Source organism: Lupinus angustifolius, chromosome LG16 (assembly GCF_001865875.1).
Source record: "Lupinus angustifolius cultivar Tanjil chromosome LG16, LupAngTanjil_v1.0, whole genome shotgun sequence".
NCBI classification, from domain to species: Eukaryota; Viridiplantae; Streptophyta; class Magnoliopsida; order Fabales; family Fabaceae; genus Lupinus; species Lupinus angustifolius.
The window spans coordinates 17,317,866-17,381,894 of record NC_032024.1 but is presented as its reverse complement, the minus strand read 5'-3'; the positions used below and the strand labels follow the sequence as shown (position 1 = coordinate 17,381,894).

Here is a 64,029-nt window from a genome sequence, read left to right as displayed (position 1 = left end):
TTTAAGAATTAATAATTGATCTAGTCGAAAGCATAAAGGAATGACAAGCGACAAATTTAAAATGATAAACACAAGTTTGCAAGCATAAACCTTATAGATAAACATTGAAATCTACGAGAAAGAGAAAACTCTAAAAAATTATTTATAAAAATAATATATTCCTCGTGAATACATTCCCAATAATATTTATTTAAATAGTAAATAAAGATACTAACAAATATTGAAAAGTTAATAAAAATATCTGAAAAGGTAATGAAAATATACTAAAAAAATAATGAAAATATAATTGCTAAAAATATTAAATTGTTATTCCTTTCTCGTGAGCGACTTCATCTTCGATACACGTAGCCAACCTTCCTTCATCAGTAATAGTAAACACATGAATTTCATGATAGATAACATATCAATAATTTAAAAAAAATGTTTTTATCTCTATATACATGTGTATGAATTATACTGTTTCTTATTTGGTAAACTAATTTGTGTTATGGAGGGCTCAACAAAAAAATATCATCCAAATAAATCTCAAGTTATCTTGATCCAATGTGATTGGGTCGAACTCATACCATATGTGAGAATATGACTCTCGAATGATCTATTTATACTCAAATTAAGTTATATTAGTTATATTCAATCTCAAACATTCATTTTCTTAAATCTAATAGACCAAATGAGTAAAACTTAGAAGTTATATAAAATTTCTTTTTTCCCTCTCATCATTTATTTCACTCACCCATTTGATTCGTTGTATTTAAGAAAATGAATTGTTGAAATTAAATGTAACTTAATTTGGGTGTAAATGAATATATTTTTTTTTTTACTATGCTGGAGGAAGCATTGAACTAAAAAATGTCATAGCAGACATGTTAAAAAGTTTGCACATTGTTGTGCTTAAATAATCATTTATTAGGCTCAAGAAATTCCAAGGACATGAGAGACTTGGAATTCACAATGTCCATCTCACCCTACAAATCTTCCATCTTCCATGACCTCTTCTCCCATATCAAGCCTTGAAATTTGACGACCTAGAAAGAAAGAAGCAAGAATATTGATTAGTAAAATAAAGGGTCCTTGGGAAAGGACATCTTCAATAGATAAGAGTGGTTAATCACATAAAATTTTACAGTTGAAGAAATGATGACCCACGGCTGAAATGAGCTCACATAAGATTTAGTTTGGGACTACCAAGAGAATCATTTGCTGCCTCTCCCACCAAATGTGATTTTAAGAAATAGAACACTATCAACACTTAGTCATCCTGAATATCTAACAAGGTATATTGTTATACCAACACTTTTATGTTAAGTACACATAATATAAGACTAAACAAGTCATGTTTTGGGTTTTTGATCCATTTCATCGTATCAGTCCAAGGCAAAACTACCAGTTTTGACAGTGTTTTGTGGTTTCACACTGGTTCAATCACTTCTACTTTATTCTTAAACTAGTAGGTTACTCGTGCATTCGCACGGATGATAATATATTTTGCATGAATTTATTTAAACAATATACAGTAATTTGTAAATTAAAAATGATTGATAATCACCTTATGAAAGATGATATTTATATATTTGAATGATGAATTAGAGTTGTGATGGAATAACATGGCCTAGAACATCTGGTATTAAATAACATGTGGTAGAACCTCTTGAATAAATAAGATGGCCGAACCTCATCAATAACTAGTTAATTTACAAAGTTCCTAATCCAACGCACTCTAAATTAGTTAGTAAGTAAATATTCTTTTACTTTATTAATCATTCTTGTTTGCCTAAATTAAGGAATCATAACTAATTCAAACAAAATATAAATTAAATATGTGTTGTAAAACATACAACTTTGTATATCACGATTGCTTTTAATAGAATCAATGTTATGAAACTCGAGCCGAATATCAAACCGAAAAATGCCACGTATAAGGTCTGACCGGTTTAACCGTATGTTTGAACCATACAACATTATATATATATATATATATATATAATACACATATATCATATAATAAAAAATAACTATCAGAAATAGGCCCAATTACCTACTCAAGGAATACCCAGCCCAATTACCTACTCAAGGAATACCCGGCCCAAATGCACATTATATTTGTAAAAAACCTAAACCTAATAGCAATCAATGACAATACAATTTTGCTTTTTTCTTCTTCTTTGGTTAGCCACTATCTTTATTTTATTGTTTAGATGATTGCTTCTTCTTGCATTAGTGATGATGCATTAGTCTTCTATACCCACCAAATGTCAAATCTTCCCTTCAATCCTCCCTTCTTCTATTCATAGTGGAGAGACTCACAAGAGATGGTGAGAGGTGCTAGGTTTTCTCACGTCTCATGTTTTCTAGTTGCATCGTGTTTGCTGCTGCTCTTTGCTTTGTTGGAGTTAGCCAACCGGTTTATACTGTCGGGTTATTTCAGTTTAACCCGGTTGGACCGGTTTTATCACGGCTAGAAACGGGTGAGAAGGCAATCCGGTTATTTGTGTTGTATGTGGCCGTCTCTATTAACGGGTCACGGTCGGACCGGCCAGACCACTCAGTCCCAATAACATTGAATAGAATCATTATTACAATGAAATCAAATCAAATATATGGCTATTTTTAAGCCAAAGTTATTGTCTTTCTCTATTAGGATCAATGAGACATTGTGATTTTTTTAGAGGCTTTATTTAAAAAATAACGTTAAAAAAATTGAAGTTTCATTTCTATTATTTAGAATAATATTATTCTCAATAAATACAATGTTATTATATTTATCACAATTCCATTACTCAATAACTTCAATAAAAAATAAAAATATTACTATGTTTATTTTAGATAGCGGTTTAGGGTTCATTATGTTTTATATGATAGATTTGATATTTTTAATATTATGATATCATACAATCATAAATATGAGTATTTAAAATTAATTTTAATATCAATAATGTTAATAAATCAATCATTACATGCTGAAGTTATTATTGTTGTTTACATATTTTTCCCAATATAATCTCTAACTTTTATAATAAACATATTTGACTTAATATTTTCATTGTTTAAATTTAGTTTATTAATCTATGTTATTGAAGTTCTATTTTTATTATTTAGAATACATATTTATTATGAGTTATACATATTTTTTATTAGCTATTGTAGAATTAAACAAAAAAATGGTTATAAATTTATTTTTATAATTAGCATTGCCTAAAATTAAGGAATTGAAAATAACATTGATGGAAATTGTACTAATATTTGAATTAATCATTTTTGTAAGGTTACTATTAGTGTAATTCAAGTTTTTTTCAGAAATATAGTTAATTTTAGTTTTGTCCCATTGATTTTGTATTATATATCTTAATCTGATTATCATAATTAGTTGTCCATTGATTAGTGCACATGTGTCATGCTAGACACATCTTTTAGGATTAAATCCTAAAATTTGATATATAAGGACAAAAATAAACAACTAATAGTGATATATCAAAATAAAATATGTTTTAGGTTTTAATACTACACTCCAATTGCAAAGAGTAACTATATTTTCAACGTTTCATATCTTAGTAAATATTTTTCTATAGGGAGCTAATGCGTTTGTTAGTACTAAATACTAAATAGAGTGATTTGTTTGTTAGACAATCATGATGAAACACTTGCACCCATAACTTGTGACTATCACCATCATTGGTCAAATTCGAAGCAAACTTAATGTGAAGAAAAATATTATACATATTATTATTATTTGACTGTAACCAAATAAAATTCAAAAACAGCTACTTATCGAGTTTCAGTTTAATTTTTTTAGTTTTCGCATTCTTGCACTGGAGGCAATCATATCCGAGCTGAAAACATCCACATGTATGACATATGATATGTTGATAGTGTATATAACTCTTGCACCTTACTGTATACATTTTAGTTTTCTAATTTATTATTGTGTTTTTTGGTGTTTGTGTTGCAGGTAGAGTGAACTTGATCGAGGAGCATATTGATTATGAAGGTTATTCGGTGTTACCTATGGCAATTCGCCAAGATACGATTATTGCTATTTCCAAAAATGAAACTGAAAAGGTTCTCAGGATTGCTAACGTTAACGATGAAAAATATTCCATGTGTACTTATTGCACTGATCCTAACCTGCTAACCAGGTCCATCCTCAATTCTTTATACTTGTGTGGTTGTGTTTCCTTTTTTTTACTCTGTAAATAACAAAAAATGTTATATGAACGCTTGTTTTTTATATTCATTATTCATTTTTTTTATGAAATTGTTCTCTTTTGTTAACAAAAGTTATCACGTCATACCATCTTTTACAATTTTGTAGTGATTATACACTTGTGGTTAATTGTGTGAATTGGATGTATAATGAGTTGTTTAGTAGGTACATTCATTCATGATTGAAGTAGTATGAGAATATAGGGAGTTGCTAATATACTTCTTTTATGCAGGAACTCGACTTGAAGAATCACAAATGGGGCCATTATTTTATTTGCGGGTGAGTTTATTTCATATTTCTATTGGGTCTCCATTTTCCCTTTTGTTTGGCTGATTTTAAGGTGTAATTATTGTGAACATCCATTTTTGTCCGGCCTAGAAAAAAGTCCAAACATTTTTTAAATAAAAGTATTAAATTATCTTCATTTTATTTATTTCAGAATTTTTAATGAATAAAAATAATAAAACTAATTTTATGAAACTTTATAATTATTTTCGAAAATTAATTAAATATAACAAAGCAAAACAAAATCAAGTTCCTAAATCTAAATGATTAGGTTAATTAAAAATTCGAAAAAAGAATAAACAAATGGAATTACTAAATCTAAAGGATTGGGTTAACCGAAAATTCAAAAATAATAGTAGATAAATTAATATTGAACTCAAGTGGTTAGGTTGACCAAATGTTAAAAACTAATTTAAATTTTAAAAAAATGATTTTAGAAAACAAAAAATTTGAATTAGGAATGAGCCACCATGAGCCCATACTCTTTTTTTTTAAAAGGAGAGACAAAAACGTTTTATTTATTTATTTTATTTTTTTGAAGTTTTTTTTGTATAGGAAATAATTAAATTTATTTTTGTCCATATTTTATAAAATTTTCGAAATAATTTAAATAGTTAAATAATCAAATCTACACAACATAATCTAAATTTGAAAAAAGGAATAATGGAAAATTATTAAAATAATAGGAGAAGATAGAGTCAAACCAGTCTTTTAAGATCCCTAAATTTAAGAGATAAAATTTATTCGAATTTGAATTTTTGTTAACCATAATTTCACGGTTGAGTGCTTGAAAGTTCACTATAAATAGAGCCTGCGGTGAACATAAATTTTTGACACTGAGAACACTGAAAACCCCTAAAAAGCACTATCATACATCACTGTTCATATTTTCCATAAGCCATTATCTAGTGCAACAGCGAGTACATTTCACACTGTGCAACCCTTCATCCCTCAAACCGTAACCGTCAGATTTGATTACTTTTCACATCCTCATGTTTGACTTTACCTTCAGCCAATCAGAACACGAAAGGTGGCCTTGTTTCGCTACAACCGGCCACACTGAATCCTACCCTCTTTGGGAGCAAAGAATCCGCGCATATCCACGCTACACACCGTGCGCCCTTCCTGGTCAGCCAGCCACATCCTGATACATGTCTTGGCTTGCCCATCACTCTGATCCCAGCCAGTCAGATCCTGCCACGTGTCCCCTTTGTTCTAGCTTTTCCACACAGGATCCAACCCTCAGCAGAGCATTAATTTTTATTTCTTTTGTTGACGGGTGTGTTATTAATTGGTAAGTTCATCCATTTGACACTAGTTTTGTAAAAAATTATATTTCTTTAATTTGTGTAAATAGAATATAAATGTATGGATGTTAAATAAAATGGATATTTTTAAAATAAATTTATAATTACATGAACAACATCATGCATAAAAAATGAATCATTATTATTTTAGAAAATCTTTCAATTTCATCATTATGCGTTGCAATTGGTTTTCATTATTTTGTCTTGTTTACAAATCTTCAAATAATATCGATATTAAATAATGGACCAAATGTGAAAAAATAATTATTGATAAAATTTATTTGATTTAATAAAATGTATCTAAACATGGAAAAATTGGCAAAACCAATAAAAAAAAATCATTTTTTATATATCTGTTTATTAACCAAACTTTTCTAATAAAAGTCATTTTCTAGAAATAACTTGGATAAACCAATAAATTGTTTTTAACCTTTTTAAATAAAACATGACAAATAAGCTTTTCAAAAAAATTAAATTAATTTTGGGATTTAATTAAAGATGGAGAGAAGGTCGCCCTAGAGGCCCCTTTCTTCTCAGATCATCTTCGAAAGGTCGCGCTACGCCGCTTCTTTTAAATCAATTAAATCTCAAAATCAATTTATTCCATTTTTTAAATAATAAAATAAAAAAACCTTTTTTATAACAAATAAAACTTGCGAAATATATATTTTATTTAATTAAAATACACTCAACTAATAAACCATTTTCTACCTAAAGATCTACGTAAGCCTTGATCCCCTTAATAGGGGTACGTAGGGCCAAAGTCAATCTTGTCAGACACAATAATAAAAATAAATAATTTTTTTCATAATAAGTAACTAATTAATCGGATAATTTAATAAATAATAATAATAATAATAATGTTATATATTTTAATGAAGGGTACAACTTAAGGCGAGCGGATAGGGTGCTAATACCTTCCCTATTTTGTAACCCACTTCCGAACCTGAATATCAAAATCCAAAAGCCCAATATGACTGGGCTTTAAAGATTTTTCTACATTTTTAACTATAAAATGTAGTTGCGACTCTAAACAAAGTGATGCAGCCGAAAACCGGGGCGCGATAGCTGGCGACTCTGCTGAGAATTTTTTTGAGAGAGTCCGGTCCATAATCAATAAATTGTATGACTGTTTATTTACCATTATTATTATTATTATTATCTATTTTGTTGATTAGTTAATTTCCAATAATTGCATGCTTAATTATTAATTATATGTATAGATATAAATTATATACTTAATTTTAATTGTATTTTTAAATATGAAAATCGCATGTTTAATATTAATTATATGTAAAAATATGAAAATTGCATGTTTAATTATTAATTGTATATAAAAATATGAAAATTGCATGCTTAATTATTAGTTATGTGTTATAAGTATGAAAATTACATGGTTAATTAGTAATTATATATATAAATATGAATTACATATTTAATTATTAATTTTATGTACAGATATATATTACATGCTTAATTATTAATTGTATAAATTGCATGCTTAATTAATAATTATATATGGCGTATTGAATTATGTATGCATGCATGTATTGTTTTGGTTATGTTGTGATATATAATGTACACATTTTAGGCACACAAATATGCCCTACACCCGCGTATTAGTGATACTTTTTTTGGATAGAAGGGACACTAGCCTCGCTGGTCGCGGTTTTTGCCGCTTTTAAGTGTCAGTGATGTGGACCACTCATATTGTTACCTCTTATTATGAGTTAGCCGCTAGAGCTGGTCTCCTGTTTTTAACATCATAATATTTGGGTTTCTCTATTTGAGAGATGCAATATGAACACCTATATAGGGAGTCTCGAACTTGCCAAGGGCGTCCATTGTATGTTAGAACATTGTCTTAAGACGTTGTACTTGTTGTGAATTATTGTGATAATGTTTGTATTATAATACGTTGTTTGGAATTTTGTCGTATAAAATAAAACCATTAAAACATTGAATCCTTGAAGGGAAGTCTCGTTCCCCCACCAAGGAGATTTCTATAAAGATGAATAGGGCATTCCGCTTTATATATATATATATATATATATATATATCTACTCAGTAATTATAATGATTCATATCCATTCATTCTTTCATTCATTCATGCATTATCCCATTTTGTATATAAGTAATTAATTTCTATGTATTTTAATATAATAGGTGCATTTTACATTAAAGGAGAGACCATTTCAAAATTTAAAAAAATGGTGACCACAAATAATTCTAGCAGCATATTGGCACCCGAAAAATCAACAAAATTAGAATTGTCAATAATTAATGTGAGTTTCTTGGCCTGACAAATTCCCAAAATTCCTGAAGAAATTAAGAAGCAATTTAGAGATAATTATGGGGAATTATTGGACCTTGTGCTAGTCCAAGTTCGTCCCCAAGATCTGGAAGTTATGCAAGTTATGATTCAGTTTTGGAATCCCAAGCTTCGAGTATTTGAGTTCCCTAACCTTGATGTTGCTCCAACCATAGAAGAATATGAGGCTCTGTTGGATTTTCCGATGGAGGGTAGATTAAAGCTATACCAGGTCACAGGGGGCAAGTTGCTAATGAAGGCAGTATAGAAGCTCTTATCGGTGTGCTTCCGGAATCTTCAGACTTTACCAAGCAAGGAGGAGCAAGTGGGTTGAAATGGCACTTTCTAAAGAATCATATCTCCAAAATGGCTGATAAGAAGAATTGGGCCTTATTTCAACCCGCGTTTTCTTTGGCTGTGTATGGACTAGTCCTCTTTCCATTCATTTGTGACATGGTGGACCAAGCTGCTATGGATGTATTCAGCAAGTTCGTCCGCTTTAAAATCAACCCAATGGCAACTATTCTGGTAGAGACATTCTTGTCATTCCAGCGATACCAAGAGGGTATTTAGAGGAATGTTAGCAAGGTTCGAATCCGATGTTGCATCCAGCTCCTGCAAGTATGGATCCTGACTCGTTTCAAGCATCACCGATACAGGTTAGGGTCTCGTTATCCATTAAGAAGGTTTCTCAGCACTTACGTCGAGGACATGCCTTTGCTCAAATGGAAGGAGCTATTCCAAGAGGTCACTCTGAGGAACTTTGCTGAGAAGTGTTGTCTATATGATCGGCATCAGCAAGTCATGTATTCGTGTGGGGAGTTCCATAATCTAGTATTGATGGGTCCTAGAGGGTGTATCTCTTTCACACATGCATTGGTACTTGGCCAACTGAAGTGGGGGTGGCTCCCATATCTGATAGACAGTTGGAAGGTCCCTACTTTTGGTATAAAGATCAGGGGGCATCCTCGAAAATGGTCTAGTCCATAAGGAAAGCTCTTAAAGATATTCATGTGCATGGCCAACAAGAATTGGGAGAATATAGAACTTTTTATTCCGATGAGTACAAATCTTGGAGAGCTGATAGGATGAAGGGCATTAACAGACCTTCACTAGTGATACCACAAGTCAAAGGAGGCCCCACACTAGCGGAAGTCACGCTTAAGGTAAACATCAGACTGCTAGAGGCCTGACTTCAGGAATCCAGGGATCAGAACGACATGAAGGACATTGCCTTAGAAAAGTCTAGTAGCACCGCCTCTACACTCAGGGAGGAAATCAAGAGCCTAAAGAGAGATTATGTCGATTTATGCTCGAATTCTGGTAAAATGGCTATGATGAGACAAAATAAAAGGATGGGAGAGGAGATAAGAGATTTGAAAGAACGACTCAAGACTCAGGGACAAGCCTTGAAAAATAAAACAGAGACTGAAAGGGTGACTAGACTGGATCTGGAACAAGCCATGGCAACAATCAGAGATTATCAAAAGGCCTTGGATCAGTCCCACATGAAAGAGGATGACTACAAAAGGTCATTAGAGCAAGTGAAGGAAGAAGCTTTCACCAAAGAAGCCCAACTGATGGATCAGATGAAGAAGTTGATAGACTCATATGAGCACCTAAGAGGAAATCAACAGATATGGGATGACAACTGGAGGAATAGTCTCGGAGAATGCGAAAGAGAAAAAGATCAATGGAAAGAAAGATGCCACAATATCATTGGAGGACTCGGGGACTTCGTAGATAATTGGTTAGTAACTTTCGAAGAGGCCCAACAGGAGTTTCATATGTATCTTGACACAGAGGTACGTCCAGCTATGGGAGCTCTTTTCAGTAGCTGCACTCGGGTCGCCAAGAAGCTCAGACGTTGGAGGTTGGAGTGCAATGGGGGGGGTTCTAGTTAGGAATATTTGGTTTTGTTTATCTTCATTTTTTATTTTTGTTGAATAAAAGAAGGAATGGAGGAAATCGACATATGTGATTCCCCTTCCTCGAATGATATTTTGCTTCATAATAAATAGTTTGTTTTCCATAATATCTCTCTCAGCCAAGTAAAACTCACAAAAACAACTAAAAAAAATGAACAAAAATAAGTACAAAAGAAAAAAGTTTAAACTACTCAAAGGACACAACCTTGGTCTTCCAATATTCTAAAGATTGTTGTCAACCGTAAACGAACTAATAGACTATGCTCCTTAGTTAGCAGGATACAGGGGTTTATGACTTTAAGAGGGGTTTTATGCTGCTAGAATTAAAGATGCAATCTTAGTCTAAAATTTCTTTACTCTAAAGATTGTCATCAACCACATGTTAAGCTGATGGACTACGCTCCTCAAGTCATAACTGTGGGGTCATACATATGAAACAAGCAAAATGATATCTTTTATAAATTTGTCGTTTATTACAAATCAGTATTTTAAAAATAAATTGCATTCATTCATCAGATCAGCATTGCTCCACAACACCCCTATTACACCCGACTTCAAGCTAGACAGATGGCTAAATCTACAAACTCCAGCCAGGACACCATAACTGAATTAGCTGGTTTGAAGGAGAAGATGGCAGAGATGTTTCACATCCTAAAAGCCATCCAGAATGAAAAAGAAAGGAACGCTACCACTGGGCCACAACCTCATCCAAGTTCCGGAAATCCCAATCAAGGAGCTGGTACTAACCAGCCTCAAGAAGGACATGACACCAACACAAGACATCAAACTCCACCAGAAGACTTAAATGATGATCCATATTATGATCCCCCTAGAAGGACAACTAGGACCCGCACAAATGACAATAATCAACAGAATGTGGGATACAATTAGGACGGGACCCAAATGACTCCTCTAGGCAGCAATGCACCAAATATGGAAAAAGAGGAAGAGAAATGGCGTTCGATTGAGGAAAGATTGAAGGCCATTGAAGGAGCCAATTGTCCGGACCTCAAGAATGCTTTCGAGATGTGCTTGGTGCTTGATGTGGTACTCCCACGCAAGTTCAAAGTGCCCGAGTTCGAAAAGTATAATGAGACTACTTGTCCCAAAAGCCATTTGTACATGTACGCCAGGAAGATGTCAGCGCACCATGGAAACGACAAACTCTTGATCCATTGCTTTCAAGACGGTTTGGTTGGGGTAGTTATGAGCTGGTATATCTGGCTAAAGAAGACTCAGACTCAGACTTTGTTGGACCTGTCTAACGCCTTCGTCAAGCAATACAAATACAATGAGGATGCTGCACCAGACATAACTCAACTACAGAACATGGCTAAGAAGCCATCAGAGAATCATAGAGAGTATGTTCAAAGGTGGTGGGGACTAGCATCTCAGGTCCTTCCAAGGCTGAATGAAGAGGAACAATTGTCAATCTTCATTGACACACTACAAAGCCTATATTATGAACGTCTCATGGGTAACGTGACGACCAACTTTAATGCTCTCATTAAAGTAGGAGAAAAATTGGAAGGAGGAATCAAAAGCGGGAAGATTTCTGAAGAAGGTTCATGCTTCAGAAAGAAGCTTGCTTTCATGAAGAAGAAAGATGTAGAGACCCACTTCGTCGCTGCAGAACCAAAAAGATTCCAACCCCGATACAACAACCAAAACAATTATTATGCGCCCTCTCGGTTTGCACAAAACCAAAATCCAGTACAAAATCAAACAACAACTCATAACCCACCAAACCAAAATGACACTACCTATCAGCCTAGACAAGGTTATACACAATATCCCATAAATAACAACTACTATCAACAAGAGAGGAGGATGCCAGTGTTTGATCGAATCCCGATGACCTACACTGATTTGTTTGCCTATCTCCAAAGACAGGGGATGATCACACCAATCCCTGGGAAAATACATGAGAACCCTGGACCATGGTATAATGAAAATGTCAATTGCGCCTATCATTCTGGGGCAGCAGGACATCTGGTGGAAGATTGCAGGGCTTTCAAATTTAAGGTTCAAGACATCATCAATGCCAAACGAATTGATTTCAGGGAAACCAGACCCAACGTAACTGGAAATCCTCTACCTAACCATGGGAATCAGGAGGTAAACTCTATTGAAGCAAAGAGTGAGGCTGCAATCATCGACAAGGTTGAGAAGGTGAAGATGCCCATGGGGTTCATCTTCCGAGAAATGTGCAGACAAGGTTTAATAGAAGTTGTTACCCAAGAGACAGATGATAGTGAAGCAAAAAGTTGTGAAATGCATGGATGTGCAGGTCGCAATTTAGAAGAGTGCAAAGAATTCAAGATGCTTCTTCAGAAAATGATGGACTTGAAACTAATCACCATAGGCAAAAGGTCCTCATACTATGAGATTAATGTCATAGAGAAGAGTCAAAAGGAAACACCTGTGTTCATATGCACGTATGAACCAGTCCTAAATCCACCTGGGGGTGTTCAGACATATTTTTCTCATCTACAATGGGAACCATACATCCGACAGATGGAACCTATGATAACCGGAGGGGGACCCCATTCCCTTATGAATCAGAGAAGGATGTGCCATGGGTTTATAAAGAAGAGCTAGTGATGAGTCCTTCTGTAGTTATCAACATTCCTGGAAATAGTAGGGTTACAAGGACCAGGCGCATTTATGTCCCAACAGAGATTGAAAGGGGTCCATCTAGAGCCACCAAAAGTAAAGAAAAAGTGCCAGAGCACGTAGAAGAGGATGTCGAAGTGGCATTACCTGAAGGCGTCTCGAACGAAGAGGCTTGTGAGTTCTTCCAGTTCATCAAACAGAGTGCGTACACAATAGTGGATCAACTTAATAACTCCAGCAAGGATATCTTTGTTATCCTTACTAACGAGCTCTGAGGCTCATAGAAACGTGCTGTTAAAAGTATTGAATCAGGCCCATGTCAGGCACGACATTACAATTGATAAATTAGGAGGGATAGTCAACAATATTGTAACAGACAATATATATCATTTTGTGACCAAGAGATCCCTTCTGAAGGCACCAGACATGTTCGTCCGCTGCATATCTCAGTGATGTGTAATGTCTGCGTGATTGGAAAATTCCTCCTAGATAATAGGTTGTCACTGAATGTTATGACAAAGAGAACTTTATCCAGATTGCCGGTGGATACCCCCTACTTGAGGGTTAGTTTAATGATTGTCAAAGGTTTTGATGGATCTCGTAGGGATGTGATGGGGGAGATGGAGTTGCCTATCAAGATAGGGCCATGCATCTTCAACATATTATTCCATGTGATGGACATCAATCCAACGTATAGTTGTTTGTTAGGGCGTCCTCGGATTCATTCCTCAGGAGCAATACCATCTACCCTGCATCAAAAGGTGAAATTCATAGTGGACAGAAGGCTTATTACAGTTTCAGGAGAAGAGGATGTGATAGTGTCTCAACCGTTTGACGCCTGCTATATAGAGGTGACTGAGGAGGCAATGGAAACATCATTCCAGGGCCTCGAGATTGCAAACACCACATTCGTAATAGAAGGCACACCATTGCTAAACCCTTATCCATCAGATGCTTCTCTCATTATGGCAAAAGTGATGATCCGTGGAGGATATCAACCTGGGAAAGGATTGGGAAAGTATGGACAAGGCTGCAAGGAAATCATAATACCCAAGGCTAATAAAGGTAGATATGGTTTAGGGTATAAACCACCACGGGAAGACAAGCTCCGAACTGCAGAAGCAAGGAAATGTGAGCGTCTGACTCGGCTAGGACAATTTGGACATGAGAATATGGCAAGGCTTCTAATACAACATATTTGTCAATGCTTTGTCAGCGGCGGTGCCCGATCCTCAGGAATGATGGCCACCGTGGAAGAAGAAGGAATGAAGGAAGAGTCTGGGTTCGTGTACAAGTGTCCCCCATGCACTTGCTTGAAGAATTGGCATGAAGAGTCACATGCCTCAGTTACGTTAGGACCAAAGTAATAATTTTATATAGTTTTTTAAGCCATGCCCAAGGCTATTAGACATTTTCATTTTTTATGTTTTTTTTCCAACAATAAGGGCTCATTTGTTTCACTATTTCCATTCAAATCAATAAAGATCAATCTTTTCGATCATATCCATGTGTCTCTTTTCCACTTTTTATTATTATTGCATGTTGAAAGATCAGAGTAAAATAAAAACAAAGAAAAAATAAATAAAATAAAAAACCAAATCCATGGGGAGCTGACTTAGTCATCCCCATGTTGCAGATCCGATAGCGAGTCTGAAACTGAGGGCCATGCTAGTAAGCCCTCGTCTAGTCCTGACCAACCTATCCACCAAGTGGATGAAGACAGTGATAATGAATGGGAGGCCACCCCTGAACTACTTAGATTGGTAGAGCAAGAAGCTAGAGAAATTCAACCACACCAAGAGCCCGTCGAGCTTGTCAACCTAGGATATGAGAAAGATAAGAAAGAGGTGAAGGTGGGCACCGTAATAGATAGTAAGGAACGAGAACGGCTAGTTCAACTTCTACATGAATTCAAGGACGTCCTTGCTTGGTCGTATGAAGAGATGCCAGGACTAGATCGAAGTATAGTGGAGCACAAACTACCGCTAATGCATAACTCTAGGCCAATGAAGCAGAAATTGCAAAGCATCAAGCTAGAGATCTCCCTGAGGGTCAAAGAGGAAGTAGAAAAGTGGTTGACCGCCAGGTTCATTAAAGTTGCTGAATACCCAGATTGGGTAGCCAACGTGGTAGCTGTGCCAAAGAAGGGAGGAAAGTTGAGAATATGTGTTGACTATAGGGATCTCAACAAAGCCAGCCCGAAGGATGATTTTCCGGTGCCACATATAGATGTTTTAGTTGATAGCACTGCTGATCACGCACTCTTCTCATTCATGGACAGATATTCAGGGTATCATCAGATCAAAATGGCACCATAGGATAATACACAAAACCACATTTATTACCCCATGGGGTACCTTTTGCTACCAAGTTATGTCGTTTGGATTAAAGAACGCTATGGCTACATATCAAAGGGCCATGGTAACTCTTTTCCATGACATGATGCACAAGGAGATAGAGATCTATGTAGATGATATTATCTATAAGTCCAAAACTGAATGAGAGCATGTAGACAACTTGAGGCACATGTTTGAGAGATTAAGGAAGTACCACCTTAAGCTGAATCCAACAAAGTGCAGTTTCGGAGTGAAATCAAGTCGAGTCTTGAGTTTCATAGTCATCCAGAAGGGTATCGAAGTAGATCCAGAAAAGGTGAGAGCATAATTGAAATGATGTCACCTCGAACAGAGAAGGAAGTCAGGGGGTTCCTGGGAATATTGAATTACATCTCCAGGTTCATATCCCAACTGACATCCACATGTGAGCCAATATTCAAGCTTCTAAGGAAGAACCATGCAGTGAAGTGGAACGATGAATGTCAGTCAGCATTTGAAAAGATAAAGTAGTACTTGACAGAACCTCCACTTTTGATGCCTCTAGTTCCAGGGCGACCATTGATTCTATATCTCACAGTACTTGATGAATCAATGGATTACGTCTTGGGGCAACATGACGAGGGTGGAAGAAATGAGCAAACCATATACTACCTGAGCAAGGAATTCACAACTTGCGAGATAAAATACTCCTTGTTAGAACGAACCTGTTGCGCTTTAGTTTGGGCATCTCGCCGGCTAAGACAATACATGTTAAGTCACACTACTCTGCTGGTATCAAAAATGGATCCCATCAAGTATATTTTCGAGAAGCCCATACTGACAGGAAGAATTGCTAAATGGCAGGTACTGTTATCTGAGTATGACATCGCCTATGTGACACAAAAAGCGATAAAAGGAAGTATTATTGCTGACTACTTGGTCAACCAACCCTTAGATAAACTAGGGCAGTTGAGGTATGAATTCCCAGACGAGGACATTATGGCCTTACCCGATGAATCGAGAGAAGAATAAAAATGGACCCTAGTCTTTGATGGGGCTTCCAACGCGTTTGGGCATGGAGTGAGTGCCGTTTTGGTATCGCCAACCGGTAAGTTCCTTCCTTTTACTTCTAGACTATGTTTTGACTATACCAATAATATGGCAGAATATGAGGCTTGCATTTGGGGACTAAAGGCTTCTATTGACTCGAAAGCCAAGATCCTAGAAATATTTGGGGATTCTGCTCTTGTAATCCATCAGATAAAAGGAGAATGAGAAACTCGTGACGACAAATTGGTGCCTTATAGAGACTACATCCTGAAATTGGTTAGCCAGTTCGACCAAGTAGATTTCTATCACATCCCTAGAGAAGATAATAGGTTGGCTGATGCATTAGCAACCTTGTCTTCAATGTTCCATGTGGTGGAGGTAGCTTACTACTTTTTCAGATAAAAGACAATATTGAACCTGCTTATTGCAATGTAGTCGAAGAAGAACCTAATGGTAAACCATGGTATCACGACATAAGTGAGTACTTAAGAAATCATGCTTATCCTCCTAATGCCTCATAGAACGATAAAAGAACACTCAGAAGACTAGCCACAAACTTCATTTTGAGTGGAGATATCGTTTACAGAAGGAGTCATGATATGGTGTTTCTCCAATGTCTGGAAGCCAAGGAAGCTCAAAAAATGGTGGAAGAGGTACATGAGGGAACTTTTGGAACCCATGCAAATGGACATGCTATGGCCAAGAAAATCATGAGAACGGGTTATTTCTGGTTAACAATGGAGACTGACTGCTGCAACCATATGAAGAAATGCCACAAGTGCCAAATATATGTTGATAACGTCAATGCACCTCCGAGTCCCTTGAATGTTTTAACGTCACCTTGGCCATTTTCTATGTGGGGAATGGATGTCATCGGACCCATAGAACCGAAAGCCTCTAATGGACATCGATTCATCCTGGTCGCTATAGATTACTTCACTAAGTGGGTGGAGGCGAACTCGTATGCTAGTGTGACCCGGAAGGTGGTTCTCAGGTTCATAAAAAGGGACTTGGTATGTCGATATGGGTTACCAGACCAGATCATCACCGACAATGTGACCAACCTGAACAACAAGATGATGACCGAGATGTGTGAAAAATTCAAAATAAAACATCATACATCCTCGCCATACAGACCCAAAATGAATGGAGTCGTGGAAGTAGTCAATAAGAACATCAAGAAGATAGTCCAGAAGATGGTGGTGAGTTACAGGGACTGGCACGAAATGCTACCATTCGCCCTACATGGTTATCGTACTTCAGTCCGCCCTTCTACGGGGGCCACTCCATACTCCCTGGTTTATGGTATGGAGGTTGTTCTTCCACTTGAAGTAGAGATCACATCCCTAAGGGTCTTAGCAGAGGTAGGTCTGAATGAGTCAGAGTGGGTTCAAGCTAGACAAGATCAATTGAATATGATAGATGGTCGAAGGTTAACCGTAATTTGTCATGGACAGTTATATCAGAAAAGAATGATGAAGGCTTATGCGAAGAAGGTTCGGCCATGCCAGTTCAGGGAAGGGGATTTGGTGCTAAAGAAGATTTTACCAATCCAGAAAGACAACCAAGGGAAGTGGACTCCAAATTCGGAAGGGCCCTATGTTGCCAAGAAAGCTTTTTCTAGCGGAGCCCTAATCCTAACAGACATGGATGGGGAACATATGCATCTCACCATAAAATCAGATGCAGTAAAGAAGTATTATGCCTAGGGGGTACTTCAAAAAAAAAACATTTGTGCATCGGTCGCAGTATTTTTACCATTTTGCACGAGGGAGAATGATGTAAACAAAACTCATATGGTGTAGACCTCATACAAGTTGTCTTGATGACATAAGGCGATTTTTGTAATTCCAAAACATTTTGAAGATATCCCTAGTCACCCCTTTGAGCCAAGACGATATGAAAGAAGTTCATTCTAGAAAAGAAATACCTTTAAAAATAATATGAACCTGGGGAAAAGGTAGTTTTCCAATAAACCTTCATAGAGTCCAAAAGAAAGGATGATATCACAACATGAAAGCCCGCTAGGAAATTCAATAAATTCCTAGGCAAAAATTAGGGTACATATAAAGAAAAATTCATAGGAGAAATTCTACATAAAGTTACCTACTGAAGAAAGTAAAAGATAAACATCCAAGCCAAAGTTAAACTCTAGAGAAGGATTGGAAATAGGATTATGGAGATTATGGAGAAAAGTGAGGGTGGGAAATACATTATTTGAGCCATATATCTATTCTTTCTTAGCCATTAGCCAAGCCATGTTACAAGCTCTAAAAGTCATTGTTGAGATTCGAACGTATGAGGTATACACCAGGGTATAAAATAAACTGACTCCAAATAAATTTGTGCGTATCTTTTTCAAAACTTTTACATATTGCGATCTTTGCACACACAAAAAATGTAAGAAAATAAAAATTTCCAATAGCCTGTTAAGTTGAAAACCCGAAAGGGCAACTTAAGCTAAAATTAGGGACGAAAAAAAGAAGAAAAAAAAAGGGAAGTACCCCTCAAAACATGATATGTCAACGGTTCAGAAGTCTAAACAATGCTAGAAACTGGGGCAAAATTTTGGTTGATTCGAGAATATACCAAGAAGCACAATCTACTTGCAAGGCGTCAACATCATAATTGGAAACTGGGGCAAAATTTTGGGTGGTTCGAGATAATACACCTTCTTGGGAGAAGTCAACATCACAATTAGAAACTAGGGCAAATTGAGAATGGTTCGAGAAATTCATTAAATAACATCGATCTCCTTCAGAGAAATCGATAATAAGAATGAAAATTGGGTCAAATTTGTTTAGAAAAATCTTTCCCTAGGTTAGAGCAATTTCAGAATCAGTTGCAAGGTTTGGGACCAAGGCTGTGGCTTAAGGCAAGCTTGTATGACTTTCATTTTTAGAAAGCTAAAGGAAAACAAATAAGTTTGGTTTTATATATATATACATCTCTGAGTCTTTCAGTATGCAAATCATTTTCCAATAAATATAAAATACTTTACAAAAAGATTGATCAAAGTCTTTAGTCCATCCTGATGCATCGTCCCTAAAATGGCGTGAAAGGGGACATGAACATGAACCCCGGCAAAGGCGAAATTCAGATCTCTTACCAAATTCCAACATGTATGGTGTTAAGGGGTATTGCGGAAGCAACATAGAGCTTCCAATAAGCATAAACAAGCATGTATAACCATATCATTCAAAGCATAATCATACCTATACACGAATATCGACATAAGCCTCATGCATCACAAATTAATCATCGCATATAATACAATCATGCATTAAAGTGTGCATTTTATGCATCTCAGTTGCTAAAAAAAATCACCATAGGACCCCTAGTGAGTTCTATAAAAGAAATAATAATTATAAATAAAAAACAATCATTTTGGTAGACTGGGTGTCTCAGCAAATCCCTGAATCGTTTTGACAGCATGGGTGCCTCAGTAAATCCCTGAATCCTTTCGGCAACATGGTGCCTCAACAAGTCCCTGAATCATTTTGGCAGCATGGGTGCCTCAGCAAATCCCTGGATCCTTTCGGCAGCATGGGTGCCTCAGCAAATCCCTGAATCGTTTTGGCAACATGGGTGCCTCAACAAATCCCTGAATCATAATGGAAAATGCGAGAACTGCCTCAACAAATCCCTGGTCCATCACGGCAAGCGCGGAAACTGCCTCAACAAATCTCTGGTCCATCACGGCAAGCGCGGGAACTGCCTCAACAAGTCCCTAGTCCACCAGCAGACAGTACAACATCGATCTGCTTCATCAAAATTCGGTACCTATCCTGATGGCCCTTATCTGAGCCTCAATAAAAATAGCGTTCATTTCTTTACTGGTCACTTACCATGATACCTCTCAAACCTTGGTTTGCTTACTATCCGGTAACTAACAAGTAAAGAGGGGCAGCTGCGAACACCTATTTTTGTCCGGCCCATAAAAAAGTCCAAACAATTTTTAAATAAAAGTAATAAATTATCTTCATTTTATTTATTTCAGAATTTTTAATGAATAAAAATAATAAAACTAATTGTATGAAATTTTATAATTATTTTCGAAAATTAATTAAATATAACATTGCAAAACAAAATCAAGTTCCTAAATCTATATGATTAGGTTAACTAAAAATTCGAAAAATGAATAAACAAATGGAGTTCCTAAATCTAAATGATTGGGTTAACCGAAAATTCAAAAATAATAGTAGATAAATTAATATTGAACTCAAGTGGTTAGGTTGACCAAATGTTCAAAACTAATTTAAATTTTTAAAAAATGATTTTAGAAAACAAAAAATTTGAATTAGGAATAGACCACCATGAGCTCATACTCTTTTTTTTAAAAAGGAGAGAGAAAAACGTTTATTTATTTTAATTTTTCGAAGTTTTTAATGTATAGGAAATAATTAAATTTATTTTTGTCCATATTTTATAAAATTTTCGAAATAATTTAAATAAGTTAAATAATCAAATATAAACAACCTAATTTAAATTTGAAAAAAGGAATAATAGAAAATTATTAAAATAATAGGAGAATATAGAGTCAAACCAGTCTGTTAAGATCCCTAAATTTAAGAGATAAAATTTATTCGGATTTGAATTTTTGTTAACCATAATTTCGGGGTTGAGTGGTTGAAAGTTCACTATAAATAAAGCTCACAGTGAACATAAAATTTTTACACTGAGAACACTGAAAAACCCCTAAAAAACACTGCCATACGTCACTGTTCATATTTCCCATAAGCCATTATCCAGTGCAACAGCGAGTACATTTCATGTTGTGCAACCCTTCATCCCTCAAACCATAGCCGTCGGATTTGATTACTTTTCACATCCTCACGTTTGACTTTACCTTCAGCCAATCATAACGTGAAAGGTGGCACTGTTTCGCTACAACCGGCCACACTGAATCCTGCCCTCTTTGGGAGCGAAGAATCTGCAGCGTGCGGATCCACGCTACACACCGTGCGCCCTTCCTGGTCAGCCAGCCACATCCTGACACGTGTCTTGGCTTGCCCATCACTCTGATCCCAGCGAGTCAGATCCTGCCACGTGTCCCCATTGTTCCAACTTTTCCACACAGGATCCAACCCTCAGCAGAGCATTAAATTTTTTTTCCTTTTGTTGCCAGGTGCGTTATTAATTGGTAAGTTCGTCCATTTGGCACTAGTTTTGTAAAAAATTATATTTCTTTAATTTGTGTAAATAGAATATAAATGTATGGATGTTATTAAAATAAATTTATAATTACATGAATAAAAAATGAATCATTATTATTTTAGTAAATCTTTCAATTTCATCATTGTGCTTTGTAATTGATTTTCATTATTTTGTTTTGTTTACAAATCTTCAAATAGTATCGATATTAAATAATGGACCAAATGTGAAAAAATAATTATTGATAAAATTTATTTGAATTAATAAAATGTATCTAAACATGGAAAAATTTGCAAAACCAATAAAAAAATCATTTTTTATATATCTATTTATTAATCAAACTTTTCTAATAAAAGTCATTTTCTAGAAATAACTTGGATAGACCAATAAATTGTTTTTAACCTTTTTAAATAAAACATGACAAATAAGCTTTTCAAAAAAAATAAATTAATTTTTGGATTTAATCAAAGATGGAGAGAAGGTTGCCCTAGAGGCCTCTTTCTTCTCAGATCATCTTCGAAAGGTCGCGCTACGCCGTTTATTTTCAATCGATTAAATCTCAAAATCAATTTACTCCATTTTTTAAATAATAAAATAAAAAAACATTTTTTATAACAAACAAAACTTGCGAAATATATATTTTTGACTAAAAAATATATTTTATTTAATTAAAATACACTCAACCAATAAACCATTTTCTACCTAAAGAACTACGTAAGCCTTGATCCCTTAATAGGAGTACGTAAGACCAAAGTCAATCTTGTCAGGCTTAATAATAAAAATAAATAATTTTTTCATAATAAGTAACTAATTAATCAGACAAAATAATAATAATAATAATAATAATAATAATAATAATAATAATAATAATAATAATAATAATAATAATAATAATAATAATAATAATAATAATAATAATAATAATAATAATGTTATATATGTTAATGAATGGTACTGCTTAAGGTGGCGGATAGGGTGTTAATACCTTCCCTATTTTGTAACCGACTCCTGAACCTAGATATCAAAATCCAAAAGCCCAATATGATTGGGCTTTAAAGATTTTTCAACATTTTTAACTAAAATGTAGTGGCGACTCTAAATAAAGTCGTGCGGCCGAAAACCGGGCCCGACAATTGCTAATTTTGGTTGTTGTCATGTGCTTTGTTGAACCTTGGCTAACACTATAAATTGGTGAAGATGGTATAACATTTGAACCATGATTCCTAGACTCAGAATGTGCATGCTAGTTATTTCTCAAAATAATTTATACAAAACATGGTTGTGACGTTAGATAAATTATATATTACCTATTTTGGACTGGATCAGCAATGTCTATGAATTAGTGATTACATTGTTTGGGTGAACAAATAAAAATTGTAGCACTGCTGATTAATTCATTATTATTAACTATTAGTAAGGTTACTGTAGGTAGGTATAAAGGTTTCTATGACTATGCAAAATTGAAAGGAGTGGATGTGGGTCAACCAGTTGGACTTGATGTTGTTGTTGATGGGACTAAGGATATGCAAAATTTTGTCTGAATGCTGTCTTTTTCACTCTATTAGAGATGATGGATTCATGTCTTTGTTTGTTGATGAGGTTGAATTAAATGATGATATTATTCTTTTTACAGGTTCTGGACTATCAAGCTCTGCAGCATTTGTTTGTTCTTCCACAATTGCTATTATGGCTGCTTTTGATGTGAACTTTCCAAAGGTCTGCCCTTTGTCCTTTTACGGTGAACACAGTTTGGGTTATCACCTATAAATCCGTCGAATCTAAACAACATTATTGCTATTGCTTAACTGTTGTCATTGTAAATTGTTTGTATACACCTGGTAAGATTTTTTTATAGGAATTAATGCTGGAAATTTTGTGTGTCATTCTGGTAATAAAAGAAAAAAATTAGGTGTGGATTAATTCAACAGTACATCAAAACTTGATGTCAGCTTCACTACCTACATGATATTATATCTAGAATATCAAGTCTTCACCCTTGGAAGATCAGATTTAGAACCTATTTCTAACAATTGGTGAAACAATTTATGTTTTGTAAATCTTTATTCCACTGACTTACTTTTTTCGTTTTTAAGTTTATTCTTGTTACCTGAACAAGCTAAAGTTTATTAGTTTTATATGATAATTTAGTTTTAACCTTTGTTTATAGTCTACCTGTTTGAGATGCATTTTGACATCACACCCTTTAGATGGAGTGATGGACAAATCACCTTAGTGCTTCACTAAAATCACCTTAGTGCTTTAGAAAGAGATTGCACAAGTTACATGTGACTGTGAACTTCATATCCGGACACAGCCTGGTGGAATGGATCAGGTTGTTCATCTCTCAGTATATAGTGTTCTATTCTGATCTTAATGTGAATGTGTCCTTTATAACTCCTTTATAACTACTACGTTACAATTTCCTGCTTATTGACAATAATTGACATTCTTTTGAGCTAACACTCAAAGTAATCTGTCTTAGGTGAAATTATGTGTATATGGTGTTATTCCAATCTATATTCAGTGATGAAATTATGCTAATGATATTCTATCATTTGTTATTTGGTTTCACTTTAAAATTATATGAATTTTGAATTTTGAAACACAAGCTATATACAGTAATATATATTCAAATGGGTGGTATTCTGGGTTGGAAGGGACACAGAGAGTTTAATTAATTTCCATAACTTTAAAGGCTGAGTATTTGCAAGTCCCTGTACTTGTGGTTGCAATTTGAAAATGATAGTTAAGGCTTCAGTTAACTGTAGAAGTCGTTTGCATTAAATAGTTCATTACTCTACTTCCAACCAGCTCTTGCTATAGATATTTCGTGAATAATTTTGACTAGTTACATGGTAGACAGGATTCTATCCAATTCATGAATACAAATTTGTGTTACTCTTCTTGGGACATTCTGATTTCTGACATTTTGCTCCCCCTTGTTTTTTGTCTTATTTGATTTGATAGGCAATCTCTGTCATGGCCAAAACTGGGTTTGTAGAGCTGATTGATTTCAACCCGATTCGTGCAATAGATGTGCAACTTCCTGCCGGTGGAACTTTTGTGATAGCTCATTCCCTTGCAGTGTGATAGCTCATCCAATCCCATTCTTCCAGCTGGTGTGTTCATTTGCCGGCAGGCATAACTCATCCAATCCCATTCTTGCTGTGAAGGTAATTTTACTTGGTATGGCGCCATCCTTAAAATATGCACTTTGAAACATGCCATTACTGTTTAAACTTTCTTTGGAGAACACTTTATTTGAATTAATATGTATGTCTAAAACTACTTCATTAAAATTGTATGCTTGTTCCTGATTAGTAATTGCCTTTTTGATTCAGGAATATTTGAAGGAAGAACCTTATACAGTTGAAGAAATCGAGAAAATTACTGGGGAAAAGCTGACTTCATTTTTGGGCAATAATGCAGCTTATGTGGATGTCATAAAAGCTGCAAAGCAGTACAAGTTACATCAGGTTGTTTTTTTAAGCTCCATCAGTGAAGTTACTTCCATTTGTATAACCATGTTAATACGTGAGTATTAGGGGTGAACTCGGCCAATTGTGAAGTTATAACCATTTTGTATAACCATTGGTTGTAGTGGCATGTCCCTTTTATGTGTTGTTATTTAATTTTAAAGCACTTATTTCTAGAGAGCTGCTCATGTTTATTCAGAAGCCAAGAGGGTACATGCTTTCAAGGATGTTGTATCATCAAATCTTAAGTGAGTCTTTTGGATCTATCGTCTATTAGCTATACTTTATCATGTGTGATCTTTTTCTTTTTATGTAATTCTCATGAAACATTTCTGAATTGCTTAAAAGTCAGGACATCATAGCTTCTAAAAGAATTGATTAAGTATTTGATAGTTCAAATGTAAAAGGATAAAAGCCAATCATTGAAGTGTAATTTAACCCAAGATAATTTCAGTTAGGAGTGATTGAGATTTGAAACTACCTGATTGTTCCTTTCTATTTTATTAGGTGGATGCAGCTATTTCATTTGCTTTCACATGAAAACAGTAACTGATAGCAAGATGTGGCTATGCTACTATGCTTATTGAAATTAATAAATATTATATTCTTGGCTTAGAGGGTTAGCCTTAACACAACAATAATTCGGTAAGGTTGTCTGCCTTGTGACTTGGAGGTCATGAGTTCAAATCCTAGAAATAGTCTTTTTGCTTGCATTGGTAAGGCTGCATAAATCTACCATCCCCAGACCGCACTAGGTGGGAGCCTCGTGCCATTAGCCACCCTTTATTATATTCTTGCCTTAGCTTTTCATTCCACGCCATTGGAATGTAACTGTTTCACATCCTCCTACTATACATGCCTAGTTTGCCGTCATGACTGATAGACACATTTGCATTTTGCTGTATTCAGTTGTTCTTACTACGTGATTGGGGTGAAGGTTAAAGCTACTTGATTTCATCACCATTTTCATAAAAAATATATCTTAGGACTCATCTATTAGTTTGCATGTATTGTGATTCTCTTGTAAGTGTACTATATGTTTCTTGGATTTTAACTCTATTTTTTCTCAGTGATGAGGAGATGCTAAAGAAGCTTGGTGATGCAATACCCAAAGAGCCTAACATTGATTATGATGGCCTTGAAGACATAAGTGGTCCTATGATTAGGGCATAGGCAAAGAGGGCTCAAAATGTCCTTGGACAACTCATAGGGTTGATCCATGATGGTGAGCCAAAGTTAGCCCAAGGAAGTTTAAAGATGCTCAGTAGCATCTTGGTCCATGGTTCTGACCGAGTCAAGGATGGACCAGGCCATGTGCATGAGATAGGCCACGGGTCTGGTCAAGGCGCTAATTCTGACCCTGGCACGGAGCCAGGTGCATCGGGCATCAAGCCTGATCGAGTTGAAGTTCCTAGCGCACCAAGTGCGGAGCCAGGTGTTGGGCCAATCTGGTCTGACCAAGAAATCTGAATGAGGCGCATGCACCTAGTTTGCCGCGTCAGGCACAGGGTGTAGCTTGACCGAGTCAGGCCTAGCCAACATGTTTGACATGAAACATTTTTACTTCAGTAATAATTGTGTGGGTCAATTTTTGACCAACATTTGGTTTAATTTAATTTAGTGATTGTTTAACAAATTTGCCTATAAATAATGCTTAGTTCGAAAAATGGCTCGTGAGAACTAAGGACACTTTAATGCTTGAGACCAACCTATAATTTTCATAAACCAACGGTATTCTAACTTAGTCTAATGTTATTTGACAGGTGAATAAAAGTTGTTGTGGCCATTGGAAGAGGAATACTCGAAGGAATGAGGAACATCGAGTTGTTGGTTAAGTATGTACCACTTCTAACAAGATAATTGTAATAAGGCAAAAAAAAACAAAAAGTTAAAACCAATGAAGGCTACAACAATGATACAAATATGCACTCACCACAGCCACACTAAAGCAGTAATAACTTACTACAATGGTAATAATGATTGATGTTAAGAGTTCAATCTACATTCCATAAAGACATAAAAATAGGGGTGGCTTACTGCACGTGGCTCTTACTCAATGGGTATAGAGAAGATAGATATATGTAACCTTAACTTTATACATAGAGAGATTATTTCTAGGATTTGAATTCGTGACCGATCTCATGGTCACTAAGCAACAATTTTAATGTTGTATCAAATTCACCCCTAAAATTCCATAAAGAGATGAGTTGGAACTTTGTTTCCCATGTGAGTAGCTCTTCGATGGATACGGGATAATTTATAAGAGTTCTCTAACCTAAGAAACTTATTTCGACTCCTATGAGTCATCAAGAGCCAGTTCACCTAAACCTTTATGGTTCAATTTCCATAAAATTCAATAAGCTTATGAACATAACAATAAATGATATATGAGTTGGGATAAAAAAAACTTGAATCAACGACCAAATCAATCCATGAAATATTTGTAGGAGTTGATCAAATAGATAGATTCACAGGAACCATGTGCGGCTACTCTTAAGTACAGTTTTATATGGTTACAGCCACAGTGGTGACTATTTGTTTTGTGCCCTCCCAGACAAATAAGACATGTTGAAGTTGTTAATGTTTGGGGCCTGGCAAATCCTGCAATATATGATCCCACGTGGGTTTGCACTATAGTCATGAGTTATGTGTACTAACTTGCATGTGGTCATGCAAAATACCTTATCACTACTTATTCAAAGGTTTCTTAATAGCATCTTACTTAAACTTCGTATATTCTGCCTCCTACTCATGTCTTTGTAAATTGTAATAGGATCACGGGGTCATGTTTACCTTTGTAAATTTTATGGTTAAACATTAATTAGGCATGGAGATGGAACCTATTCATATGAATTCCTTATATTTTTTAATGTTTTTTTTGTACGATAGACCAATGGTATAGCTTGGTCTATCGGGATATTGTTATATTCAATTGCTCATGCCAATTTTAAGCAAGGAATTTTATGTTTTTTTAATGAAAAATGATATATTCACATACTAAATTATCATACTAATTCTTCTACCCATAAGAAAATAATACATGTAACTTATAAATCAATCATTAAATATTATCTTATGACATATATTATTTTCTTGTGGTATGAAAATTTGGTAGGAAGATATAATATTTTTTTTAATACGGGGTCTTTTCTCACAATCAATCATTTAAATGAAATAATATGCAAGCAAACACTAATTCACTACTACGAGCTTAATTATTGATGTAGGAAAATTCATACATCAATTAATTTGAATTTACTATTTATAAATTGTCAATATATCTCTTTCTAATTTCTACACAATATCATTCATTATATAAATTCTTAGGCTATTATTACCTATACTATATTCTCATTAAGTTTTTACTCCCTAGAAAATCTAGAGCGGAAAGAAACTTAAGTATGCCCAGCAAGCAGAACTGTCTGCATTGAATACTGGTTACTAAGGCAATAATAATAATAATAATATTATTATTATTGTTATGAGAAATCACTTTTCTGAGATACTCAGCATATCTCTTAATGAGTTTGGTGGACTGGTCCTACTCATCAAATATCCCATTTTTCATGTGTGTTGGGTTCATGGAATGAGCTGAAGCTATCTTAATAAAAAATACCAAAAAAGAAAAACAAATCAAAAGATTTAAAAGAATTGGCTACATTATTTAACTTTTAGACTCCATGGAAAGTTGGAGCACATTCTACCACTTTTGTTCTATCCTGAAACCTAAAGAATAAACACGTTTTTTCAATTCTAAGTGTTTTATTATATTACATTGAAGCTGTTAGTGTGAGTTTTATCTTTTAGATATATTTTAGGATTTACAGTTTCTCATGTATTAGTTAATATTAGTGCTCATATGCTAAGATTAAAATGTGGCCAGTTTAGCAATAATAACATAAAGAAAAATTTAAGATAAAGGTTTTATATCACCTTTAGATGTGGTGTCCACTGCACACCCAATTTATTTGTTATATTTTTATAATAATTATAATAACTACTCATAACCCCGCAACTTTTGTAGATAAAGCAAAAGAAGTGTCGGTGTAGAAGTGTCCATAACTTAAACGACTCCGATTGCATGATAAAAACTCTAAAGCGATTTCCACCAAGAAAAAAACACTAAAGTGATGTTACATAAATTTGTCAATGACAATATTAAAATGAGATACACACGACAAGTCGGTTAAAAACAAACGTGGTGAAAACTGAAAAGAACCTTATTTTAAAATTAAATGAATAGTGGTATTAGAGGTCGAGTTTTTATGAATTTTTTCTTCTTTTTAGTCATTAATGATTAATGACTGTTAAGTATTTTTGTAGGATTAGTTGATAGAGATCAAATTCATATTGATAGTATTTATATTAGGAACAACATACTTTCATACAAAATTTCGGATAATTCCTTTATTAGTATTTGGAATACTTAAACGGGCAAGTAAATTTGTCTAGAAACACAAGTATACAACTCACATCCACTCCTGATTATATTTGTGGATGATTGTGTAGAAAACTTCAATTATTATTTATATTTTCTGACTAGGTAATAAATTAATCGTTTTAGGGATGTTTAACTATCGCTCTTGTATTACTCACAAGAATCAAACGATTAATATTTCAATCTTTATAAGGGTCTACTTAGACCTCCATACCAACGTATTTGCATAATATATCAAAATTGAATTCATACAAAATAAATGTTACAAAAATTAAAGAATTAAAAAGAAAGAGTGGCAGAGAGAGTGAAAGAAAGAAATGCAGTTGCAAAATCTGTCGGTGTAGCTGTCCTCTCTATATTTATCTCCTTCCTTCCTAGTATTTTCGGTGTATCCTATAAATATGCCGTTTTTTGAACACATCACATGCCATTCCCATTTTCACTGAACAACCCAAGAGAGAGAAAAAAATACATTTTTTATTCAATGTCTCAGAAAAATTGCAGTGAGGCAATTTCCCGGTTATGTTGTGAATAAGAAGTCCATTCCTTACGTTCTTTGTCCCTCTTCGGATCTTGGGTCTCTTCCCTTTTCATTAAAGTTAGTAACTTTCCTTCTTCAATGTTTAATTATTATAAGGGTTGAAGCTAATTCCAATTTTTTGTCTTCTTCATTTTTAAGAAGTTCCCAGTTAATTATATCAAATTTCAGTGTGCATTTCATGAATGTACCTTTTTTTTCATGTGGGGTATTGCCTATGTGCAACTAATTGATTTTTGCCTCTTGTTATGATGCAGTGTTATTCTACTCCTGGGATTATTGCATTTGGAGCAGTGGCGATAGAGCTTAGAAAGGAAGAGTAAAAGAGTTTTATTAGTTAATAAATTACTTTATTTTTCTGAGAAATTGTCTATTGCATGTGTCTTGATTTCTTTTATATTGTGATTGAGTTGTATACCACTATACCAAGCTGTTTCGTTGATGATTTATGATCAATTTGGCCTTTAGTGTATAATATCTGTTGAGAAGGTTTTTTTCAAGCTATGAATTGAGCTCAAGGACTTAGTTTCCAGTGGCAATATTAGAGGAATTTTTTGGCCACTCCTAGTTTTGTAGGGTAGGTTAACGAGTAAGGTGAGTTTGGATTAGTTTTGTGGGTTTGGGATGGATCATACAAGTGTAAGGGGTGAGGATTCTAAAATTGATATTGAAAGTGGATTGGTAGTTAATGAAGATGATTCAAAGAAAGTCTCTACTCTATGTAAGGTAAAACAAGGAAGGATATTCTTTGCTGAGATTTATTGTGGCCTTGATGGAAAAGGTGAAGATAAGCTTACTGTATGCTGCAATGAGTCAAATATGAGTCGAGTTTCCATGAATGCGGTTAAAGAGACAAACAAGTTGTTGGAAGGGCAAGACTCGGTAGATTGTGCAGACAAGACCTCGGTGAAGGGCAAGGGTAAAAAGTTCAGTCATAAGAAGGCTCCCAAACCGCCAAGGCCTCCACGAGCTCCATCGCTGGATTCAGCTGACCAGAAGTTAATCAGAGAGATCTCTGAACTTGCCATGTTGAAACGTGCTAGGATAGCGCGAATGAAAGCCTTGAAGAAGATGAAAGCTGCTAAATCTTCACCATCTTCTAGTAGTAGCATGTTTGCCACGATTTTCACTGTTGTCTTCTGTATTGTGATACTACTCCAAGGTAATGTTTGTGTTTAATCTAATTTTAGTAATGCATATGCCATTTTGTTCTTAACCTTGTGCCCGACAACATGATAGGGACTTAGCTTTGAGCTAACAAATTATATAAGGATACGAGTGTTCCTAATTGTTGACTTGGAGATATTCTTTTGTCTTGTTTTGTTACCTTTGGATTTTGCATCTTCATTGCTACCTCTGCCCATTGGTTCTATTTTCTAAGTAGGCCATTTCAAATTTCATTAGCAATGCTTCAGTACTATTTTGGTGACTCCATGAGAAGTCATCGTTCTGGTAAAATGTACGTGTTGAATGGAATTCTACATGTGAATAGAGATTTTCTATCCCAAATCTTGTCCTCTACGTTGTCTCTTGCTAATGAAAACGAAGCAAAAACAACAATAGTAATGAAGGTTTATAATTTTTAATCGACATAACATGTTTTCATTGGCGCAACAACATATGAGGCAGAATTTGAGACAACAAATCTCTGTTCTTCTACATGTAAGCATTTATAAGCCAAAGCCTTGTCCCACTCACTAGTTTCGACTACATGGATTAAATAACGTCGGTATACTGAATCAAAAACCAAATCTTCCACACGTCATTTATGTCTAAATTCTTTCTAATGGTTTCCCTAGAGTTTTTCTTGGTCTAACTTTCCTTCTAATTATTGGTCCACCCTCTATATAATCAACCCTTCTAAATTGGCTACCATTGTCCTTCTAACTGTTGTTAATATTTGTTGTCTCCCATGAAATACCACCATTTTGAATTTCTATTCATATGATTAGTGAAAGTTGGAATGAATCTATGATATGGTATGCTTTGCAGTGATCTTAATTTTTAACATGTACCCTTTGCAGGCATGTCATCCGGAAAAAGTTCAACGACTTTCCGAGGATCTCCTGCACCTACAGATGGAGCAGAGGGTGGTCTAGTTGCAGCTCAACACCGGCTCAATCCATCTTCAAGTCACTCAACTGCACCTGACAAGTAAGTTCCTGTTCTGGTGGCACATTTTCTTTATCCTCCAACATAAGTCATATAAGAACACAACACTGCTGTGGCAGCCTTGTAATTTCATCTTTGTTACTTGATGCTACCTTGCAGCTTTGTACAGAAGATCACTGGTTCAGATTTGCCTGAAAAACTGAGAAGAGGTGCAGCCTAACACCATTTTTCTGACAATAAGAATGCCATTACCTATATTTGGTGAAGAAAAGATAGATGGTTTAATGTCTTGTGCTTCTCACAGAAGCTTGTTGTATTGTGTTTCAATGTATTTCTTGTTCATGAGACCGAATCTGTTGGGTAATTTATCACCTTTATGTATATTAATCAATGATGGGGTTGGTTAAATTACCATAGCAGTGTTGCTAGTGATCTTCATTGTTTTGCCAAATACGTGAGTACAAGAATTCTTAATCGCACACAATTTGAGAAATATAATTTACTAGTAAAACCATCATGCCCTTTTTCTTATGCCACTGGTTTGGAAGTAATATAGATGTCAAGTTTGCATAGACATTGCATCACCTAAAACAGTAAAAAACATATTTCACAATAGAAAAGAAACTTCAACTTTGTTGCTCCTCAACATGTCTAGATTTAATTTGACACTTATCTAGTAATAACAAAGAGCAATTTTTACATCAATAATGATAGAACATAACGTTCCTTGGAAATTGCATCTTGTTTGAAAGTGTTGTTTGTCCTCATCAATGGATGCCACCATGTTAAAATGGTGCGAATGATATTTACAAAATATCAGAATTCACGGTTAAGCATATAAACATTGTGAATGATTGTTTTTTGTGAAGATATCATTTGGTTTAGTGGTTGCACCTTTAGGCATTGAAGCTTAACAAAGCAATGTACTACCGCTAGGCTATCACGCCTATTTGGTTTTTTATTGAACCGTTACACTACATAACCTTTCATTAACGCGTACAAAACTCTAAAAACATTTATTTTCCTCAAGTGATATGAACTTCTCTATAAATAGAGACACTTGAAGGCTTAATCATCCATCCGAATTTTCTCATCCAAGAAATCATCCTCCATTTCTCTAATACATGGGAGAAGTGTAGGAAACATAAGTTTGTAAACTATTATTGAAAGATACGCTTGTTGTGTTTGTGCAAAAATATCTAAGGTTTTCCAAAGTATCCTGAAGGAGATTCGTTGTTCATTCCATTTGCATCCAATATACTTAAATTGGTGGGGGCGAATCGAACCTAAAGGTTAGTGTGGTAACACACGCTTTGGGGGTTTTTACGTGCATATCCATCAACCATTTGTTTGTTCTAAGTGTTGCAGCATCTTCCCAAGAATTCAAGTTTTCTCACAAATGGTAGAGTCATGTTTGAATGAGAAAGAAAAGATACAAGAAAGAAAGAAGAAAAAGAGAAAGAATAGAGAATCATAACCTCCATTGAAATGTAGTATTTCTCATTATTATCATTGAATTGAATGAATAAGAAGTGAGTCAATATGACTTATTTATACGAGAGAAAAGAAGAAAAGAAAGCTTGTAAAACAAGTAACTAAGACAAATCTAACTAGTTAATTTCTAACTCATAACCAACTATCATCTTCCAAAAATATATTCTAATATATCTTTAATATCCCCTCAAGTTGGTGAGTGAAAATTTTCACTCTCTAGCTTGGAATTGATTTGAAGTAATAAAAACGCTTAACCATCCGTAGCAGAAACTATATCATCAAACGCTTAACCATCTATAGCAGAAGCTATATCTTTGCTTAACCACTATGGACAAAAGCTATCCATCCCTAACAAAAGTTATATTTGAGTTTAACCATCATGGACAGAAGCGAACCAACCAATGATGAAAGAGAGAACGGATCTGAATCTTGATCCTAATGAGATGCTTCAATGATGAATAAAAAAGAGAGGTAAATGATGAAGAATAAGAAAATAATGTAATCTTATATAAGATAAATTGGTCATGATACTCATTCTTGAAGAACTTGAGGATATCAAGAAGCTAGCTTATGTACTTGAAAAAAATTCTTAACTAAAAACAAACTCCTTTAATTTGAATTTGAAGGTCGATGAAAAAGGTGATAATGAAGAATTTAAGGCCATATGTTGAAAAGAAAAATTGGATGCTGAAGAACCAACGCTGAAGAACCAACGCTGAAGCAATCAGAGAAATCAAGATAGTCTTGTCACATACAGCATTGTCACCTATTGGAAGCAAGATAACACTAATGAAAGTCAATGAGATGAAAAAGGAAGCACCACCATGTTCTTGATTGTTGAAGTTTTCCATGAAATCATTCATGGAACCATAAGCGGAAGCTATCAAAAGATAATTATGCTCTGATACCATGTTAAAATGGTAGGAGTCGTGCTTGAATGAGAAAGAAAAGATGAATAAGAAAAAGAGAAAGAATAGAGAATCAAAGTCTCTATTGAAAAATAAGTTTTCTCATTATTATCATTGAATTGAATGAATAAGATGTGAATCAATATGACTTATTTATATAAGAGAAAATAAGAAAAGAAAGCTTGTAAAACAAGTAACTAACACAAACCTAACCAGCTAATTCCTAATTCCTATCCAACTATCATCTTCCAAAAAAATATCCTCTAATATATTTTTAATATACCAATTTTAGGACCTTGGATTATGGTTCACTAGACTCACCTCTCAGTTGAGCTATGATACCAATTATATTGATTTGATCATCCTTAGGATGTTCTTGAAAACGATATATAATGGAAATCATTTTTTATTAGGTTTGAAAGGTTTTGTATGTAACAAAATAACTTATCCAAGAAAACTAAGGACAAACTTAGAACTTAAGAAAGAAAATATGAATGATAATGGAAGATAAGAAGATGGAATGATGAAGGGAATGGCGCTACACCCAAGGATGTGAAAGAAGCTATCGGTTGAACGCCACAAGAGATGATAGAACTAAACACTTATGTGAACACTTCTGACAATATGTATTAAACAAAAGCTCAAAATAAGATGATTCATCTCCTCCATTGATTCAGATGATATACATATAAGGGGCAACTATATCAGATAAAAAACAACCCCATAATGGCATTAAAGCCATCATTCCCACCAAATATTCTTAGATAAAGGACAACTTCTAAAAACTATGTATTCAATCATTAAACCAATTTTCTTTGGTTTTGAGTTGTACAACCCACTTAACAAAAGGTAAAAATAAGAAATTATAAGATTATAAAATCTCTTACGAGTATGGGGTTAGACTCCTCTCTATATAACAGTTAGTTGAAAATATATAAAAAAAATTAAAAGATAAACATTATTCTCTTAATTTACATTGTTATTATATTTTTATCCTTAAAAATATACTTAATAAAAGCTTAACTATCTTCTCCAGTAATGGAGATGAGTCTGACTCGTATATGGACACACGATAGTTTATCCTATGTTATTACTGATATAGTGGTATAGTAATTCAATTGGTGGTTTACTAATTAAACCGTATATTGACAAAAATAAAATATACATATATAATATATTAACATTAACGTTGAAAAATCAATAAAAAACCAATAAGTTTTTTTAATTTCTTTAAAAAAATTAATTTTAAATAAAAACCAGCCGGTATAATCTGTACGGTTCAATTGAAAATCAATCTTGATGACCAATTTTAACCAATATGAATACATGATAAATGAGTTACAATAGAATAAGTCCGACCAGATTCTCATACCCAACCTTAAATAATGTATAGGTCCAATTTTTGAACCCGATGATAAACTTAATAAGACCCAATTTATTTGGCTCAATCATAATTGGGTTAAATTTAATAAGTAGGTAAAGTCGGGTTTTGCTCGTCTAATGCATTGTAAGATAAAGTAATGTAAATAGTGTGTATGAGGAAAAAGGAAAAACTGTCGGTGGTGACCACACGGAGATACGATAATGAAGAAACCAACACAATTCAAATTATATAATTTATAAATTCGGTGTTATTAAAAGAATAGGAAAATAATACATTATCTTACTAATTCCTTTGTAAAAATCCTTCTAGTCATAAAAAATTAATATAGGTCATAAAGTGATAATAATAATAATAATAAACCATTTCCTAAGATCATCACATTTGAAGCCACACCTCATCATTAGGAAAATAATATTTTCACCGTTTAAATGTAGGAAAGCAAAATATGTAAAATAATTAATAAGAACTCTGCTGAACACTCGTTTTATTTTGTTCACCTTCTCCGACACAAACACAGTTATTTATTAATCACACTCCATATTACGATCCCAACCAGCACTTCGTTCATTCACAATCTCATCTTCACAAATCTACGCCTCTTCGTTTTTCTTCACTAGATCTGGTTCCTTCAAATCGCTCTCTGCGAATGCTGTTTCAGTTCCTGTAACTTCCATTGTATAGGAACTGTTTCAGTGTGATTCTTCTTCTTCCGCTTTTGCGAAATGGTTATCTTCAGTCCTGTTACTCCCGGTCAGGTACGTTTCAGATCCTGTTCCGATTTCTATATTTCACTGCTACTATTGAGTTCTGATTTGCTTCATTTCAAGTATCGCAACAGTAGATTTCGATGTTCGACATTTTTGTGTTCGTGTATGCTTTGTGTGAGTGTGTAACTGATTTTTCAGTTTCTAATGTTTGCAGGTTTCGTTCTTGCTTGGAATCATTCCAATCGTTGTAGCATGGTTATATGCGGAGATATTGGAGTATCGTAAAAGTTTTGTTTCCTCTAAAGTGTAAGTGACATTGATTATTTAACTGCTTCGTGGAATTTTTAGTAAAGCATGGTGCTACGATATATGCATTTTTAAGGAGGTAGTTTTTGTTACTTTAGAGATAATTACGGTTGCTTTATTTGGTGAAGGGTTATTTTAAGTTCTTGGCCCTAATAGGATTAATATGCATTTATTTTGCTACATTTTCTTTGTTAATTGCTATGAATTATGATGTATATCGTTTTGCACGATCTTTCTCAATAATCTAAAATTTAGATTTTCATATTATGATTATGAGCTAAGTAAGAAATAGAGTAATTTTGGAGAGAAATATCTGGTTGGACGGTTCTCTTTGAAATGTTATTTTATCAATTTATCACAATGTGTAAGAGGGAAGGAAATTAATGACTTGTCAGTTGTCACCTTATTCCTTATGGAATTTATTGACTCCTCTAGTAGGCTTTCGGATATCAGCTTAGTTGAAGTGGGCAGTGATGCTGTTAAAGAAGAAGATAAAGCTGTTTTGTTAGAGGGAGGAGCTCTACAGTCTGCTTCCCCAGAAGCTCGAAGTTTAACTTCATCACCATCAATAATCCGGTTCGTAATTCATGATCATTTTGTTCTTGCTTACTTAAACTATGTTTCTGCACTTCTGTCTTTGCTTAGTCTAAGACTCACATGCTTAGTCTTTTAATTATTTCTTCAGATTCTTTTTGATGGATGAATATTTCCTGGTTGAAAACCGTTTGATACTAAGAGCAATGTAAGTGAATTATATGATAAGAGAAAAATATTCTTTTTACGTGGATCAAACTATTGACATACATTTCCTTCACTGAGTTCACCATTTCTCCGTCACAGGTCTGAATTTGGTCTCCTTTTGGCTTACTTTTATTTGTGCGACCGTACCGACTTCTTTGGATCATCAAAAAAGGTTAATACTTTATAGTTTCAGCATGTTAGTCCTTTTTTGTATTTCATTTATTGCCTGCACTCTCTAATTTTGTGATTGGATAGTCAGTTCTGTAAGCACATGTTGACATGGCTTTTTAGCTCAATTCCAAGTTCCCAGCCATTATCTTCATAGTGTTACCATAACTGCATGTTTCACCAAGGAATGCTCAAGCATTTGTTTAAAGGATTAACTGAAATGATTGAAAAACCAAATCATTAAGGGTGAAAAAGAGAAAAAAGATAAAAGGCAACATAGTGAGTTACTGGTTACATCAATACATATACAATCACCTTAGAAAATATCCAACACACTGGCCATCGGCTAGCAAAATTCAGTATTCTTGTCTTTGGACGTTTTTGATTTAATCATATCATATGGCTACTGTGCATTACTGCTATGACTTTTTTGTCATCAAACATCTGTTTTGTTTTGCAGAGTTACAACAGGGATCTCTTCATATTTCTCTATTTTCTCCTCATCATAGTTTCAGCAGTGACTTCCTTTAAGATACATAATGACAAGTCACCATTATCTGGGAAATCCATACTTTACTTAAATAGGCACCAGACTGAAGAATGGAAAGGTTGGATGCAGGTTGGTCACTTTTTCATTTCAGATTACTGAAGTCGTCTGTTTCATTTGTGGTCAAATGTTTTTCCTGTGGGACTTCTGAATTATGCAAGCTGAAATCCAGAATGTATGCATTTAGTATAAATGAAGTACAAGTTAGTTTTTGGTCTAGATTTTTCACCGGATCGTCTGATTTTTCAACTCTTATGGTGCTGACATTTAAATTGTAAAATTTTCGCGTTTTAACATTCTATATTTCTGACATTTAATGTCTGTCATAGGTTTTGTTTTTGATGTACCATTACTTTGCTGCATCTGAAATCTATAATGCAATCCGTGTCTTCATTGCTGCATATGTCTGGATGACTGGATTTGGGAACTTCTCATATTACTATGTTCGTAAAGATTTTGGTCTAGCAAGGTTTGCTCAGGTATGTCATCTCGTAGAACTATAAGCTTAGTTTTAAATAAAAAACAAATTGGTCTGTACTAACTGTAACAGCTTCCTTGCCTATTTTGGTTGAGCAGATGATGTGGAGGCTTAATTTCTTGGTATTGTTCACCTGTATTGTCCTCAACAACAGTTACATGCTATACTATATTTGCCCCATGCACACTCTTTTCACTCTTATGGTTTATGGGGCACTTGGTATTTTCAACAAGTATAATGAGATTGGATCAGTTATTGCTGTAAAAATAATTGCTTGCTTCTTAGTTGTTATCTTACTATGGGAGATACCTGGAGTCTTTGAATGGGTTTGGAGCCCACTTACGTTCATGCTCGGTTAGTAACCTTATCATGGTTTACTTCACACCTGAAATCACAGCAGACCATGCTGACTGGGATGTTTCTTTACATTTTCAGGTTATACTGACCCCAATCCTTCCAAATCGCAATTCTCCCGCCTGCATGAATGGCATTTTCGATCAGGGCTTGATCGCTACATATGGATAATTGGAATGATATATGCTTATTATCATCCAACTGTAAGTTTCCGATTTTATGCTTTCGAAATATTTGAAATAAATCTAGCAATTTCTTTCTCTCTGTGATTGAGTAATAATTCTGAAATCCAAAATACGAATACATATCAGGATTTTTCTTCTTCCCCTCCTTTTTTTTCTTCCTATTAGTGTAGCATGTTAATGACTGTCACATGGTATTATAGGTTGAACGGTGGATGGAGAAATTGGAGGAGGCAGAAATCAAGTGCAGAATATCAATCAAAGCTGCTGTTATCCTAATATCTTCACTGGTATTTTTTAATGATATCATTATGTTAGTACACCCTCGACTTGTATTATTTCATGGCCCTGAGCAATTGAGTTATTTTCTAGATGGGTTATTTTTGGTTTGAGTATATCTACAAGCTGGACAAGCTTACATACAACAAATACCATCCTTATACCTCGTGGATTCCCATAACGTATGTCTATGTTTCCTTAATGTTTTTCTCTGGGACATTGACGGGCTATCAAGAGCATTCTTTGGTTATTAATATGACATTTTGCATTTAACAGGGTTTACATATGCCTGCGGAATGTTACTCAAAGTTTTCGTAGCTACTCGTTGACCCTTTTCGCGTAAGTTGTATTTGGTGAAGTACAATCTTCTGTTCTTGGACAACGTTCTTATTTAATGAGATAATTTATTGTTACATGCTCTGTATTAAAGCAGCTTCCTTTAACAGGTTAGCAGTTTGTAACTAATTTTCTTATTCTTTTTACTTTCTGTTAGATGGCTTGGAAAGGTTACACTGGAGACTTACATCTCCCAGATCCATATTTGGTTAAGGTACTCAGGAGCTGATGTCTTGCATATAGCATTTACTGATGTTGATGTTCTACCAGTTTTTGTATACATTCATCTGGGTAGTAGTTGAGCTGGTGTTTGGTGAACACCATAGATGCCCAAGCATCTTAGATTCGTGGGATTGGGATTCTTGAAGATACGTTTGGGCATGTAGGATTCACCTGTTTGGCATATGCCATCTTATATCCCCTAAATTTGTGGGTTAGCCCAATTTCTAGAGGCAGGGGAGGCCAAGAAAAAACATAGGCAAAATAATTAGGAAAGATTTAGAGATCGATGATTTGTCAATGACCATGATTTATGGTAGAGCGTTATAACGTTGTTCGATTCATATAACTGACCCTACCTACTAGGACAAAGGTTTGATTGTTGTTGTTTATATTAATTTCCTGTACCATAAAATTAATGAATTTTTAATAACATCACAGCAAATAGTGCATTGTAATAAGAAATGATTAATGAGGACTTTAAACTGTTGGATGATTACCATTGGGGTTGGAAGACATTTTAGGGCCCCAAAAACAGGTACCTTTTCAGTTAAGAATGCTATTCTCACGTTTCAGTGATGAAAAAGCTCCTCTAAAATGAGGCTGTCTATGTAAGCAAATAAAGATGTATCTACCATTGATTTAACTTGAAATGAATCATAGTCTTAACTAACTAATTGGCTCAAGAGGGAAATGACCAACAAACATCTATGTATAACTTTGGGAATACAAGTGTTGATGATTTCATGCCTGATGCAACTTGTGTACATGTGTTATTATTGTCTCTTTGTTATTTGTCATAATAATTAATATTCTATGTCTTTGGTCGATTTTATAGGTCGGGTATTCCAGACGCTCAACCCAAATTGTTGCTTTCCCTGATCCCAGACTACCCAATGTTAAACTTCATGCTTACTACTTCCATATATGTTGCAGTAAGTAAACAACACAAAATAAGAGATTTTTCATGCTGATTTATTCTGAATTTAACATTCTACTTGTCTGCAGATTTCTTATAGGCTCTTCGAGCTGACAAATACACTGAAAATAGCATTTGTTCCCAGCAAAGACAACAAGCGTCTCGTATACAATATAATTACAGCTTCAATAATCTCAGTTATTTTATATTCTTTGTCCTTTGCCTTCCTTAGGATACCTCAAATGGTAAGTTATACTTCTCTTTATCCGATCTGAGTCAGTTAATTATCCTTAAATCTGAGCCTTTTGCCATCAACGTGTAGTATATATTAGTGCCCATTAGTCTGGAAATGTTTTATAGCAAATTGAAAAGCTATGGGTCAATGTGTTTACAAGCATAAATGAGATGCAACCCACTTGTTAAGAAAAGTTCAAATTCTAGTTTTATATTTGCATCTTATTTCAATATACATCTATATCTAATGCTCATAAATTTGCAGGTTTGAGAATCAGAACGCGTGTAGCATATATATAGTTGCAAGATTCTATGCCAATTCCCTAGAGATTAGTAAGCAACTGCCACGATTGGGTTGTCAAGAGCCAAATCTTTATGAAAAGATGCTTTCATCTCTTTTTCAGTTACAAAAGGAAAAGTAAACCACTTTATTATACTAATAGCTGGAGTTTTAGGCAATTGGGAGTTGTATAGATGAGAGGGCAGTGGATTGCATGCCTATTTTTATTATGCAACCTCATTATGTTTTTGTCAATGTTGTAAAATTACATCTCGTAATAACATCAACCTCTTATTTCAAATATGATGATCTTTTAGATAATTAAATTGTATGTAAACCAGTAGCCACATTGTAGATTGTTTGGGACTTTCCTGACATAATCCAAGTATTTTTCTGTGTTAACCAAATGTATCTTCTGAACTTATGAGTAATGAATTAATTTTTTTCGAAGTATATGATACTTTGCAATCTAGTGAGGTTTCATACATGAAAGAAAAATGTGTGAATTGATGTTTTATACATTATCATTAGACTATCTATCATTCTTCTTGTCACTATTCAGTTTTTAAGAAAAATAATATAAATAAATAATTAATAATATATGAATTGTGTATAAATCTTTACATTAACAATATAAATATTATACTATATATATTACATAATTCGTTGTTTTTGACATAATTCAAGTATCATTGCTTAATTTTTTCTTTTAAATTTTGAAATCTGAACTTTCACTAAACTCAATTTTGTAGGAAAGCTAAAACAATCTACAACCTGTAACTTTCAATTTCTTGTGTTCAGCATGTATGCAATATATCTTCAACATGTCATTTGATCAAATATTTTATTTTCGATAAATAGTATTAGAATGTATCTCTTTAAATGTATTTTTTTTTATAAAATAGATTGGAATGTAAAAAATAGATTCTAAGAGGTAGCTATGGGTTATAGATTCCTATAAATAAAATATTTATTTACAAGAGTACAAGGTAATGTATATATTCCATCCTGAAATATCCAACAAAATAAAAAATATATATTCTAAGAGGTATATGTGAGAATATATTATAAGTTCACCTTTTCACATCAAACTGGATGTATTTCCTGAAATAATCCCATTTTATCTATTATTATTTAATTTGGAAGCACCATATTTTATCAACAATTTGATACGATACTGTATGTTTTGATGTTCAAATTGCTGTTGTGACGATGCCACTATGAACCTTTTGGAGGAAACATGAATACCTAAATGGTTTTAGGCTAGAAATAGGAGTTGAAGTCCACAATCTAAAATGTCTAAGATGTGGAAACTATGGTCACCAAAGTGGTGACCGTGAATGTCCATTGGATACTATAATGGCTAGTGAAGAGAGCAGATTGAAAAGAAATGACCCCTTTATTTTTTTAATGAGATTCAACATGTATTTCTTGGAATGTACATTTCCAGTGTGGAATTGAGATCTTTCTCATTTCCCTAACTCATTACTACCAATAAGATTTTAACATATTAAATAAATATTTGTTTTGATTTTCAAGTTAATAATATTACCTGAATTTAATATGTATATATTAACTGTATAAGTGTATTTTACACAGTTATTAAATTTTCACCATTCATATATTAAGTACTATTAACTTTCAAACAAAAATATTACAAATTAATGGTAATAGATGATGTGCTGACAGTGTAAAAAACTTTATATTTTCGGTGCATAGATTTTAAACTCATATTACATATGATAATATTTGATTGGTTAGAAATAGGATGATAGAGTTATTTTGATATAAATGATTTATTTTATCATGTAAAATGTTGTAACTCCTGTTGTACAGGACCTCAATATGTATGACAGTTATCAGAAAGCATATGCAAAATATCAACCATATTTAACAAAAGCATATGGGATATATTTAGTGCGGTTTGAGCAAGAAACAGAATGAAGGACTTTGAGGGTTGTGGGGTTTATGTTAATGAAAGAGAAGAAAATGAGAAGAGATGAATGGTTATGAGAAAGGGAAAACATTCTGGGGCAGAATGGGATTTTTTTATTAAAAAATGGGGTGCAAATTTAAATTTTGGGTAAAAAATCAAGATCTAAACTCAAAATGTATAAGTATCATAGATTCCCAATGTGTGTTGATCTAATGGAAGGTGCTTGGATTATTTATTCCATGTTATAGAGATTGAATTTTGATTTATATATTTATGTATGACGTGACCCAATTTTCTCTTGAATTAGTTACATAGCTTATTAACCAGAGAGTAGATTACAAATCGGGGGAAATATTAGCATTATATCCACTTATAATAAAATAATGATATTACTAATTGCATGAATTCAATTTACCCTTAATTTTAAAAAATTATATTTATCAGATGCAAATTTTTATTTTTTTTATCTAATAAGAGTTCATCTCGATCATACGTAACATTAGGTGTAATAGGAAAATAAAAAATACGTAATTGTTTATTGAAAAAATAAAAAATATGTAATTCTTGATTGAAAATTGATCAGGGTTAATTGAAATCTTGGAAATTATTTTAATTGGTTGAATGAGAATTAATAATGGAAGAGTTGGTATTGGTCATTAATTGATTTCACACTTAGATAATTAATTAAAACATTTTTATTAAAGAATTGGTCATCAGGCAACTTTCCATATTGATAAATAGAGAAATAATGTAAATGATTGTAACTACTTTTAGACTCAAGCAGGAAACAATATATAACTTTACTATTATATTCTCATGGTAATTAATTTATTTGTTTACTTATTATAAAAATGTGTTTGAGTTAAGTTTTATTTGGACTAGGTATACTAGTCTTTAAATTTAATTAGAAAGATGATACTTGTGATTATAAAAAAGTAAATAATTCAAGAATCGGATGGTGTGAGTTTCCTAGTCATTTGTTATTAGGTCGTCCATGGCAGTATGATAAAAAGGTAATACATGATAGAAGAATAAACAAGTACACATTAATACACAACAAAAAGAAGGTAATACTTTCTCCATTAACACCTGAACAAGTGTTAGAGGACAAATGTATCTTGAAAAGAAAAGTAGCACTAGAAAAAAAAAAGAGGAGAGAAAAACAAAAGAGAGTGAAAAGAAACAAAAAAAAGAAAAAACCACTACATCTGATAATTTCTTTTAGGGGATTAAGGAAAATAGATGTAAAATAGTTCAACCATAGTTATTAAAATCGTACCGTACCGGCCGGTTCAACCGGTGAACCGGTCCCCTAACCGGCCAAGTATCGAAACCGGTCAAAACCAGTCAAAAACCGGTCCAAACTGGTCAGAACCGGTGGACCGGCCGGTATTTTACTAAACCGGTCAGTTTATACACGTATATTTTTTTTAAAAAAAAACTTAAAAACTTATTACAAGGATGACCCATCTTTCCAACCCTTCTTCAAGACTTCAAGACACATGCTTTCAATGCATACTTAGATTACACATTTTGGTTCATAACATTCGTGTGTAATCTCAGTGACATTTGTGTAATCTTGGAGTACTGTCTGAAGATAGGATTTGGTAGAAAAGTATAATATTCATATAAGACAATTTTGACTCATTGATGTTAAATGTTAAAACTCTAAATTTATTTGTTTTATAGAGTGAGTTGTGAAGTTATGTCATTTATTTATATTTTGTGGTTGTTAAGTGATACTTTTGGATTGATATATGTTTTTTAATTTAGACTTTGAATTTGTTAAAGACTTAAATATGAATTATAAATTTGAGTATCTACCTATTTGAATTTTTTTTGTTATAGGTTTATATATATATGAATATAAGTAGGTATGTCCGGTTTAACCGACATGCAGTTTAATTACTGAACCACTGGTTGAACCACTGTACCACTATACCAGTACCCTGACCGGTTTAATAACCGGTACGGTTTTAACAACACTGACTTCAACCTCTTAATTTTGCTTTCCAAAGGCTTTTGCCAATACTTATCCTTTCATGTTGGCCTTTTATTGCCTTTTGGCACTTCTCTTTGTTTTTCTACAATTTTTTCTTTGATGGTTGTGTCTTAGATTTATAGGAGGGCATTGGACATCTTTTTCTCTTGGGAGAGAATCCCTTCATTAATGAATGCATAATAACTCATTGAATCGATTGAATTCGAATATCTAGTACATATTTTTTAAATTGGTATTTACTTATTAATAAGTCTACTAATGACTTACTGGAATTTTCTAAAATGTTTTTTCAAATTAGTATTACACCGAACCTATTCAACTAATTGAAATGTTTTTTATTATTTTAAAAATGAAAATTGAGGGAAAATTGATTTTAAAATGATATCCTACTATTGTTGAGTAAATAATTGTCCATAAAGTTATTTGAAACCCCTTTTTATTATTTTTATTTATTTAAAAAATGAAAATGAGAGAAAAACAAAAAAAAAATTTGTTACCCTTAACTTATTTTAATTGCAATTATTATTGTATTTTAAATACAAAACCTAATCAAATTTATATGATCTGGTTTGAGTAAATGCAATGGTTAAAAATGCATATAAATATAACAACCTTATCCTCATTCAATCAAATAACATTTTTTATATGATTATTTTTGTAATATCGTTAAATTTATGAATAATTAATTATATAGAGTTTGGGGTAATATCATTACATTAATGAATAATTTAAGTTTAAAAGGAATTTATTATTAAATTTTGGGAATAAATTAATTATATGCAGTTTTGGGTAATTTAATAAGTCAAAATTTTAAAAACTATTTGGTAACAATTCATTTATTTTATATTTTTTTGTGTAAAAGTATAAAACAGAATCCAAGAAAAAGGTATTAAAAAATAAAAATAAATTATATCAACACTCTTGAGTTTTGGAATTACACAAATCATCCCTATATTTTTTGTAATTGCACAAATTATCTCTAATTTATGTACATAATTACACCGACTACCCTTACATGGGAGATAAATATGATCTTCTAAGCAAAAATGGTAATTTGTGTAATTAAATTAAACAAAATATGATATATTATGGAGACAAATTGAAATAATATAAAAGTCAATGTTTATTATTATTTTTGGTTCGTTACAATCTATAAATTACTTTCTTATACTATATTGTAATGAACCAAAAATAATAAAGAAGTATTAACTTTTATACTATTTGAATTTGTCTCTACAAAATATCATATATTGTTAACTTAAGAACATTTAATATTTTTGTTGTTTAAGAGATTACACTCATTCCTTCTGCATAGATAATTAGTGTAATGTATGTATACAATTAGATGTTATTTACATTGGTGTAAAAAAATATAATAATTTATGTAATTTCATTAAAACTCATTAGATGTGAGTGTAATTTATTCTAAAATTAATGTACCTCCCATTATACATGAATATAAACGTGGTGAAAGGCATAAGCACTCTACAAAAAAAGTTATATTCTCACTTCATTATCCCTATTTATATTTAATCATTATTAACATTTAATTATGGGTGCCAAATTTTGTATTATTAATATAAAAATTTATACACAATTATTATATTATTCAACATTCATTTATATTTAAAAGAAAATAATTATTAAATATGAATAATAAGATAAATGATATATGATAGACATTGTGTATAGGAGGATAATGTAATGATTTTATATAGATCTTTTGCCTTGTATATCGGATGGGGATCACCTGTCCCAACTTGATGTCCCCCATTCCTGTCCACTTCCACTCATATATTGACATATGTAATTAATATATTATTTTAATAAAATAAAAATAAATTGAGGTGTTATTTTTAACTTGTTAACAAACACTGATTAGTTAGGGACATGAGAAAAGAACTTTTATGTTACACAGAATCTCATTCCTTGTATATCCTAGTTTTTTCCTAACTAGTAAGTGCTCACCATATATAATATAACGACCTAGCAACATTCAATGAATCTCATCATCACTGTTCACTACTACAATCCTTTTCTTTAAACAATTAACAAAGATGAAAACCATCAACACCATAACTCTCATTCTCTCCCTTCAAACTCTTGTTTTCATTATTTCAATCCCATCAAGCCATGCCAGAACCTTCCATCCAAAGGAAGAAACACTAATAACCTTCACTTGCTCCCATACACCATACCCTAACCTATGCCTTCGATCTCTCAAATCATATCTTTGGAGTGGTAGATCCGATATGTGGGGTCTTGCTGGAATCATGTTGAATCATGTGATGGCGGAAACAGCAGATAAAGCATTAGATAAAACGGATCAACTTCTAGAAGCTGCTGGAGCTAGACCTAGTCAAGGCTTGATTTCTTGTGTTAGCAAATATTTTACAATTCTGGATAATGATATTCCAAAAGCTAAGGCAGCATTTGAGATAGAGGATCCTAAGGGTGCAGAAGATGTTGCAAATGCTGCAGTTATTGACGCTTCTACCTGTGAAACTGGTTACCCTGGACACCTCACTCAAGAGAATATTAATATGCGTTATGCTGCAGCCAATACAGCAGCTATTTTTAAACTACTACGTAGCCGCTAGTTATTGAACAAGGATGAAATGTCATCATATTCATGTTTCTCGTGTCGGAAGCCAATCAACTTCACCAAGTAATATAATTTTTTCTTCTTCTATTTCTCTAATTTTTTAATTATGTGACACTTTTTAATTAGATGAGACACATAAATATAGACATGTATGATCTCCGTTTGTAGTTATTTATATTATAGTATATTACATTGACACCCCCTGAGTTTTAGTAAAATTACACAAACCACCATTCATTTTTCTACACCTACACAAAGCTACCCTAATTTTTAAACTTTCATTACATTGACCACCCATGCATAAGAAATAAGTGTAATATTTTTAAAAAAATGTGATAAATGCAATTAGGTTAAACAAAACATGATATATTGTAGAGACACGTCTAAATAATATACGAGTCAATATTTCTTTATTATTTTTGGTTCGTTAAACTATATTATAAGAGCGATTTAAACAATATTTCTTTAGAATTGTTGATGCATTTTGTAACAAAAAATAATAAAGATACATTAATTTGTATATTATTTAGACTTGTCTACACAATATATCATGTTTTGTTTAACTTAATTGCATTTATTACATTTTTTGTTTAAAAGATTACACTTATTTCTTATCAGTGTAATGAAAGTATAAAAACTATGGGAGGTTTGTGTAGGTATAGAAAAGTGAAAGGTGGGTTGTGTAATTTCACTAAAACTCAGGGGATGTCAGTGTAATTTACTCATTGAACTTATGTTTCTATTATTTTATTATGATAAAGTTATATCTTGGTTAATGAAATCGTGTGGTTTCTGTTTTGAACATTTTATACTTAACATTTTATGGACAAGTTAAGTAAAAACCCCACAACATTTTTATCTTCCAAAACAATTAAATTGCATTGCACAACAACATTTGTTCGGAGGAGCAACTATACACTTTCTCTGAGAAATATTAGTTTCTTAACCAAAAAAGTGATGATACTCTTAGTAGTACCAACACAAAAATACGGTCTTATCAATCTAAAGTTTAGTTAACTTCATATAGAGGTAAAATCCCCCTATAAGAACATCACATTATCGTATTACAGTCAGAAATAACCACTCTTTTACAAAAAATTATGAGTTCCTTTCTCTTAGAAGAAGAGGGGTTAAAGTCCAATATCTTCTAAAAAGATTAATTTATTTAATCTTTTATGATTTGTTTCCTTATTTAATTTGTAGTATAATATTAGTACAAATAATGGTTAGTATTGCGTGTTTCGTACCCCAATATCATCACATAACTATTTAAAATATTATCAATACAATTTATAATTTTGATCATTCATTTTTCTTCTTCCATACCACAACCTATAGATTTATCATGTTATTAGAGTCATTGTATCATTTTGTCAATTATATTTCTGGTTGTCAAATCCTTGTAATCATTTATCGTCCTTCTGGATCCCCTCTTTAGCACGTCGATTTTATCTCCATATTTTAGATATGTTCTTGTTGTTAAAGCTTCAATTTGCATCGTTCTTCTTGGATTTACAATTGTCGTCCATGTTAAAGCGTCATTGGTTATCTCTTTATCCATATGTGACAAGTTAGATATGCTCCAACTTGAAGGGGTGTGCTTGATACATAAATGTTGAGAAGGTGCTCTCTAGCTCTTCTTTATTGATAGTCAATCCTCAAATTTGATCCTTGTTTTGGTGCTACACCTACTCTGCAGTAATCATTCATGTTAATTTGTTTATGTCTATGATAGTTAAGCTTGAAGATAGTTTCTGTAAGAATGGTTAAACATTGTTTGCTTCTGTACATAATATTTACTCTTGTAGATAACTTCTGTCATGGATAATTAAATGTTATTGACTTATATTATTTGAGATTAAAGTTGACATTAATGGTTTAGAGCATTTATTCCGTCTATCTTAGACTACCTTCATCATAGCTATTGTTCCATCATATTCATTGCAAATTTGGTCAATGTTTGACACATCCCAAGTAATTATTATGATTACTTTTCTTTTTAAACGAATTATTTGTATAACAAGGTTAAAGCTTAGTAAATTTTATTTTGAGGAAGAGTATTAGAATATATGAATATATATTAAAATAAATTATAAAAGATACTTATATAATGCACAAATATATAAATATAATATCTCATATTATAATAATGATTATATCTTATATTTGTTTTAAGAGTATATTTTAGAATAACTTTTAGAATTAAAATTACTTTAATTATGATTTTTTTATCTAATTAGAAATTTAATATTAATATAAATATAAGTTAATATTATGTTTTTGTGTGTCAAATATCATCACATAATAATTTACAATATTACTAATACAAATTACTATTTTGATTGCTCTCTTTTCATTTTATATCTCATCCATATAATTTCAACTTCATTAAGCTTTTGAATATGTTCATCAAATAGTGGATCACGCGTTAAATTCACTTGCAGAATGAAAATCGTTTATTTAATTAATTATTAGTATAATATGCTTCGTTTAAAACAGACGAACTAGTAGTAAAAAAAACCACAGAAAAAAAAGAGTGCATTATTTTTTTAAATGGTTCTATACACTCCTTCATTAAAACCTTACTAGAAAAAAAATCCTAACTGTAGGTATGATTTTAGAAATAGACCAATTTTATATCCACTTTAATTCGAATTAGCATAAACAATGCCTCATTATATAATATAGATTCCAAACATTTATGATCCGAATATGAACGAGTCAAATTACTTATCCTTTGGTCAAAAAAGTTGAATTTAGATATAAGAGTGTAATATTCATCAATTCAAATTAGCATGTTGTGAAACACCAAAGGAATCATTACTACGGGACATAGAGGGGGTGTCATAAGTGTCTATACCGTAAAATCGATTTTCGACGGAATGAAAAGATGATAAAATTAGGGGTGATATAATTATTTATAATCTATTCAAATTTAAGAAAATTAAATCTAGAGGTAATAAATATAATCTAATGGATAATTTTAATAATAGACGGATTTGAATTCATCCATTCAGATGCATATATATGAGTGTATCCACTTTCTCTTACTGTTTCCCACCCTCACTTTGATTTTCTTATTTAATTGATATCAATTATAAGACTTGTGAATATAATTAATTTTAAAAGTATGTTCGTAAATACATAATATATATATATAAATATTTATTAATTTTTTTACACATATAACCTACATGCTTATAGAATATTACAAATTAAACAAATAATATTTTCGAAGTTTAAAAAGTAATTCTTAAAAATAATTAAAAATATACATTTTAAAAAAGAATTGAAAAATGATTATTTAAAAAAAAGTATTTAAAAAAAATACTTTATTGAAATAATGGTTCTTTTTACATCATGATTAATGTCCTTCTAGAATGTTTTTAATTCCAATTAAAAACAATCAAATAGATTTGATATGCATGCATCATCTTTTAAGTTTGAATATTTTAAAATATAATTTAAATGAATATATATGGATTGGTGAATGATTTTTCATTTATTCATTAAGATTTAAATCCAAAAATATCTAATTGTCACCCATAAATAAAACTTTTTTAAAGGAAAAACCTATGAATAAAAAACACCCAAATACAAGAAAATAATTATTATCCAGAATTAATGATGTCAATTACTCATTTAATAATAATCAACTCTGTTATATATATTTGTGACAATACACTCTAGAATTAACCGGTACAATATGAGTTCTAGTTCAAGAATGAATGAGTGAAATTGGTCCGAATAGTTATTATATGAACCCATCTTTATAAGTCCTTTTTTTTTGTGTTGATGGTGGGACTCGAACCCACAACTTCCAGCACTTCATTCCTCACGACCATCATCTTCACCATCAGATCACCTTATGACTTCCAACTTATTCTAATAGTTATTTAATACATTTTTAAAAAACATATTCAATAACTTATTTTACAGTCAAAAAATTATTTCAAAAATTTAATTTGGTAATTAAACTGAGTTAAATAAAATTTAAATTTATTTCCCTTCTAATTAAAATTCTTCATTTTATTTATCCTTTAAAGTTTTATTTAAATATTAAGATGTGTTGATTTAATAAGTTAATTATTTTCACATTGATCAATTAGTTTATTATTGAATTGATTTAAATTACTCTTATACTATATTGTAACTAACCAAACTAATGGATATACATTTACTCTTATATTATTTGAACTTTTCTTTACAATATATCATATTTTGTTTAACTTAATTACACTCGTCATCATTTTTTGTTTAAGAAATTATAGATACCTTTCCTACAAGGTAGTATGTGTAATGTAAATGTAATTAAGGGTTTTGCATAAGTTTAAAAAATAAAAAAGGAAGGGGTGATTTCTGCAATCTCACTAGAACTTAAGGGTGTCAATGTAATTTATTCTCTTTATATTTAAAAGTTAATAATAATTGAAAATAAATGATAAAAGATGTAATGACATGAAAAACTTTTATAGTGTCATTGTATACATTTTTTATCTTTAAATATAAGTAATAAAAATGAATCCCATAAAATATAATGCTTGTCTAGACCATCTATCTTAATGGAAATCACTTGTCTAGTTGGTGTCCTATATGTGACACAATCTAGTTAAAAATTGTCAATTAATTTAAAATAAAAATTATAAAAATAAAAATTAATAACTAATATTTTTATATTATTTATTTGAATTTAATTAACTTAAAATACATAGTATTTTTTGGAATATGTGATCTTTTAATCCGTCGTTTGTATCAATGTTTTTTCTTAACTAGTAAGTGCTTAATATAAAATGGCCTAGCACCATTCAATCAATCTCATCTACTACTATCCTTCTCTTTAAACCAGTGTTTTTGGAACCGGACCGGACCGGACGGTCCGACCGGTCTGATCGCTGACCGGACTTGAAAACGGCCATGGTTTGCCATTTTAACCGAATGAGAGTTGGACCGCTTTGAACCGGAAAAAATCCGGTCCGACCATGTTTAACCCGGTTAAACCGGATTAACCCGGGAAGTAAACCGGACGGCTCACTTAAAAATAAAAAAAATGGGACAATGTTCTAATATTTTGTTTTACTACGGTCCAAAAAAGATAAAGGGGTATTATTTCAATATAATTATACATAATTATTAATTATATAAAGTTTTACATTTATATATAACTATATATTTATAAATAAAAATTATTAATTATGTACGAAATCACCCGGTCAAACCGGACGGTTTAACCGTTTAAACCGGTTAAACCTAATACGGGACCTCTGCCGGTTTGACGTCCGGCTCGGGTTTCACAACACTGCTTTAAACAATTAACAAACATGAAAACCTTCAACTCCATAACTCTAATCCTCTCCCTTCAAACTCTCCTCATTATTTCAATCTCATCAAGCCATGCCAAAACCTTCATTCCAAACGATGAAACACTAATAACTTTCACTTGCTCTCGTACACCATACCCTAACCTATGCGTTCGATCTCTGATATTATATCCTGGGAGTGATAGAGTCGATATGTGGGGTCTTGCTGAAATCATGTTGAATCATTTGTTGAGAATAAAAGCAAACATAGCATTAGATAAAATCCATCAACTTCAAAAAGCTGAAACTGCTGGACCTAATCAAGGGTTGGCTTCTTGTGCTAGCAAATATAATACAATTCTGACAATTGATATTCCAAAAGCCAATGCAGCATTTCAGAAAGGGGACCGCAAGGGTGCAGAAGATGGTGCAAATGCTGCTGCTAATGAGGCTTCTACCTGTGAAACTGATTTCCCTAGACACCTCACTGTAGAGAATACGAATATGCATGGTGTTGCAGCAAATGCAGCAGCTATTATTCGAAACCTACATGACCGCCGCTAGTATTCATATCATTGGAAGGAGATAAACTTTGTTCCAAACTCTATCTCAAATCAGTTTTGAGTAAATAATATAAAAATGTATCATTTTGTTATTTAAATATTTTCTATGTATATATGTCAAATTTTAATTGGCGGGACAAAGAATTATAGGAATTTGGTTATTGAAATCCAAATACATCTATTTGCTAACAAAGATAAAACGATGGTGAATGGAAAACCTATGAATAAAAAACCCCAAAATAAAACAAATTAATTAATGTATAGACTCATTCATTTCAATTAGTCATTTAATAATAATCAACCTCTATTATTATATATTTTTGACAACATACTCAAACATCAAAGAGTATCCATATGGGTTGAAGTTCAAAAAAATAAATGAGCGAGACTAGCCTAAGTACTGATTATTTGAATTCGTCCCATTATCATTTCTAAACATATACACCATTACTTTTATTTACATATCTAAAACATGATCTCCGATTCATATCATGCATTTTCTATATTATGTGGTGTGAATAAAAATATATATTACATTATTTTTAGTATTAAACATTAATGATAATGCAATATATAAATATAATTTTACTTATTTGTAGTTAAATTAGTGACCTACTGGTCGAACCATTATATTATTATAACCACTTTGATGAAATATACAATATTAATAACATTGGTTAAATAAATTATTTAAACACTTATTATCACAATAACTTATTCTAAAATTTATTTAATACATTTTAGAAAATATATTATTCAATAACTTATTTTACAGTCAAATAATAATTTCAAAATTTTAATTTGACAATCAATTGATTAATGTGGTAATTGAACTGAATTAAATAAAATTTAAAGTTATTTCCCATCTAATTAAAATTCATCATTTTATTTATCTTTAAAGTTTTATTTAAATATTAAAGCATGTTGATTTAATAAAGTATGAGAGAAATAAAAAGTAGGTCTCCCAAAATTCTTTCTCTCCATTTATAGGAGAAAGTAGTAGGGAGAGTGAAAAGATAAAAAACAACATCTTTCACCCTTCTTAATTATATTATTATTTATTTACATAACTTAGCTTCTTCACCATTATTTTTCTTTTATATTTTCTTACTCATGATAGTGCTTAAAATGACATTAATATATTTTTTACAATAAATTTTAAACTTGTATTTCTTAATTTTTTAATTAGTAATAAAATGTTTCTTTATATTTTTTATTGTATGAATATTTTTATCATTAAAACTTACAACTATATTCTATATTGTTTTTCTCTCATATAAAATAACACAAAAATATACTATATTTCTTGGTCATTAAGTCATTGCGAAATCTAGATATCTACGAACAACAAAATCGAACTGAATTATTGAACCACATTTTGTAGTTAGATTCGTTCAGTTCCACCATAAAATTTAAACTGAAACTATTTACATTCATACTTTAAATAAAGATAGGACAAACGAACAATATATAATGTAAATATTTTTTTTTGCCTTATATCAATGTTTTTTCCTAAGTCCTAAGTGCTCACTAAAATGGCCTAGCAATTCAATCAATTGTATCATTAAATTTCATCATCGCTATTACTATCTTTCCCTTTGAACAACTAATCAAGATGAAATAGTTCAGGAGATAATAATTTAATTTACTCTTAAATTTATGAATAATTGATTATATGCAGCTTGGGTAATATAATTCAATTTTAACAATTACATTCTGAAGAAAAATTGAATTATCATTAAATTTATAAACAATTTATTATATGCACTTTTTGTAATTTATTAAGTCAATTATTAAATAATATTTGATGACAAATCATTTATTTTATAATTTTTTTGTAAAGAGTATAAAACAGAATTTAAGAAAATGGTATTATAAAATGAATCTAGATGTAATATATATAAATATATACGTGCTTTTATAAGTATATGATATCCTATTGATGAACTAAGAGTATAAAAGATTCATTATCCACCACTATACCTATTTCATTATCATTAACGTTTAAATATGAGCATAAAATTTATACTATAAAGATTTATACATAATCAATATATTATGTACTTTTATTTATATTACTTGTATATTTAGAAGTCAACATTGATAAAATATAAATGATAGGCATTGCAGTGATAATGTAAAAACTTTTTCATATAATATTAAAATAATATATTTTTTCTCACACTTCTTTTTTAATAAACTGGAAATAATTTTTCAGTAAATAATTATTGATATATATAAACATATATCCTATAAAGTAAGAATATTAAACGTGTATTCACTGAGAAAATTAAAAGCTCTTATCCACCTTAGCTCATAGTCCCATGCGCATCAATTTAGATATAGCTTCCTTACCTCTAATTACTACCATTTTTTTGAACAATTAACAAAGATGACAACCTTAAATTCCTTAACTCTTATCCTATGCCTTAAAGTTGTACTTGTCATAATTTTAGTACCCTACACAAGGCACTCCATTATGAAACAATACTGATATAGAAAACTTGCAAGAAGACAACAAACTACAATGTTTGCATTCAATCTCTCACATTGTCCTGGAAGCTCTAGTGCTGATGAGAGTGTTAGGGATCATCCTCTAATCATAGGCAATGTAATGCAGTTAAAAGCAAATGATTCCTTAAATAAAATCAATGAGCTTCCAAGAACTGGGTCTGATCCTGGCATGGATTCTTGTACTAACAAATATAATACAATTCTTGCAGTTGATATTCCAAAAGCCATTGAATCATTTTAGAAAGGGAGTGATTACTCCACCGTGCTAATTCAAATTGCAAACCGCATCACGCGATGTGACCATAATATTGTGGTTACGGTGCTACATATTCCAGCAGGAACTTTAAAGGCAATCCTCACCAACAACAAGGAAGAAGTAGAATTTATGAAAAGTCCAAGTTAGAGTGCTACAGATGCCATAAGTTTGGTCATTATGCCTCTAAGTGCTACACAAAATTGCCTAACTACAAAGGAAATGGAGAAATGTCTAACTTTGTAGATGAAAAAGAACAAGAAACATTGCTGATGACATCTCATGAGAAATTTCAGTCTCATGTGTGGTATGTTGATACTGGTTATAACAACTATATATGTGGAAGTAAGTCATCTTTCTCTTATTTAGATAAAAACTTTCGATCTAAAGTGAGTTTTGGTGATTGCTCTACTATAGATGTGATGAGAAAAGGAGATATAAAAATTCAAACCAAGAACGGTTTGGTGGAAACCATCTCTAATGTATTTTATGTTCCTGACTTGAAAAGCAATTTGTTGAGTGTTGGTCAATTGCAGGAAAAAGGTTATACAATAACAATACAAAAAGATGTTTGTGAGATATATGATCCTATCAGAAGAGCCATTGCAGTTGTTGAAAAAGGGAGTGAACATGCAATCAAGGTTCTCCGCAGTGATCGTGGTGGTCAATACAACTCACAAGAATTTGCATATTTTTATGGCACACATGGAATTAAGAGGCAACTTACAACAACTTACACACCATAACAAAATGACATTGCAGAAAGGAAGAATTGAACAATCTTAAACATTGTTTGAACCATTTTGAAGATGAGTGGAGTGTCAAGGAATTTTTTGTCAGAAGCTGTAAATTGGAGCATTCATTTGCTAGAAAGAAGCCCCACATTTGTTGTGAAGAATATGACAGCTGGAGAAGCATGGAATGGACACAAGCCAAGTGTTTAGCATTTCAGAATTTTTGGTTGCATAGCTTATGCCCATGTTCCAGACTAGAAAAGGAAAAAGCTTGATGATAAGTGTGAAAAGTGTATTTTCCTTAGTGTTAGTGAAGCCTCCAAAGCATATAAGTTATACAATCCTCTCACTAAAAAGATTGTGACAAACAGAGATGTCATCTTTGATGAAGAAAGAACTTGGGAGTGGAATGGGCAGCAACCTACTTCAAATACTTCAGAATTTGGAATTGAATGAGAGGAATAAGAAAATGGGCAGCAACCTTGTACAAATAATTCACAAGTTGAATATGGAGGAGAAGAAAAAGTTGCAACACCAACAAGAGCTGAAACTTCAACAGACGCATATGTTGAACCTCCTAGAAGTTGCATTCGAAAAAGACCATCTTGGATGGAAGATTTTGAGGAAACTGGAATTAATCAAATTGATGATCATATTACTCATTTTGCATTATTTTCAGATTGTGACCCACAACATTTGAGAATGTCGCCAAGGAAGCAAAATGGCAAAAGGCAATGGATGAAGAAATTGGAGTCATAGAAAGAAATCATACATGAGAGCTTGTTGATCTTCCAAATGGGCAAAAAACTGTTGGTGTAAACTGACTTTTCAAAACTAAAAGAAAAGAAGATGGTGAACTTGACAAGTATAAGGCAAGATTGGTGGCAAAAAGATATAAGCAAGAATATGGTGTGGACTATAAAGAGGTGTACGCTCCAGTTGCAAGACATGATACCATCAGATTGGTGATTGCCATGACAACTCAAAACTCATGGCCTACCTATCAAATGTATGTTAAATCAGCATTCCTTCATGGAATCTTGGATGAACAGGTATTTGTTGATCAACCCCATGTCTATATTAAAGTTGAAAATGAACATAAAGTGTATAGATTGAAGAAATCACTTTAGGGACTAAAATAAGCTCCAAGAGCTTGGTATAATCGAATATAGGCATATATTTTTAAAGAAGGATTTAATAAATGCCCATATGAGCGCACACTCTTTATTAAAGTTGGATCTGAAGGAAAAATACTTATTGTTTGTTTATATGTTGATGACCATATATTTACTGGAAATGATTTCAAAATGTTTGAAAAGTTCAAAAAGTCTATGATGATTGAGTTCGAAATGACTAATCTTGGTTTGATGCATTATTTTCTTGGTATATAAGTAGTGCAATCAACTAATGGATACTTTATTTCTCAAAAGAAGTATGCTCAAGAACTCTTAAACAGGTTTCAGATGCATGATTGCAATCCTATAAGTACTCCATTTGAGTATGACTTGAAGCTAAACAAAGATTTTGGAGAGAAAAAGGTGGATAACGCACTATTTAAGCAAATTGTGAGTAATTTGATGTATTTAACTGCTACTAGGCTTGACATAAGGCATTCTGTCAGCCTAATTAGTAGATACATGGAAAGTCCAACTGAAATGCACCTCTTAACTTCCAAACGAATCATTCGTTATCTTCAAGGAACAAAATAACTTGGACTATTTTTCAAGAAGGGTGAAAAATCAGAATTGATTGGATTCACTGATAGTGACTTTACAGGGGATCAAGATGATAGGAGAAGTACTTCAGGCAATATCATTATGTTTGGCACAAGGGTTGTCTCATGGTTATCTAAAAAGCAACCTATAGTCACATTATCAACTACTGAAGCTGAGTTTATTGCTGCTTCAACTTGTGTTTGTCAAGCCATTTGGTTGAGAAAAATACTTGAAGAACTACATTTCAAGCAAGAGGAGGCTACTACAATATATTATGATAATATATAATCATCAAACTCTCAAAAAATCTTATACTCCATGGAAGAAAACATATTGACGTTAAGTACTATTTTTTAAGAGACCTCTACAATTATTAAAATAGTTGAGCTTTTGTTAGTCGGTTAGTTAATTTAGTTAGGGTAGTTAGTGTTTTCTTCCCTTTATATAGATGATTCAATGTAACTTTGGAATTCAATTCAATAACATTTTCTCATTCTTTCTTGTTCATCAAGAATCTCTCTTATCCATGCATACTACCATTTTAACATGGTATCAAAGCTAATTATTTCTCTTTGATTGATTGCTTCCACTTATCATTCTTCAATTTCAAGATTCAACATTATCACCCAATACATCATTTATTACCTTGCACAGACCTTCAAACTTTTCCTTAAGTTCTTCCAGTTGCTTCTTTTCATCTCTAGTCTCTTCGAGTGGAAATAATGGTCAACTTCCAAATGAAAGTCCAAAGAATGTTCCACCATTTGCATCCACTAGTAATGCTACAATGTAGATTGATCGTGCTTCTAGAAAGATTAGTTCTTTGCAATTGTAATTTGTTTATGAATGGATGACACTAAAGATGATGATACCAGATATCTCCCCTTGACCAATATATCTTCTCTACATGTTCTTTGGTTCTATGACTCGGAACAATAGTTATATTGTTTTAATATGATCAAAGCAATATGATGCTACTGCAAGAACTTACTATCTTTGTCAAGAAGGGGAAGTCCAACAACTTGAAGAAGATAGGGAAGACCAAGAACAATATCAAGAAACAAGAATATCATGCAACAGTATGTGCCCAACCATGCGCAGTGGCTGATCATCAAATTAAGGAAGCTATATCACATTTTTCATCTATTACCCTCAATTATTTCTTATTTCTTTATTACTCTAGTTTCTTTACCTCTCTCTCATTAAACACACAACATTATAGTGTGTAAATTTTCTCTCATTGAAGCAACATATAAGGATCAAGATTAAGGTCCATCCCAAATGGTGGTTAAGCGTCAGTATTGATTCACGTTCAGATTTCAAGACTGGGAGATGAAGATTCGCTCACCAACAAGAGGAGGTATTAGAGTATATCATCATATTCAACACAATTATTTCAAGCTTGGAATGCTTGATATATTCCAGCTTGCGGGGGAATATTAAAATAATTGAGTTTTTGTTAGTCAGTTAGTTAATTTGGTTAGAGTAGTTAGTATTTTCTTCTCTTTATATAAATGATTCAATGTAACTTTGGAATTCAATTCAATAACATTTTCTCATTCTTTCTTCTTCATCAAGAATCTCTCTTATTCATGCATACTACCATTTTAACAACAATGATGGACAATTGTCTTGAAGTACGACAAAAGTGAAGATCAATTGTAGACATTTTGAGAAATTTGTTGGGTGTTTGCAAACTGCAGCAGCAGAGTTAGTAAAATGAAAATAGAATTTTCAGTTTAAGAGAGTGAATGTTAGATATTTTATTATATTCAGTTTATGTATTGCATAAGTGGTTGGGTGTGTAGTTTAGCAAGTTACCTTCACTTTAGAAGAGTTATTATGTTTAACTTTGAAACTGATTGTAACCTCTTTTCATTTGCCTATTTTAAGGCTACCATCTAGTGCATAATGAATACATCACTTTGCAATTTTCTCTTCCTAACAATCACCACTATCGTATCACACTGCAATTACGGTGTGACATTGATATGGTCACATCGGGCTGCAAGACAACCAGATTGGACCGCATTTGTGCCGTATCAAGCCGCAATGCAAAAGTCGCATTGATTTCTAAAATATTTTTTTTTTACTTATAGAAGAGTTGATACCGCAATGATGCAATCTGTATCACAACGACCATAATAACATTAATCACAGTAACTACACCCACATTTAAAACAAGGCAACTGTTGTTGCTGATGAGGTTACTAAATGTGAAGCTGATTTCCCTCAACCCCTCACCCCAGAGAATAATGTTGTATATGGTGTTGCTGCAGCTATTGCTACACTATTACATACCAACTAGTTACTGATATTAACCTATGCACTAGTTCTATTATTTATTTATTAATTAATTATTACAATAAGTTGTTTCTGGAAAATTTTAATATATGAATGAAATTATGTGGTTATTCACATATAGGACCACTCTAAATTAAACTCACTTATGGAAATGTTGTGTGAAACAATTCTGGTGTTTTCCAAAACAATTGAGTTGCATGCAATAAGATATTGTCAAAATTGATCCTTAGATATGATAATTTCATAAAATTCGAAGTTATTTGGTTAGTATATAATCTCAATATCTCATTCTTAAATTATAACGACAACACGTGATCGAATAAACATGTGGTTTAGCTAAAAAAAGGTAAACATGTGGTATAAATCGGAGAGTGTAACCGGTTAAATTGTGAACTAGACACTTTTTAGATTTTATTGTCTTTTAATCATTTCCATGGTCATTTTCGTCACTTTAAACCAAATTAGAACATGGTTCAATTGGGAGTGATGGAATATTTTTTAAATGTAAGATGCATGGTTCAATTGCGGAGAAAGGACACAACTTGAGAAGTGGTGAGGAAATTGTGAATTTTCAAAAATGGGAGAGGTTAATAACTTGGGGGTTACATATTGGAGAGGTAGATGATTTCTGGGTGTGGGGAAATGTGAATTGTAGGTTAATTGTTAATTTGAGATCAGAGATTCATGGTGCAAAACTACATGTAATGGAATATGGTCTTAGATTGATTTAGAATTTAGATCAACATAATGTAATCATAAAAATGATTATATAGAGACGACCTATATAATCTTTAAAAGATTGCAAATTCATCTTATCCAGATAGCCCAAATAGTTGATATATAACATTTGTGATTGGCTTTGGGGAGTTTGGCTCCTCTCCATTACTGGAGAGCAGTCAAGCCTAGAATGATGACACATGTCATAAGAAAAATGAATGGTTTAGATTTAAAATTATAATTATTTAATATTAAAAAAACAAAAAATAAAAACATTAAAAAATAAATGGTCTTATTCTCCAGAACAGTAACATTCACATATTTCTTCTGCACTATCCCTAAGAGAGAGAAACATTAACATTCTCCTATCTTCATCTTCATCTTCATCTATCTTCATTTTCACTGCCTTCATCTATTGGTAGTTCATGAATCAACCACATGCAAATAAAAAACTTCAGTTCTCGATTCCTTTTTTACTACCCTCGCTATTCAATATTCATAGCAACAAATCAAATACTCAGTTTAACAATAGCTACGTACTAAGTAATAAAACTAAATTGAATAAATATTACATAAAAATCAAATAAGATGAGTAAAGAGTTGCTTCTTTTATATTTCATTTATGATTGTAATACTAATTAACGAAATCATACATAAGGCTACATAAAAATTGAGTCTACAAATTGCAGATTAATGTATATTGGCATGAGAAATTCAGAAAGAAACAATAAATATAGTAACGTAGAAGAAGGATATTTGGATATTGTACTACTTCACTTAGTTTCTGTTTGCAGAGGTTGAGTTAGAGAGAAGATCAAATTCGGAAACTGAGGAAGGTTTCAATTTCACTTAGAATTTCTGGATCTTCAAATCTCTGCACTTATTAGGGGCAAGATGAAGATAGGTGAATGTTACTGTTTCTGGAGAGTGAGATCCTTTATTTTTTTATGTTTTTACTTTTTGGGAAGGTTTCAATTTCACTTAGAATTTCTGGATCTTCAAATCTCTACACTTAATATGTCTAAAATTAGTGGAAACAATATTCTGGAAATTCATATTTTCAATATGGACCTATGACCATTGTTCTAGTTTCTATTTTGTTTCTTTCCAATATAATAATAAAAATATTATGCGAGGAATCAAATCATTTTGTCAAGAAACCTAAGTATTTCTTTTGTTAGACAAACATTTTTTATTTTAACTGGGTTGAATTCTCTAATGCCTTTCAAATGATTTGGAACTAAACTCTCACACATAACATTTCAATACCTAACGAACTTAATGTAAACCATAAGTTGTGGATAATGCAAAATCACATATGTTTTTTTTGTATAACAAAAGTATTTCTCACTTTATAAATAAAAAACTAGCTTTTCAAAATACAGATCAATTCTTCTAATAAATATTATTTAAATGAATCAAAATTTTAACATTTTAGTATAGATCTAGCAGCCTTTTTTTTTTTGTTGATAAAATGACATTTAGTCTAATACAAATAAAAACATGGATAATGCTGTCAAAAAACGTTAAATATGGCAAAGATATTAAACTCATAATAAAATCCCATATTTCTATTTTACCCATTAACAAACTAAACTCAAACCACAACAAAACTAGGATCATAGAACCTATGAGCCTCCGCCGTGTGAACTGAGCCCACACCCATCACCGTCGTGCTCCTCCATCGTGGCTCCGTCAGCCACCACCCCAAACGCACATCACGGCAGCCATACTTCATTCCAGAACCACCTTAAACTGCTCACCAACCAACATGTTTTTATCGATTTCAATGTAAATATTCTTCCAATTCTGAATTCCTTTGCAGAGCCTCACTAACCCATTCGTCACTTCTCTAACTGAGATTTTGCCTTCTTTACTCCAAAGTTTATTCCTTTAAGTTATAATAATGTATTTGAGAGATGGTTGTTCCTTATTGTTTAAAGTGAACAAGCCTTCAATCCCACTTGTTCTCAACACAAACCCTATTTTCAATCATGATGATGAGAAACCCTATCTTCAAACAAATCATGTAATAGAAGAGTCCCTTGTGGTGAAAAAGTTGAAATATGAACCAGATATTGTTTGGGCACTTGAATATTTCAAATCTTTGGCAAACTCTAGA

At 32.5% G+C, this 64,029-nt stretch overlaps 6 protein-coding genes and 1 long non-coding RNA gene across 9 annotated transcripts in view; 6 read left to right on the top strand and 1 right to left on the bottom strand.

The window, feature by feature from the left end:
• LOC109329383 (galactokinase-like) lies at positions 4,277-26,113 on the top strand. Its single transcript, XM_019563049.1, has 10 exons — positions 4,277-4,480; positions 22,600-22,696; positions 22,797-22,883; positions 23,431-23,499; positions 24,135-24,251; positions 24,284-24,340; positions 24,509-24,643; positions 24,821-24,891; positions 25,714-25,810; positions 25,943-26,113. Exons 1-10 carry the CDS (start codon positions 4,428-4,430, stop codon positions 26,111-26,113), a joined length of 954 nt encoding a protein of 317 aa, XP_019418594.1. The 5' UTR covers positions 4,277-4,427.
• Positions 29,395-32,163, top strand: LOC109330185. 2 transcript variants are annotated; one of them, XM_019564257.1, is made up of 5 exons: positions 29,395-29,679; positions 29,877-30,781; positions 31,644-31,773; positions 31,891-31,962; positions 31,994-32,163. In XM_019564257.1, exons 2-4 carry the CDS (start codon positions 30,244-30,246, stop codon positions 31,949-31,951), a joined length of 729 nt encoding a protein of 242 aa, XP_019419802.1. In that variant the 5' UTR covers positions 29,395-29,679; positions 29,877-30,243; the 3' UTR covers positions 31,952-31,962; positions 31,994-32,163. The 2 variants fall into 2 exon arrangements, with proteins under 2 accessions (XP_019419802.1, XP_019419801.1); XM_019564256.1 differs by having other exon boundaries at positions 31,891-32,163.
• LOC109330187 lies at positions 30,748-31,975 on the bottom strand. Its single transcript, XR_002105638.1, has 2 exons — positions 31,884-31,975; positions 30,748-31,781 (listed from the first exon to the last, which is right to left on the bottom strand). It is a non-coding gene; the product is annotated as an uncharacterized LOC109330187 (long non-coding RNA).
• Positions 35,979-41,621, top strand: LOC109330139 (protein REDUCED WALL ACETYLATION 2). Of its 2 annotated transcripts, none has more exons than XM_019564184.1 (16): positions 35,979-36,272; positions 36,439-36,530; positions 36,969-37,106; positions 37,216-37,272; positions 37,371-37,443; positions 37,900-38,058; positions 38,316-38,465; positions 38,563-38,818; positions 38,900-39,021; positions 39,204-39,290; positions 39,373-39,461; positions 39,556-39,618; positions 39,773-39,829; positions 40,673-40,769; positions 40,843-40,998; positions 41,253-41,621. In XM_019564184.1, exons 1-16 carry the CDS (start codon positions 36,240-36,242, stop codon positions 41,256-41,258), a joined length of 1,635 nt encoding a protein of 544 aa, XP_019419729.1. In that variant the 5' UTR covers positions 35,979-36,239; the 3' UTR covers positions 41,259-41,621. The 2 variants fall into 2 exon arrangements, with proteins under 2 accessions (XP_019419729.1, XP_019419728.1); XM_019564183.1 differs by having other exon boundaries at positions 36,966-37,106.
• LOC109329382 (cell wall / vacuolar inhibitor of fructosidase 1-like) lies at positions 47,263-47,805 on the top strand. The gene has a single exon (XM_019563048.1). The coding sequence runs from the start codon at positions 47,263-47,265 to the stop codon at positions 47,803-47,805; it is 543 nt and encodes a 180-aa protein (XP_019418593.1).
• On the top strand, positions 53,116-53,678 carry LOC109330334 (cell wall / vacuolar inhibitor of fructosidase 1-like). The gene has a single exon (XM_019564500.1). It carries the CDS (start codon positions 53,129-53,131, stop codon positions 53,669-53,671), a length of 543 nt encoding a protein of 180 aa, XP_019420045.1. The 5' UTR covers positions 53,116-53,128; the 3' UTR covers positions 53,672-53,678.
• The window catches only part of LOC109330332 (pentatricopeptide repeat-containing protein At3g48810), a 2,658-nt gene continuing 2,111 nt past the window's right edge, over positions 63,483-64,029 (top strand). Inside the window, exon 1 of the mRNA XM_019564497.1 lies at positions 63,483-64,029. This exon is cut by the window's right edge and continues 2,111 nt beyond it. Coding sequence (XP_019420042.1) covers positions 63,814-64,029 — 216 coding nt within the window. The 5' untranslated portion in view covers positions 63,483-63,813.

What these genes read in the sequence shown, in the direction of transcription:
- LOC109329383 (XM_019563049.1), top strand. Translation starts at nt 4,428, where the DNA reads ATGCAGGAACTCGACTTGAAGAATCACAAATGGGGCCATTATTTTATT. An exon ending in ATGGGACTAAGGATATGCAA is followed by an intron (nt 22,697 to 22,796) that starts AATTTTGTCTGA and finishes ATTATTCTTTTT; the next exon opens with ACAGGTTCTGGACTATCAAG. An exon ending in TTGATGTGAACTTTCCAAAG is followed by an intron (nt 22,884 to 23,430) that starts GTCTGCCCTTTG and finishes TTAGTGCTTTAG; the next exon opens with AAAGAGATTGCACAAGTTAC.
- LOC109330185 (XM_019564257.1), top strand. Translation starts at nt 30,244, where the DNA reads ATGGATCATACAAGTGTAAGGGGTGAGGATTCTAAAATTGATATTGAA. An exon ending in TATTGTGATACTACTCCAAG is followed by an intron (nt 30,782 to 31,643) that starts GTAATGTTTGTG and finishes TACCCTTTGCAG; the next exon opens with GCATGTCATCCGGAAAAAGT. An exon ending in CACTCAACTGCACCTGACAA is followed by an intron (nt 31,774 to 31,890) that starts GTAAGTTCCTGT and finishes GCTACCTTGCAG; the next exon opens with CTTTGTACAGAAGATCACTG.
- LOC109330139 (XM_019564183.1), top strand. Translation starts at nt 36,240, where the DNA reads ATGGTTATCTTCAGTCCTGTTACTCCCGGTCAG. An exon ending in GTCCTGTTACTCCCGGTCAG is followed by an intron (nt 36,273 to 36,438) that starts GTACGTTTCAGA and finishes TAATGTTTGCAG; the next exon opens with GTTTCGTTCTTGCTTGGAAT. An exon ending in GTCTAGCAAGGTTTGCTCAG is followed by an intron (nt 38,466 to 38,562) that starts GTATGTCATCTC and finishes TTGGTTGAGCAG; the next exon opens with ATGATGTGGAGGCTTAATTT.
- LOC109329382 (XM_019563048.1), top strand. Translation starts at nt 47,263, where the DNA reads ATGAAAACCATCAACACCATAACTCTCATTCTCTCCCTTCAAACTCTT.
- LOC109330334 (XM_019564500.1), top strand. Translation starts at nt 53,129, where the DNA reads ATGAAAACCTTCAACTCCATAACTCTAATCCTCTCCCTTCAAACTCTC.